The 72089-nt window shown below is 38.0% G+C and overlaps 1 protein-coding gene and 1 long non-coding RNA gene across 3 annotated transcripts; both read left to right on the forward strand.

Annotated features, from left to right (window-relative positions):
* The first annotated feature begins 7088 nt into the window (after positions 1–7088).
* On the forward strand, positions 7089–26373 carry SLC40A1 (solute carrier family 40 member 1). 2 transcript variants are annotated; one of them, XM_035304269.3, is made up of 8 exons: positions 7089–7459; positions 7958–8025; positions 12442–12601; positions 14802–14917; positions 16067–16193; positions 21359–21604; positions 22423–23070; positions 24772–26373. In XM_035304269.3, the coding sequence occupies exons 1-8, from the start codon at positions 7417–7419 to the stop codon at positions 25083–25085; spliced, it is 1722 nt and encodes a 573-aa protein (XP_035160160.2). In that variant the 5' UTR covers positions 7089–7416; the 3' UTR covers positions 25086–26373. The 2 variants fall into 2 exon arrangements, with proteins under 2 accessions (XP_035160160.2, XP_035160161.2); XM_035304270.3 differs by lacking the exon at positions 12442–12601.
* A 3312-nt stretch (positions 26374–29685) lies between these two features.
* LOC144576620 (uncharacterized) lies at positions 29686–57099 on the forward strand. Its single transcript, XR_013518844.1, has 2 exons — positions 29686–29768; positions 56934–57099. It is a non-coding gene; the product is annotated as an uncharacterized LOC144576620 (long non-coding RNA).
* The last annotated feature ends 14990 nt before the right edge of the window (positions 57100–72089 follow it).

Consider the following 72089-nt stretch of genomic DNA (forward strand, 5'->3'; position numbering starts at 1 on the left):
CTAAACTCGTTTAATGATACCCTACCTCCTCATAAACTGAAAATTACAGCCTAGGTGTTTTTCATTTGCATTCTAAAATTAGTCAAAACATTAATGTTTTCTAATGTGATTTCCTAAGATTGCATTATTGTTTTTAATCAAAGGCTGGATCCATCTTAGTGCTGAGGCAAATACAAAGTAGATTATACAAAAAACATATACCTCATGACCACAAGAAATGACATGCTGATCTTGCCACAGAATAATAACGAGCCGTGCCTGTGCATCAGAAAAAAAAGGTGGGGACAGAAAAGGGGAAGCTCATAGGCAGAGCTGGTGGAGGATCAGGTAAGCCTAAAAACCAATTCTTGAAGAAGTTAAAGCTGGCCTCAGCTGGGCTTCCACAATCAAATGAAACCTACACATTCCGGGACACATTCTTTGGGATTTATAACCTCAAAGATATTTTTGCCAATCAATTCTAGCTACCTATTTTGTATGTTTTTGGCAACTCTATAGGTCTATATTGAAAATCAGTCTTCATACTTAAATGTGATGTTCTTCAGGAAGCAAAACTTCAAAAATGCATTGCTACATTTTAGGTAACAGATGGACTAAACAACTCAAAAAGCAATTAATTTAAGTGCAGTAACACCAAAGCAGTTATCAAACTAAGGTCCTTACTTGGTGATATTATCAGGTTATGACTATTTGGATCCAGGAGACAGATAAAGTACCCTGAAAATAAGCAAAGATCATATGTTGCCTTAATGAGTACCTCAAAATATCCCAGAGATATAATAATGAAATCAAGTGCAAAATCAAGAATAGAAAATCATGAATTGCCTGTAGATTAAATTTCCAAACTTTTAGCATGGCATTCAAGATTGTTGGCAATCTAGACCCTCCTGACTTTCACAAGAGATAAGGGTGGGAAGTCGGAGGGTCTAGATTGCCAACAACTCTGAATACCATGCTATGTTTGGGAATTTAATCCATAGGCAATTTCCTGGGAACTAATTTATTAAGCCAGACTTTATGGAAACTCATAGGACTCAAGTTGAATTATGAATATGGTAAACAGAATAAATACAAATAGGTGAAAAATCTGTACTGGGTTTGTAAATTGTTATTGTCATGGTAATTTTATAGGCATTTTAAGCTACAGAACTGGGATCTTGGTTTTGGAAAAAATAGTTTGCTGAATCTTAATGTGTAATATATTTCACTTTAAAAAACCTTTATATACATATACATAAATTTTATGATGTGAGAAATTAGACTTAATTTATTTCATCTTTACTGAGTATCAAAAATTTGAAAAAGAAAAAGATGTTATATTTTTAGAAATGACTTGAATTCTTCAGTGTTTGTGTATCTGAGACACTTATACAAAGCTTAAAATATTGCAGATTGATTTGCAAATAACTCATTATTGTCTGTAATATTCCTGTATTGGTTTTAAGGATAAAAATAAACCTTTATGTAAAAGTATACATTATTTGAATAAAAGAAAGAAAATCATCACCCACTTTTCTCTTAAATAAAATAATACTTACATATACGTTAGGAAGATACTGAAATTTCTTTAAAAACTATTATTGCAATTCATATTTTAAAAACTTTAATTAGTGTTTTCTAAATCGGCATCCTTGAAGAAAATTTACAGTTAACCCTGTTCAAAGTTTGAGGTGGCATAAAGCCTTTTTGTGTTTGAAGAATTAAAGCCTCAGAGAGAGTAAATTAATCTTGTTGTTTCTGGATATATAATATACGCTCATTATAAAAGTAATATATGCTCATTATAGAGAAAAGCATTAAGTGGAAAATAATAACCATAAATACTGTTATTGAAGCACAATTTTGATGAGCCTGATTTTAGAGACCAACTATTGCCTTAATTTACAAATGAGAAAATAGAGCTTAGATAGAGGTCAAATAAGTTGCCCAAAGACACAAAGCTGCTTATTAGCAAAGATGGAACTCTTTCTCCTGACTTCTAATCTGAAGCTTGTTTCCGATGCACCATGCTGCCCATTCTCTTTCTAAATCCTGATCTTTTGTGTTTGGCCCCTTAAGTTCTCCTTAACTCAGTATTTTTCCCCAAACCCATAGTACACCAAATCACCAATCCCTGTCTAAAAACCTTCCCTACCTCCATAGGCACACACACATACAGGCAATGGACCTTTGGGGTTGATGTGATGTATAATGTCCTCCTTTATCAAAGACCTTGTACAATCACTAGAGGATTAAGTGAAAAAACATGGAAGCACATGAAAACTGAAAAGACCTGTGTAATATTCTTCTTCTTCTTGGTAGAACATTTTTTAAATATAAAAAATTATTCTCAAAAATACATTTCTTCTGGTACCATAGAAAAACTCTTCTGTACTGAATAATAAATCTGTATCTAATGCTGCTTTATAAATCACTTAAAAATAACCTCCTTCATATTGTAAAATCTATACTTATCATGTCCCCTTTAAAATTCAATCACTTATTTCCCTCTACACTGCCAAGAAATTCCTTTTGACCATTTTTGAGATAACAAAATATTTTTATAAAGTCCCAACTCCCACATCTTTTAATACTGATTATAAAATTCATTAGTAAGCAGTCTGAAAATAAACATGGGAAACCTTCAAAATATTTTATTTTTACTTAGCCTCCCCTTTTTATATCTGAAAGTATAAAAGTGAGCTTTTGGCAACATTAAATAGGTTGTTTATTCATCTTATAGACATATAGTACTCTGGAAGCAGGGCTAGACTATTACCTGGATTTGGGCAGCAGGCTCCACACTGACACTCTCTGACAGCTCCTGTTATTAAGTGGTTCCCACATGACCAAGGGGATAGTGGAACCCCCACCACTACTGCCCTGGTTTTATGCCAGCCTCCACCATCAGTGCTGAGTTACTTCCAACACCTTTTTGGTACCTGAGTACCTGTCATCTTTAAGGGAGCCAATATTTATGCTTATTGGCATCACCCGTGTTGAGAAAAGAGCCCTATTTATGCTTATTGGCATCACCTGTGTTGTTCCAATCTTATTAGACAAGCAAAAGACAGGCTAACAAAGTGAAAAGAACAAAGGCCTTGCAATCAGAAGAGTCTAGGCTTGTATCCCAGCTCTGCCCCTCTATAGCTGAGTGACCTCTAGTGAGTTATTTACCCTCTTTGAGTCACAGTTTCTTATATGTACGATGGGGATAGTATCAGTATTATTTCACAGAGGTGTTGTGAAAATAAGATAATATCTGGTAAGCACCTTGTGTCATACCTTCCACTTGTATAGTGCTCCAAATACATGGTGTTTATTGTTACATATGTGGCTCAAAGAAGATAACACTGCAATGAAATATTTCTGACAGACATCCTTGGCAGGGACCTTCATACTGTATTTTTAACTTGTCTTGAATGCTGATATAATTACTCTAGCCAGTATTTCCTAATTGTGTTAGAGAAGAGGGCTTTGTCCAGGTCACATGATAAAAGTCTTTATAGTTCTAGGATTTTCCTTATTACACTATTGTGTGAACACAAATTCAAGGACCCAAGACTAAGGATATTGTCTAGGAATTTTATGACTGTGAGACATCATTATCTTTTACTGTGTTGCACTCATAATTGACATGTTGTAATAACTGGGCATTTTATGATACTTGATAAGGCAAAAATCAGCAGTATGGAAATAGCATTTACTAAAAAAAAGAAAAAGAAAACAAATGAGATAGAAGAGCAGACATAATGATTATACCACTAAGAGGCTGGAGTGAGGAGGGAGCTGGAAGCAGGGACTGTTGCCCTGGAAACATGAACTATGTCCTAAATGAAACATTAAGGAACTCTGAGCTTTTTGACAGCAGTGCAAAATGCAAACTTCATGAATATAAGCGTATGGCCAGCTTAGTAGGGATCAGCTTCAAGGTGCTGCTTAGAAACAGTGTAGAACGTCTAAAAGGGAAGATTGAGGATATGAGAATGTGTAACAGTAACTCTGCTTAGATGCATGAGGTGCTCTGTGCTTTCTTCTGTGAGGGGCTTGCAATCAAATCGCAGTTGAAAAGAGCATCAAGAAGACCGGCTAAAATGACTGAACATTTGAGAAATCCATCCCTGTTTATACAACCTGAGGATGCTGCCCTATTTCTGAGCAACATCTGGAAAATGTGAAGGGTATACTGCTGTGGTGATAGCAAGCATTTGTCCTGTGCTTTACTGAATTCAGACAGAATACAGGAGAACAGATTTAACATAGTAGCATGTAATTTAAAGTAGATGTTGGACTTAAACTTCTCAGGAGTCCATTCAGTCACAGATTATAGAAATATAAATCAGGTCTTGAAAATTATGTGTAACACTGAGAAAGATTTTTGAATGGCAACATGGCTTTATAGCTCCTAAGTTAACATAAAAAAAGGTTCACATCCAACAGAAGCACTGTCCTGGATTGGAGCCCTTCCTGTAATAGCTGGTGATAACCCTATTACTTTTTTCTTCAGAGCAGTGGAATAGTGACCATTCTTTATTCTGCCTTTGTCCTGGTGAGCACATCTGATATGGCAGAGGAAACTAAGGATGCCTGACGGGTAAGTAAAAAAGCAACATAAAAATGAAATGATAAAACCATTTTTATTTCCCAACCATAAATGCTTGTAATGAATTTTAAATAGCCACATACATTTTATTCTGGCTGGAATTTTTAAAAAGTTGGTTAACCTAGTTACAAACTTTAAAGAATGTTGAAAATTTATTGGAAAATGGTCTTTAGGACATTTGTTATTTTTTGTAAGCTGACTTAAAACTTGTATGACTTTCTTAATTATGATTACATTGATGGGAAAATTGTATATTCTGTGTTCTCAAAAACATGTATATGACTTTTAGAAGAAATCTTAATTTTAAAATGGTCAAATGTTTTCTCAGAAGGAGGAAGAGCCTGTGAGATCTTGTGATTAAAGAGGTGCTTTGTAATCTAAAATGTCAAGGCCAAAAGATTTCTGTCATTTTGCACTTTCTGAATATTTTGAGGATTTTTATTTTATTTTCATTTTCAATTCCTTTCCCTTTCATAAGCCCCAACTAACATATCTCAACTATTCTCATTAATTAGTATTTAAGATTCCCCTTCCATAGTTCATTCACTGGTTTTAATGTCATGAACCTTGCTTGTTTTCTTTCCAAAGTATCTTTCCTACTTGTTTCACTGCAGTCTCCCATCTATTCTTTATAACATTCTCTCAGTTTTGGATTCTGGGGACTCCTTGGTGACAATGGAGAACAGACTCCATATTACATTTTGAGGTATACACTGACTTAGCTACTCTTTCCACAAATACTTCTCAGACAGTGTCTACGGGAAGTAATTTTTTTTAACCAACTGAACTTTGCCACCGGGAAGCTGGGAACAGCATGACACATCTTCTTATAACATGTAATAATTAATGTAAAGCACTTAGAGGTCTTTGTTGCTGAGACACGCTGTGGCAAATGTGCAAACTATCATTATCCTTTGTTCCTTGCTTGAGGACCTATCAAAAAAATTCACCTCTAATAAGGGATCGCCATAAAGTGGAGGAGTTTATTTACCAGTTCACTCCTTCACTTTAGTTCATCTGAGTATGCTTTGGCTTATTCTCAAGGATGCATGGATGAATGACCCTATTCTCCAGCATCAACAAACCAAAACTTCTCTAAATTGGGAGAAATAACTTGAATGTCCTGTGAAAAAAAGGCAAAAAGAGGGCTTGAAAAGGGGCGGGGGAAAGGTGGTTAAGAGCGGTAGTTAAACTGTAAAGCCCCTATCTCTACGCTCCAGACCACATCCCGACGGCATCCAGCTGCACCCACCCGTAGACCTTTGGGGCTCCTGATTGAGAGTGCAGATACAGGGCACATATGCGTGGCTCCCTTCATTACTGGGTGTCAGTGTGTCCTGAGCTCAAGGTGTGGAGGTTGGAGGCTCAAAATGTAGGATCCACTCCCGCGCTTTTGGTGAGATTGAGAAGGATAAGGTAATCGGCTGGCCAAAGGGGCTAGTAGGCCCTTGGGGTTTCGCACAGCAGGAGAGAAACGAAGTCAACCAAGGCTAGAGTCTGGTGTTCTTCAGAGTCATTCACCTCCCCCTGCAGGAGGCCACCGAATGGCTTTATCTGGACAGGGACAGATCCAGAGACACAACTGGGATAACCGGTATTCCCGGTAAGCCTACCACTGGGGCCTTCGGAGGTTAGGTGGGAAGGGACGCGCGCATGGGGGCGGGGTGAGAGGGTACAGAAGGAGAGGCAATGATGGTGAAGGGCTTGTTAGGGCTGCAGCGTCCTCCTTGTGTCTCCAGGACGGATTTGGAGGACCCAGTTTGGGGACAGGGGTAGGTCTGTAACTCGCTGCGGGACTTCACTTTTGCAAGCCTCGGTTTGCTCCTCTGAAAAGGGCTGGACTCTGATCTTTGCGCTCCCTTCCTGCCCTTTGATTCTGGTTCTTTGAGGGAAGCGCTGCTATGCAGTCCGGGGAAGGAAAGACATTCTCTGCCTCAGGCGGGCCGGAATGGGAAGGCCAGGAAAGTGGCCTCTGTGGCATGAATTATATTTATTTAGATACCTGTATTAAAAAAATTATTTTCATTAAAAAAGGAATCCCCACCCTCCAAGCTCGGGCTGGAGCTTGGCACTACGACCGTCCGGCGGCTGCCCTTTCCCTGAACCGCCAGGCAGCGGGTGAGCAGTGCTTTCTTCCAGCACCTGCCGCCTGGTTTCGCGCAGAACCTCCCGACACCGCCCCGCCGGCTCCACGCGCCTTCCTCCCCTTCCTAGCCCCACCGCCACCCCCCGGAGGGAGGGAAAACGCGGCGAGTGGAACGGGTGGAGGCGAAGGTCCTCGCAGCCCGCGCAGGGTGTCTGCGGCCAGTTGGACACTTGCGCCCCAGGCAGGCGACTCCTCCTGGGAAGGGCGTGGAGATGGCCTGGTGCGCAGGGTTGACGGGAGCCCGCCTCGCGCCGCGGGGACGCCCGGGCGGCTCTGAAGGGGACGGGGCGGCCCCAGTCGGCGGCCGCAGGGAGCTCCGCCCTCGCCTCGGTATAAGAGCTGGGCCCGGCCCACCTCGGCGGCGGCGGCGACGGCGGTGGCGAGAGCTGGCTGGGGCGTCCGCTAGGCTCGGACGGCCTGCTGAGCCTCCCAACCCGCTTCTATAAGGCTTTGCCTTTCCAACTTCAGCTACAGTGTTAGCTAAGTTTGGAAAGAAGGAAAAAGGAAAATCCCCGGGCCCCTTTTCTTTTGTGGTTTGCCAAAGTCGTTGTAGTCTTTTTGCCCAAGTCTGTTGTGTTTTTAGAGGTGTTATCTCCAGCTCCTTGCACTCCTGTTAGCAAGCACCTCAGCGAGAGCAGCAGCAGCAGCGATAGCAGCCGCCGAAGAGCCAGCGGGGTCGCCCAGTGTCATGACCAGGGCAGGAGAACACAACCGCCAGAGAGGATGCTGTGGTGAGTGGCATTGACCGAATGCAAGTGGTGGAAACCCAGGTTGGGCTTTGGAGACAAGCAGCTCTATACAGGTTCTGCAGGAATGTGGCTCTGCTGTTAACCATAGCTTTGTAAAAGATCCTTTGATTCATATTTGTGGACGTTAAGGAAGAAAGGAAATTCAGGGTGTGGGAAAAGGGGCTTGCACATAGGCACGGTTGGAGTAGACTGGACAGTTTGGATTGCCTTGTGTAAAAAAAATGTTGAAACAAGAGTTTCTTCACTGTATGTGAAATGTGACGTTGGGCAGTTATGGACTAGGTCATGCTGAATTTAAGTGAATGGTATTAAGTGAATGAAATACCTCGGTTTATAGGTAACTTGATAAAACGTACGTGGTGTGTCCCGCAATGTAGTTTTTAATAATCATGTTCTAATAAGATCAAAGGGATAAGCATTCTGCCCTCAGCTCGTTAAGTGACTACGATCGCTTTTTCTCTCCCGCCTGTGTCTTTGCAGGATCCTTGGCCGACTACCTGACCTCTGCAAAATTCCTTCTCTACCTTGGTCATTCCCTCTCCACTTGGGTAAGTGAGAATGCACATTCTTACAATACAGTTGCGCAATGTTTTATTTCCTTTCGTTCCAGCCATTTGTATTAAGCCAACTACCAGTTTTGCCAAGCAGTTAAAGAAATAAATCATCCAAGTACACATGCTTTAATGAAAACGTTATTTACACTGATGTTATTTCCCCATGAGTGTTAATTAATGCAACTAAATTATCAGATCATCATAGTTTATATAGATAGACAACTATCCAGACAAGATTAACAAAGGAAGGAATATTTCCTTTGTTTTTAAATTTAATGTTGAATTAGTAGCCTTAGTATATAGACGTATCTGCTACATAAAATGGATGGATGTGTCATATACCTTCTCTTCACATTTTAAAATATTTTGTTTTCTTTTTTTGTTAAAATTTAGTTCCAGCGTGTAGCACCATGAGAATACAATAGGTAGAGTGACTGACTTAGGCTAATAGCATTCTAAGATTAATTGAAATGTAAATGACTCCCCAGAACAAATATCTGAGTGACAAAAATTCTGGTCTTTAAAAATGTTATCTACAGTTAGATGATGTTTGGGGCATCCAAGGCTATCTTAAAAATTATCATCCAGTGAATATCAGTAATGGATTCACAGTTTTCCCTCTGACTTTCTAGGTAGTCTTGGAAGAGACCTAGTGTTTCTGTAGGTCTGGGTTCCTAAAATCCTCTTTCAAAAAGAATAACGTAGAATGATGCTAGATGTATGTTTAATAATGATGAGAATCTTTAACATTAAACAGTTTTTCTTCTTATTTAAAAGCAAAAAAACTGGCCATATTCTGTTCATGCTTCATATATATTTAACTAAAAAAAACTGTAAATAGATAAAATTTTGAGAGTAAATTTTTTAAATGTTATTTTCCTTTTACATTGGAAACTTCTATTGGATCATCCTTAAGACATGGATGGAAACCACTGTAAGAGGAAATCTATAGCCAATCCCTTTGAGAAATTGTTAAGCTACATTATTAGCTCTCTAGGAAATAGCAGTTTATAGATGACATTTTAGAAATGCAAGCTCCTATCTTACCAGCGGCTTACGCAGAGATGACTCTGCAAATACATGTAAACAAAGTGGAATTGGTGTGAGTTTGTTTTAATTCCACAGCTGATGATGCTAAGTAGAAACCTAGAGAAAAACCCTTAATAAATCTAAAGCAATAATTTGTTCCTCCAGTTTAATTCGATAAATATTAAGTATTAAAAACAGGTGATGGAAATAGTATCTGAAATTTTCAGCCTGTGGTGTGGCCTAGCTCTTAGAGGAAGAAGATGCCTCACTTCCAAATACTGATTATGGTTTATGTGACCTTTGGTTAATAGGTTAGGAGGTCAGATTTGCCAGAAAATGAGTGGCACTGTGGTTGTTCCAGGAGGATATTTTGTCATGTTAATTAAAAGTCTCACCAGAAAGGTGACAGATGCTTATCCCAACTTTACAGTAAGTCAAGCAAAGGAAGTTCTCATGAGAAAGTAAACAAACAGCAGCAACTACAACCATATAAGGTTTAGTGGATTTTTGCTCCTTTCTACTGCAAAGGAGTGTGAAAGAGGAATGTCTCTAACACTAGGTAATTATACCTTTTGTGTTTTGTCTCTTATGTGGCACTCTGCCTGATTTTATTACAACAAAATATTTATGTTTCTGTAGTGTGTGTGTGTGCATATGCATTTCCCTGCCCACCCTGCCAAATCATGATTTCCTATACAGTGAACATAGGGGCATTGGAGTAGAGGCTTCCTCAGGTTAGTTTTGTGTGAGGTTGAATGCCTTTTATTTCTGACTTCATTTTTATCTGCCAATGGATCACATTTTACTTTGTACTATCAAAATACAAGGTAGTCTAAGAAGTGGATCCTGGCTAGGTGCAGTGGCTCATGCTTATAATCCCAGCACTTTGGAAGGCTGAGGCAGGAGTATTGCTTGAGCCCAGGAGTCTGAGACCAGCCTGGGCAACATAGGGAGGTTCTGTCTCTGCAAAAATTAGCCAGGTGTCATGAGGCACACCTATAGTCCCTGCTGCTCAGAGGCTGAGGTGGAAGAATTGCTTGAACCCAGGAGTTTGAAGCTGTAGTGAGCTGTGATCACACCACTACACTCCAGCCTGGGCAATAGAGCAAAATGCTGTCTCAAAAAACAAAACAAAAAAGAAGTGGATACTATTGTCAAGGAACTTATAATACAATTTAGTATGGGCTTTAAAAGGAGGGGCCGGTTGCTTATATCTTATATCATTATCTTATAGACTCTCCATTTAAACCCCAGCATATCTGCCTTTCTTGTGCCCTCGCTTCCAACAGGCCTCACTTCTTTGCCCATGGAGGTCTTTGTCGCCACCAGCTCCATCCTACTTTATATTTCCTCATAGCAGCATATGCCCTGTGCTAGATGTGCTTTTGGTCTCTGCTCACCAGAATGTGAGCTTCATGAAAACATGCACTGTGATTTTTGTGGGCTGCTGAAGCTCCAGTGCCTGCAAGTGTTGAGTACATAGTAGCCACTCAGTAAGTATTTATGAAGTGGGTTAAGGACCATGATCATTCATTGACATTTACTAGGTTTGCTTTCAGCTCTCAGTCCAGTGGGGGTACATGGACACATTAACAGGTCACCCAAGTTTGGTAAGAATAGGTGGGAAGGCAGGAAATGGAAATAAAGAAGGATGGGTACTTGGTCAATATTTACGTAGACTTTACCCAATTCTTGGGCTTTTTGTGAGCATAGAATCTCTTGCTTCTTAAAGCCTAAACCTGTTGGAAATTGGGGTAATGGCAGCAATTTATTTCCCTCCATCGAAGAGGTGGTATGACATACAAGAATAATAAGCAAGAGACAAAACTTTAATAGCATTTCTTTTGATGGCCTGCTTTAGAGGACCCTAAAACAATTTAAAAGACAGTAAGAGGAAGAAAAAAAGAAAGAAGCAACGGTATTAGAAAAGTGTTTCTTAACATGTATGTTAAGAAAGAAAATTCACTCACAGAGGCAACCTATCATTTGGGACATTTATGTGTTTTTGTCTTTTCCTCGGGAGCTATTCAGAGGAATAGAGAGTAGAATAAAGTACCTCCCCACTCCCCATCCCATTTTATTCTAATCAAATCTAAATTTGCTTTTCAGGTTAAAGATTAAGTAAGAGTTCCACCCCCACTGCCGTTGTGACAATTCAAAATTACTCCGGACATTGCCAAATGATCCCCGGGGAGGTGGGGTGAGGGGAGGAAGAACAAAGTCATCTCTGGCTGAGAACTACTGGTCTACACTAAGTTTCTTGTAAATGATTGCTAACCCACATCAATTTTCGAAAGTATAAAATTTAAAAATTATTTGACATGCCAGGATAGTATTTGCTTCTAATACATGGATATTTCATGAAGATGTTAACAGACTTTGGGAAGAACTAGGAGTATAAGTATTTCCATAGTGTAAATCTATGAGACCTGGAATTTGGTTTCCTATAGTGATTTCCAGAGATAAGTTATGATGGAATATGGCTGTCCTCCTTAATGTTAATTTCAGAAGTCAGGGATGGAGCCTAAAATCTCATAATGAGGTCCATTATAGATTTTTGATGACATTAATTTGCCTAATTTACTTAAAAGTTTCTGTTAAATCACATTTCATGTAATGAACTCCAAAATTCCGTGTATTCTCTGGAATTTGTGTGAAGAAATAAGTACTTTTTTCCCCCTTTCAAAACTCATCTGTATTAAAATGTTAATGTAACTACTTACTTATGCATTTAAGTTTATTTCTGACATCACTGTTTATGTGGTGCCAGAATTTGCCCTTACTGCTCTCCTCTTTCTGATCGCTCTGCTGTTTTATGGCTTTCAAATTATGACTTTATGAAATCTCATAGGTTTTAGGGTATTAGGTGTAGAGGAAACTTAGAGATCATATAGTCCATTCCTATCATTTTACAAATTGGGAAACTGGCTTTTTCTTGATGTTCAAGGTATACTAATGTTTTTGAATTATACTGTAATTGATTTCTGGTCAAAAACAAATGACTTTATGCCTCTGCAATCAAGATAGGCAAATTCCAGGCCCCAGGAGAAACCCGGCACACAGGAGAACAAGTTTTATCTCAAAAAGCCAACTTGGGTCTGGAAACTGCATTTTTTTTTTCTAGAATGACAAAGAGAATGTATGGTTCATTAATATCATGCCTTTTCAAGTTTACTTAATATTTGGGCAAGAATATTTTCTATTGTGCTGGGATGAACAGTTTTAACATCTGATCATTATTCAATCTAAGAGTAATTATTGACTTTGAAAGTCTCATAATGTAGCCAGGAAGTGCCCCTTTGATAAGGAAGCAAATTTCCTGAGTACAATAGACTAGAAACAAAAAATATTCCATCAAAACATTTTCTCTTCTTATTTAAGGGAGATCGGATGTGGCACTTTGCTGTGTCTGTGTTTCTGGTAGAGCTCTATGGAAACAGCCTCCTTTTGACAGCAGTCTACGGGCTGGTGGTGGCAGGGTCTGTTCTGGTCCTGGGAGCCATCATTGGTGACTGGGTGGATAAGAATGCTAGACTTAAAGGTGAGTGTTGTTATATAATTAAGTCCTTGTATCCATGGGACCAATGCCTGAGCTATCTCCATTAACAAAGGAAACAACAAACTAAGAGAGCAACAACAGTGACAACCCAGTGAATGTGTGCACACCACACCTGAGGGAGGAGGCCTTAGATGGCACCACTTCTGGATGGAGGGTCCCATGGCTCCCACACAAAGTTGGGATGCCTGGACATTGACCTAATAGATTTTTTTTTTATTCTTTGGCTATTCATACATTTTATATGTTAATGATTAACCTTGTAGCACTTTTCTGAGAACCATATTAAACATTAAAAGTTTGCTTAACTTGGGCTTCCTTTCTAACTATGACTTTCACTGGAGTCCCTTTAGTGAATGTTCCTGAGACAGCTGTAACATCTGTTCTTTGGTTACTATGCTTCATGTAAGAGTGTATGTAAGGGAATTGAAAACTATAGATTCAAGGGAGAACAGTTGAGCCTGGATCACAAAGAGCCGAATTATAAATTTTGTAGAGAAAAAGAAGAAATAATAATATATTGATATTTATTCTAAGCATTAGTACTGAAATCATGTCATTTTATATGGGAGAGAAAGTAATTGAGCAACTAAATTATCTAGAATATAAGGGAAATATGGATAGTCATTCAGTGTAAATTTTCTTGAATTGCTCAATGCCAAGACCTTACCATATCTGACTTAGCTCTTGGCAAAAAATTGAGGTGTCATTCTTTCAGTGCAGGATGACTGCTTCTGGACACAGAGCAACAGGATTATCAAATTCCAGGACTTGATGCTACTAGGACAATAGTCAGGATAAACATATTTCTGCTTTTAGAATGAGTAGACCAGAACACATGTAGAAAAACGTTCTGTAACCTAGAAAAAAATTTACTTATTTGCATCATTATACATAGAAACACAGGAATATTATACACAGAAACCTTTAATAATTTTTGAGCACTGCAATCATAGATTAGGAAAGAATATTGAATTGGATGAAGAAAAGTGGGGTAGGATAACAATTTCCCACTTATCCTGTATAATTGACTCATATATTACTCTTTATGAAATATTTTCCTGATACCTTTAGGCTGAGTTTACCATTTCTTTCTCTGTGTTTCTCTGAGGCTTTGTTAACACCTCTGCTATTGCACTTATACAGATACAGTTATCTGTTCACATATCTTTCCTTTTTCTGTTCTGTAGGGTCCTGAAAGCTCAGAACCTCATTCAGTTGACATCTAATCCTTATCCAGTGAATGAATGGATGAATGAATTAATGAATTATATGTTGGGATTTTATTTCAGACTGCTTTCAGAAAGTGTTTATTTTGTCTTGGGTCTTTGATATGACCTTCCAAGCAAGGATGAACTATATTATCCTTGAAGACAAGAGCTGTAATTATCCCTTACATATAGAACTTTATATTTTCCAAAGTGCTTTCATAAGTATTTTATTTGAGCATCATTATGACTCTATAGAGTAAGGAAGACAGATATTACCATCCGCACCTTCTAGTTGCAGGCAAAAGAGACATTAGGTATCCTGCCCTAGATCTAATGAGTGGCAGAAAAAAGGCTACCAGGTATCTTTATCTGGCCTTACTCCAGTGCTTTTTCTATATGGGTGCCTCATGTTAAGAGAATTGCCATCTGAGATGGAAGGGGTAGCTTAGAATTTCATAGCAATGGCAAATAGCATTAGTATGCCAAAAGAAATACACTGCTGCTTTATTCTTGGCAAATTTTTGTGTGTCTTTCCTATTTATCTATACCATATTATCAGATTCAGCCTGCCATATAGGAGGTTGTGGATTTTATAACTTCCTCTTTAACCTCCTACATGTTCTTGTTTTAGCTGAAGTAACAAAGAGCCGAAATATGGATCGTATCTATATCATACTACAACTCTGTTTATGTTTGGCTTTCAAGAAGATAAACTAAATGAAAATGTGGTCATTATGACAGACTTCAATGAACAGAAAAACTTGTACTTCATTTTGTTTGCATGTTTACTGGTCTGGTGTGATCCTCTGGGTCATATTGGGAGTAGTTGAGGCAGGATTGACTTCAGAAAGGTTTTCTTTTATCTTGTAATTATTATGTTTTGTATTAATATAGTAGAACAATGATGTGAGGATAAGAACAGTCCCACTGACACATTTTGATGTAGTGAACACTTTGTCTCATCCTCTGCACAGTGGCCCAGACCTCGCTGGTGGTACAGAATGTTTCAGTCATCCTGTGTGGAATCATCCTGATGATGGTTTTCTTACATAAACACGAGCTTCTTACCATGTACCATGGATGGGTTCTCGTAAGTTCTCAATGCAATTCTTCATGGCAGAAAATTGAGTATCTGGCAATGGTAAAAAATGAAAATATTTTGAAGGCTAGGGAGTGTCTTTTTTTCTTTTGGCAGATGTAACCTCTTAATATTCATTTCTGTGTCTACTGTCATATCCCCTATAGTTTGCTTTGTTGTTGTTTTTCCCACAGTGGGCACTTATTAAGTATTATTTGAATTTAAATTTTGTCCTATTGTTTTTAATGGCATTTCTAAGAGTTTACTATAGAATTCAGTTGTTTGTTTTCAGCTTTTTAGTGACCTATACTTTGTTCGTGCTATTTAAGCACGAAAATCTGACATGAGATTTTACTGGTCATACCTATGAATGTTATTACTGGTGCTTATCAATCATACAGACATTATTTTTCTCTAAACTAAATGGAAAGAACTTAATTGTAGAAGAGACTCTAGAAGTTAATTTCTTCTGACTTAAAGTTATTCATATGATTGTGTTCCTCCAATAATAATTGTTACTTCTGTTTGGGAATATCAACTAGATAACTTTTCATGTTGTGATTTCATAAGCGCTTGATGGAAAAGAGGAGAGCGATGGGGTGTGTAGAAACAATGCATTTGGTGTCATATTGAGTCTTTTTATGTACATTTGGATTAATATTACAGAGTTACAAAGCCGCCTAGGCCTTTACAAATCTTTGAGTCTATTCCCTTCATTTTATTGAAAAAATTAAGACAAAGTGATGTTAGTTGATTGCTTATTGTCATGCAACTAGAAAGTGTCAGAACTCTGACTTAAATACAGGTGTTCTCAATTTTCCTTCAACATTCTTTTCAAAGGCAATATTTGTGGGAGAAATGACCAAAACCACCACCGTCTTAACATTTTATGATAACTGTATTCATATGATTATTATAATTTTTGTATTATGTATAGTACAGATGATAAAGATGATATAGATTAGGACATTATGCCCCTTAACTTGACTGCTGGTGTTCATTTTTTCATATGTATAAAATAAAATTATTTCTTATAAATGAAATTAAAATAATTTTTTTTATTATTCCACCAAACACCATTTTAAACTACATTGTTTAATGTCATGTGTACAGTGTGGTAAACTGACATTATAACTCAATTTTTTTCTTGTCATTCTTTAGACTTCCTGCTATATCCTGATCATCACTATTGCAAATATTGCAAATTTGGCCAGTACTGCTACTGCAATCACAATCCAAAGGGATTGGATTGTTGTTGTTGCAGGAGAAGACAGAAGCAAACTAGCAAGTAATTTGGTTTTCTCTTTCAATTAAGTGGGCATGTTAGGATTCACTTTAAATCAGTGGTGATAAATGAGGCTGTAAGCCTTTTATTTTTGTTCTGGGTATTTTTTTAGGAACCATAAATTGAAAGCATACTTTCCTTCTTACCTTATTGTCAGTTTTAGTGCTAAGATTTATCCCTGTTATGAAATTAACTTATAGGATAGCTAACTTCTCTTTTATCCTACCCAAACTTGGTAAATGGAATAACTTTTTCTTTTTATTTCCTTTTTTTTTTAAAAAGGAAATTCAATCAACTTTCTAAATGTTAATACTTAGAACAGTGAAAATCTGACATGAGATTTTACTGGTTATACCTATGAATGTTATTACTGGTGCTTATCAATCATACAGACATTATTTTTCTCTTAAACTAAATGGAAAGAACTTAATTGTAGAAGAGACTCTAGAAGTTAATTTCTTCTGACTTAAAGTTATAATGTATAACTTCTATTCCATTATATACAATGTAATATAATTGCTGTTACAAATACCAAAGAAACAGAAGATAGAATGCAGTTTTTAAGAAGCTTACCATCTTAGTTGCTCATTGGAAATATAAACAAGTGGTCAAAGAAAATCTGAAGAATGCTTACAAAGCAACGTGTCCTATTCCATCAATATTACTTAGGCTCAGAATAACCTCCCTCACTCATTATTCCCTGCCTTCCCCTCATAAGACACACAGATAGCATTTGGATTGACAATTACACAGGGTAAAGAAGGAAGGGTACACCTACCTACCTGTCAGATCAGCTGATTCATCTCTGCTGATTACTGAGATAATGAGGGTAACAAACGCATTGCCTAACTATCCTGACAGACAAGTAAACCATTCTTGATGACTTAAATGGCAAATCCCAGAATACAGAAGGCAAGATTATGTGCTGGAGTTAACAGGCAGCTTTGTTTGGACCATTTGGTTTTAAAAAAAGAAAGGAGGGGTGAGTGAAGGAGAATAAAGTCTGTGGAAGGTCTAGAAGAAGAATGTGCCTGAATCATCACTTGTGGTAGCAGTATTATTATTGAGATAGAAATTCCACAGTGATTGATTTAAAGGATGGTGCGTATGTAAGATGAGTTTAACATGTGTGAATCCGTATCACAGGAAATTCTCTTGAGCTAAAATCATGATTCTCATTTACTTTTCTTCCTGTGATAATTTATAATGAGGAATAATTTCATGTCTTTTTTGTCACATTGAACTAGGTAAAGCTTTGTACTTCGTTTACTTTCTCTTTTTAACACACTATTTAAAGGATGTGAAATATATCCATGTTTTAAAATTCAAAGGGTACAAAAGGATATATTTTGACAATAGATCACATATATACTTGTTGGAATATATTTAGAGGAGAACGTTGGCTTTTACAATGATTTTTCTTTAATTTGTTCAGCAGCTATAGATAAAATGAAAATAAAATAAAATGATTTTATTTCACAGGACTGATCTTAACTAACTTGACTCTATAAAGTCTGAAATATGGAAAAGAAAGTTAACCAGAATCTTTAACTTATCCATACACACACACACACACACACACACACACACAAACCTCCCACATAACTCTGTGGGATTTTTCTATGAAGTGACATCAAAAACAACAAAAATATGACTGGTCATTTTTCAGCTGTCTCTCTTTATATCATGAATTATTGCAGAGTAGAAGAATCTAGGCAGTCTTTTTCTAACTTTCTGAAGTTTTTCAGGTGTAGGAAAGGAAGTGAGATTCTTGTTGAACTCTTGTCCACTCTATGTTAATCTTTATTAAGTGGTGCTCTTTCACAGCCAGCCAGCAGTGTGGGCTGGTGGACAAGTGAAGGAAAACTTTCTGCATGTTTCAAAACAACAAACAGAAACTTCTTTAGTTCTGAAGATCAGCAAGTGTCTAATTATGGATTTTTTTCTGCCATTTCTGCTATTGCAGAGTTAAAGGAGAACAGAGGAAAAGGAGGAGGATAAAGGAAAAATGGGAGAAGGAAGGGGAAAGTACATCTAGAAGGGACTCCAGGTGCCGCCTTGGGTTCCTGTAAGGTTGTGTCTTTGTACACAGACCCACCTACTCCAGCCAGGAATGATTTGTGTTTATGAAGGCTGATTTTTGAGGTTTCTTTTGAGGATCACTCTTTATTAGTACCTTCTGAAATTTTTCTTGCCCATCATTCTAAAAAATAGTCTGCCAGTTAGCTTGATCAAGTATGGCTGGTAAATTCTGTGTTTGTGCAGTATTGATTAAAAATTGATTTCATATTTGAAGTAGACAAACCTGCTGCAAATTTAATTTTTTTTCTGTGAAATGTAATACACCTTTTATAATAGTAGTTTTTAAATGTTATTTTCTGTGCCACAGCTGTGTCTGAGAACAGTTAAATTGGAATCAAATGAACACATATTTGTGTGCTTCTGTAAGACCAACTATAAATTGGTAAAGAACATATATTTGCATATTCATAAGACTGATTTTTTTTCTAGCCTGCTACCAGCAAAATGATTGTCTTTTTAAATCTTTTCTGCATCAGAAAAATAAAAGCTGTTTTCTAATATAACATTTCTACTGACACCTACATATTATTAACTTCCTAAGTACAATGTAAAAGATGGAAAATGGTGACATTGGGAAGCTCTATGAGCTCTTGAAAACTGAAGTAGGGAAAGAGTAAGAAATAATTTTAACTAAAACAATTTGTTGTCATTGTTGTTCTGAGACTTTAAGATTCAAGTACATGTTTTCTTTAGTTACTTGCTCTTTGGATTCCAATTATCGAGTTATTTGGATGAATTCCACACTTCTCTGGTGGCATATGAGTTGGAAACTTATTAGTTAGTGGGGGGCAGATGGTAATGAAGCCTCTGCAGAGGCAGTCAAGTGTAAGATCAATGAAGGTTGCCTTTGTCTCTCAAGTGAAAGGTGAAATATGTCAAAGTTCTCCTGTTATCATATATGTTTTATATATAAATAGGACTAATTGGAAAGCAACTGAGAACCAGGAAGAATTACAAAGGAATAAAGGCAATTTTCTGTTAATGTACTTCTTTGTCATGTATTGCTTTTCCCTTATGGTAACTAACCCAAATGATTGTTTGAGACCTGTCTCACAAATTTCACTCTGTTCTGTGACAGGGAATGAGAAAGTAGATCACTTTCTTTTTGTTCTAAAACTCTTGGTTTTAGCTATTTTTATTAATTTTTTTTACTGACACATAATTGTACTTATAATGGGGTACATAGTGATGTTGTGATACTTATAGTGTGTAGTGATCAGATGAGATGGAGATACATCTTCATCATCTCAAAACATTTATCATTTCTTTGTGTTGGACATTTTTTAACTTCCTTTTTATTTTGTCCTCTACCCTGACTCAGGTATACATTCCCATAGTGAAACTCTAGACCTTGTTATCACCACTAAATTCTCTCCTCCCGTAATCTCACTCTGAGGCATCCATATCTTGAAAAACCACCACCTGTCTTTCCAGCAACTTCTTCCCTACCAAAGCCTCAACAATTCATCAATATGGTTGGCACCTGCAAACCATTCGTTTCACTGCCTTTTCACTGTCCATGACCTCTCTCATCTCTTTCTTACCCAGCTTAAATTTCAAGGCCAGTCATGATTATATGATCACCTCCTGGTATATACCCTCAGCTCAGTTGGCCCCCTCTCCTTTTGTCACTTTTGTTTGGTAAGACTATGGTTAAATCCAACTCTCCACAGTAGAGCATGGCCAGAAAAAACACATGACCTTGCTTAGTATTCTCACTTGAGGTTCACCGCCACAGTGTTGGTCCTTTCATGCTTCCAGATAATCACACTTTTTTCTCTGATTCTCTCCTTCTCCACTCTCCTAGAGGACCATTTCACAGTTGTTTCTCCTCTCTCATCACACGTTCAGGTCTTCCTCCCCTATCCTTATTTTCATCAGTGGGACCTGGCTTTGTATTTTGCTAAGAAAATGGAAGCAATGAGAAGAGAGCTTCCATGTGATTCCCCCATCACATCTCTCTTCCTACGTGTACCTGACCTCTACTCTTGTTACTATTGATGAATTGTGTTCCTGTCTAAGAACAACTCCTCCATTTATGCAGTAGATTCAGATTACATCCCTTATCTACTGTATCATTTTGGGCAGCACCTAATCATGCTCTAATTTTGTTCCTCTTAAAAATCCCGATCTTTACCACACTTCTTTCTCTACTACTCTATTTCTTTGTTCTTCTTTTTGCCACAGCATAAACAAAGGACCTGTCTATTTCCAGTTCTGTTTTTTGGGCAGTACTTTGCTTTCCATAAGGCCACGAGAAGCATTCACATTGTGCTCCAGAATATGACTCACTGAAAATACAAATGGTGTCCCCTAGGGTTGGCACTTGTCTCTTAAATCAGCTTTATTCAGGCATTGCTCTTATTGTTCTCCTTTTTTTGAGGTCCCCAGAATCTTTCATGTGACCAAGTTAGTATTTCTTCTCAGTGCTTCTCTTTGCTCTGATGCTCTGTTTTTCAGTGAGTCCTTCTCATACCTTGCCTTATTTAGAACATTCCCCTGAGCACTCCCTGCCCTTTTTCTGCATTACTTTTTTACCATAGTATTTAATAAACATCTGACATATGCAATATATGTATATGTGTGTGTACATATAAATATATATATACAAGCATATACACACACACATATATACAAGCGTGTGTGTGTATACACACACACGCGCGCACACATATGCTTGTTGATTTATTGTCTTTCTTTTCCTGTGAGAATGTAAACTCCATGAAGACAGGGAAGAATATTAGTTGTCTTCTTTATACTGTTAAGAATTGTTGAGAATGATGCCTAGCTTATAATAGGCATTTAACATACATTTGTTGAAAGAAAAATGTAGAGTCACTATTATATTCATTTTAAAACCTGTTAGTCTGATTTATGCAATCCCAAGGTAATTGTCATTTTTGAGGCAAATTTAGTGGGACTTGACCCAAACAACAAATGTTTTTCTAACAAAATGGTTTTCTTACAAATGTGCTTTTAGAAAGTAACATTTTAAGAATCTATACTCTTGGTTTATAGCTTTGTATTGTGTAAATTGTCTTTGATGAGTTTACACATTTACCTGCCTCTTTCACCTGCCTCTCTAGATATGAATGCCACAATACGAAGGATTGACCAGTTAACCAACATCTTGGCCCCAATGGCTGTTGGCCAGATTATGACATTTGGCTCCCCAGTCATTGGCTGTGGTTTTATTTCGGGATGGAACTTGGTATCCATGTGCGTGGAGTACTTTCTGCTCTGGAAGGTTTACCAGAAAACCCCTGCTCTAGCTGTGAAAGCTGCACTTAAAGAAGAGGAAACTGAATTGAAACAGCTGAATTTACACAAAGGTAAACTAAACATAGTGATTACTCCTTTTATGCTCATGTTCAGACCTTAAATGTTGGTGAAGATCAAAACTATTTTGAATTTGTATCAGGTTTTCTTACCAATGAGGGCCAGATGAGGTTAAATATATCACTATGGTAGATGAGGCAAGAACAGGTTTTTGAGGATCTGGAGGAAAACTCTGGGTTGAATCTGGTGGGGTTGGAATGGGTCCCCTGGCTCTCTTCCTTGATGTGAGCAGTAGTCACAGAGGCTCTATTAGTTGAGAGATGACTGGGCAAAGCTAAGTCATAGGACTGGGAAAAAAAGTGGGGAAAAAAAAAGATATCGAGAGAATCCCTTGAAGTCTGTGAGGAGGGAGTTATGTGGTCATTTGTAGGACAGTAGAAGAGAGTGAGGACACAAGCTGGGTACTTCACAGGGAAGAGGAAGTTGGGCTTTTGGGTAAATGGAATCTTCTACTCAGCTCTGCAGGGACCTAGAAAATAATGTGCTGTGTTTTCTAAGACAATTTTTATATTTTATCTGGTGAGTTTTCCTGCTGTTTACTTTGGTGTGAGTATAATTCCTCAGAGCAAGAGAGAGAGAAAAGAAAACAGGGATAGATCAATAGTATTTTGTTTATTTAACAAAAGTGCACTTTGATGATTATTCCTTGGCTGTATTTCTTAAATTATTAGTAAAAGAAAATACATTTTATAATGTATAACCAAGGGTACCCTTGGGGGAAGGATATAGGAGAAGGAAAAAGTACTATTAATAATTGGCTTTTATCTCCACATGTCCTTCCCAACAAAATAATGATATCTTTTATTAACAGATACTGAGCCAAAACCCATGGAGGGAACTCATATAATGGATGTGAAAGGCTCTAACATCCATGAGCTTGAACATGAGCTAGAGCCTACTTGTGCCTCCCAGATGGCTGAGCCCTTCCGTACCTTCCGAGATGGATGGATCTCCTACTACAACCAGCCTGTATTTCTGGCTGGCATGGGTCTTGCTTTCCTTTATATGACTGTCCTGGGCTTCGACTGCATCACCACAGGGTACGCCTATACTCAGGGACTGAGTGGTTCAATCCTCAGTATTTTGATGGGAGCATCAGCTATAACTGGAATAATGGGAACTGTGGCTTTCACTTGGCTACGTCGAAAATGTGGTTTGGTTCGGACAGGTCTGATCTCAGGATTGGCACAGCTTTCCTGTTTAATCTTGTGTGTGATCTCTGTGTTCATGCCTGGAAGCCCCTTGGACTTGTCCGTTTCTCCTTTCGAAGATATCCGATCAAGGTTCATTCAAGGAGAGTCAATTACACCTACCAAGATACCTGAAACCATTACTACAACTGAAATACACATGTCTAACGGGTCTAATTCTGCTAATATTGTCCCGGAGACCAATGCTGAATCTGTGCCCATAATCTCCGTCAGTCTGCTGTTTGCAGGTGTCATTGCTGCTAGAATCGGTAAGAAATCTCTTTTTGTATTTTAATGAACTAAGTATGAAATAAAGTATCTTTCTGTAATGTAGGTTCAGAGAATCCATTAATAATGATCTGAAATATTCCCTAAATATTAATTTAAGCAAAATCCACTATTAATTGTGAAATTATTTTCTATATTTGTACTTTATTTTTTTATATATTTTATAGTTTGAAAACCTGTATTTGTTACCTTATTATGTACATATACTTAAAACATGGTTCAGACTTGAAAATTTTTTCTAGATGAGTATCTTAATTATTACTTTTTTTTTGAGACAGGATCTTGCTCTGTTACTGAGGCTGGAGTGCAGTGGTGCAATCACAGCTCATTGCAGCCTTGATCTCCTGGGCTCAAGCAATCCTCCTGCCTCAGTTCCCCAAGTAGCTGGAACTACAGCCATGCACCACCATGACTGGCTAATTTTTGTATTTTTGTAGAGATGGGGTTTTGACATGTTGCCAAAGGTGGTCTTGAATTCCTGAGCTCAAGTGATTATTTTAAAAATATAATTTAATTTATAAAAGATATTAGCTATATCAATTATACTGCCACCTAGTAGAGTCTTGATATTGCAACAACCCTAACAAAGAAACTGTAGTTTAGTGACTATTCCCATGGGGCAACACTAAAAAGGTAATGTTTCTGGCTTTAAAAGAAGATGTGAAAGTAAAAAAAAAAATCCTTCAAAGGTCTTCTCTAGCCGATATGTACTCATACAGTTTGCTACACAAATGGGTTTTACAGCCCTGGAAGGAAACATAATGTAAAGACTTCTTGCAAAGCAAAATTTAAGTAATCATTAATAGAGTACTGATGAATTATCTCTGACCGAATTCATTCTTGACATGAAATTGTATTTATCTTGTGATACAAAGCAGTTCATTAATTTATTGGAGATATTAATTTCCAAGCAAGACAGCTTTATTGTATGGGCTTTAGAGCTCTAGCAGTAATGTAACAATGGTTTCAAGTTTCCTTATACCTGGCTGGGTGTGGTGGTTGATGCCTTTAATCCCTTGGGAGCCAAGGTGGGTAGACCTGAGGTCAGGAGGTCAAGACCAGCCTGGTCAACATAGTGAAACCCTGTCGCTATAAAAATACAAAAATTAGCTGGGCATGATGGAGGATGGCTGTAAGCCCAGCTACTTGGGAGGGTAAAGCAGGAGAATCACTTGAACCTGGGAGACAGGGATTGCAGTGAGCCGAGATTGCACCACTGCACTCCAGTCTGGGAGACACAGCAAGACTCCATCTCAAAAATAAATAAATAAATAAATAAATAAATAAATAAATAAGTTTCCTTATATTTCAACCATAACCATATATTAGGTCATTTGAAACTTTAAAAATAATCGTACTTATACTGTAATAGGATTTATTATGTCTTTGATTTCAAAGTTTTGTGTTTGTAGTATGAATAATCACAGAAAAACAGAACTAAGAAGTTTGTAGATTAGACTTCTTTTTCTCTGATGACTGTAAAATCATTTATTGAGGCATTAATAACCGAATATTTTTTTACGAAAAATAATTCTCTAAGGCAAGGCTATGATATATATAAGGTGACTTAAAGGCAGTTGGGCTAAAATGTATATTTTGCATATGCAACAGATTTTTATCTGTAATTTGAAATGTATGCCTGTAAACTAAATTCTAATCTTTTAAAAAATATTTTATTATAGGTCTTTGGTCCTTTGATTTAACTGTAACACAGTTGCTGCAAGAAAATGTAATTGAATCTGAAAGAGGCATTATAAATGGTGTACAGAACTCCATGAACTATCTTCTTGATCTTTTGCATTTCATCATGGTCATCCTGGCTCCAAATCCTGAAGCTTTTGGCTTGCTCGTATTGATTTCAGTCTCCTTTGTGGCAATGGGCCACATTATGTATTTCCGATTTGCCCAAAATACTCTGGGAAACAAGCTCTTTGCTTGCGGTCCTGATGCAAAAGAAGTTAGGAAAGAAAATCAAGCGAGTACATCTGTTGTTTGAGACAGTTAACCATTGCTATCCTGTTACTAAATTGTATAGAGCACATGTGCTTATTTTGTACTGCAGAATTCCAATAAATGACTGGGCATTTCTCTCTTTTTACCGCAGCTGTGCCTTGAGGACTAAAAGCTATTTAGGAAACCTAAGTCAGCAGAAATAAGCTAGTTAATTTCCCTTTGTTTAGGCATGGAAAAAAAAATTGGAAAAGAAAAACTCAGTTGAAATACGGAGACTATAATGATTACACTGAATTCCCTATTTCTCATGAGTAGATACAATCGTACATAAAAGAGTGGTTAGTCACGTGAATTCGGTTATCCTTTGGCAGATTCTTATCTGTTCCAGAATTCAGATATGTCAGTTTTCTGTAAAACTCACTCTTGTTAAAGACTGGCCAGTTTGTTTTTTGCATCTTATTTAGTTATATTTAAAAAAAATTCTTTAAATATGAAGACTAAATTTTGATAACCAGTATTATCCTAGTGATCTTATTGATCTTAAGGTATTTACATGTATGTGGAAAAAGAAAATACTTAACTAGAATTCTCTAATAAGGTTTATGGTTTAACTTAAAGAGCACCTTTGTATTTTTATTATCAGATGGGGCAACATATTGCATTAAGCACATGTAGCACTTCAGAGCATGGTTATCATGTAAGCTGCAGGTAGAAGAAAGCTGTAAAGTAGATTTATCACGCGATGACTGTGTACAGACTTCAAATATGTCAATAGTTTGGACATAGAACCTAGAAGCCAGAAGCTACACAGAAGGGCAAGAATCCTACTCTACATGCTACCATCATTAGTGATCTCTGTCTAGAATGTGGGGATGTAGGCCTTAAGTCTGGCAAGTTACATGTAGAAAGCCCACACTTGTAAAGGTTTTGTTTTATAAATCATTTGATTTACTTTTAACACACTCAGGTAGAACATTTTTATTTTTACTGTTTTATACCCAGAAGTTATTTCTACATTGTTCTACAGCAAGAATATTCATAAAAGGATCCCTTTGAAATGCCTTTGAGAAGAATAGAAGAAAAGAAAGTTTGTATATATTTTTAAAAATTGTTTTAAAAGTCAGTTTGCAACATGTCTGTACCAAGATGGTACTTTGCCTTAACCGTTTATATGCACTTTCATGGAGACTGCAATACGTTGCTGTGAGCACTTTCTTTACCCTTGGAGTTTAATTCTTTGCTTCATCTTTCTACAGTATGACATAATGATTTGCTATGTTGTAAAATCTTTGTAAAAAAATTTCTATATAAAAATATTTTTAAACTCTTAATTTCTTTTTCCTGAATTCTGTTCCCCAATTATTTAACAAGGCTTTTGTTACAGAACATCTGTTTTGGATAACATGTTTTTCTCTGTAAAGGGCTACAGTGTCATGGTTTTTAGTCTTATCTCCCTGTTCACATTCCTGGTTTACGGTGGCCTGGATAAAAGTGTAGTAAACATGAGGCCCAGCACTCTTTCTTTGACCTTGAATATGTCACACTAAGCTCTTTTAAGTTATCACTTCTATGTTGCCTTCTGTTCATTGGAGATGATGGTATAAACCAACCCTACCTACCTTTCAAGTTATCTGATTGAATCAAATAAGAGAAGCCATGTGGAATCATTTTGTGACCTACAAGACAAGGTAGCCTTTTTACTAGAGGTTGACCTTAGTAATGAGGGGGAGCAGAGGATAGATGCCTGCTGGCTCTAGAGAAAATGTAACTAGATTCTACATAAAGGAAACTTCTTTTTTTTTTTTTTGAGACAGAGTTTCGCTCTTGTTACCCAGGCTGGAGTGCAATGGTGCCATCTCAGCTCACCGCAACCTCCGCCTCCTGGGTTCAGGCAATTCTCCTGCCTCAGCCTCCTGAGTAGCTGGGATTACAGGCACGCGCCACCATGCCCAGATAATTTTTTGCATTTTTAGTACAGACGGGATTTCGCCATGTTGACCAGGATGTTCTCGATCTCTTGACCTTGGGATCCACCCACCTCGGCCTCCCAAAGTGCTGGGATTACAGGTGTGAGCCACCGCACCCGGCCCCATAAAGGAAACTTTTATTGGGGACTTGATCTAAACTGTGATCAGTCCTAGGGATGCAGATTGGAATCAGACATAGTCCATCAGAGTCTCCTTTCCTTCCTCCTAAAATTGGGACCTTGACAGCGTTTGGCATCACCCTGCAGCTACTGATCTGCTCATGATGTTTGTGCAAACTAGATGCCTGTTAGGTTTGGCTGCTGTCTTGAACTAGCTCTCTGCTCCCTCCCACAGAGGTCAAGGCTGGGGTTAGAGATCTGTCCTGAGTGTTTGCAGCTGTAACTGAAGGCCTATGACCTTGAAAAATGAATAGAACCACATTAGCAAGGGGAGGCTTCAGCTCCTAATATGGATATTTTGTCAGTCTGTGCACCTAGAGAGAGAGGCCCTGTGTAGGAAGAAGGACCAGGGAGCTGAAGTGTTAACAGGAATTTTTACAGCTGCTGCCCTTACCTTTGTAGACTACAGCTCAGAGCAGGAAGAGGAAGGAAGTGGAAAAGAAACACTGCTGATCTGGACAGGCTTTGTTTACTTCCTCAGACTATAGAAGTAGGGCAGCGGTAGGTGCTGTGTAGCTGTGTCATGGGGGTACTTCTAAATATGGGGTCAAACTCAAATAACTACAGAGCCAATTAGGTCACAAAAATGAAGTAGATTTAGAAATAGGCAAATATTTATTTTACATGTAATTGCATTTTACAAAATAATTTTATTCTCACTTAAAAACAAATTCATTACATTATTTTCTTGCTTTATTGCATGCAGGCTTCTTATGGTTATTAAGTTGAGTCTTTCAGATAGATACCCTTTGTTTGCATATTAAACACAGGTAAGTCATCTTCATTTCTACAAAGAAATAGTCTCCTTTTTTGGAAATATCTTGCCTGCTTGATTTTTTTTTCATTTTTCCCTACCCTTTAAGAAAATAAGAGCATAAATAAGAAATTACTTTCCTGTTTCCTGTAAGACAAAAGACAGTGCAAGAGCCGTGCTAAATGGCACACGGCCCTGGCCGTCCTATTGGGGTGGTAACAGGGTGCACCCAGGCTAAGGGGTCAGCTGTAAGTGCTCCCCTTTGCCATGATGGAATGTGGGTCCTGTGCTGTCAGATCTTTTGATCTTCAAAGAGGAGCTGGGGATTCTGGAATCTCCAATTTTTTTTTTTTGTTTGTTTGCTTTTTGTTTTTTGAGATGGAGTCTCACTCTGCCATCCAGGATGGAGTTCAGTGGCACCATCTGGGCTCACTGCAACCTCTGCCTCCTGGGTTCAAGAAATTCTTGTGCCTCAGCCTCCTGAGTAGCTGGGGCTACAGGCACCCACCACCACACTCCACTAATTTTTGTATTTTTAGTAGAGATGGGGTTTCACCATGTTGGCCTGTTTGGTCTCGAACTCCTGATATCAGGTGATCTGACTGCCTTGGCTTCCCCAAGTGCTAGGATTTACTGGTGTGAGCTACCACCCCCAGCCTGGAATCTCCAAATTCTTAAATACTGAAAACTAATTTGAAAGTGCTGAAAGCACTTTGCTGGCCAAACAAAATACATGACATTTTAAAAGATTTTCTCTCAGGAGATTGTTTGTGAGCAAGGAAATAGAATTTAATTAAAGCTACTGTGTGTTGGAAGACAGCAGAATGCATGTACAAGAATTATGAAGTAGGAGAACAAGAAAAAACTGGGCAGACATTTGTGGTAAAGAATACTAAGCTATCAGGAATCCTTTATTGGAGATTCCTTTAGGTCAAATAATCTGTGTATTTATTATTTGCCATACTGATGTAAGTGTGAATTCTACCACATAGTTCCTTTATTCCATGTGTTTGCAGTATTGGGCTATAGGATAATGACATTAAAAAAAAAAAAAAAAAGCTTTTTAAGTTGCCAGAATGATAAAGATGGTGCACTCCTGTTTTGAAAAAGACAAAAGCACCAAATTCTAAAGAATCAAAGTTCACTTCTCCCATCCCACTCCCTGAATCCTCAGAAGTACCCACCACTCTGAACAGTTTAGGGTTTGTTCTTATAATTTGTTTTTAATGAAGTTTTAAAAACGAATCTTTTTATATAATCATTTGGTTTCCTCAACAAGATTATATCTCTGTCTGCTATTATGTATTTTCCCCCCGCATTCTAAGGAAAGTTAAAATAGAAGTCATGTTTGCATTAAGACTGTTGATATAGAAATTTACAACTTTAATAGAACAGAGGAAAATAGGTATATGACTTGTCTAATATTAGTATTTATTGTGATTAAAAATAAATTTAGTCCACTATTCCTTTCAACCAAGACAAAAGACCACTGAGTTTTACTTTTCTCCCTCAAATGATACTTCGAACTCTATAATTTCAGTTAAGCATTGCTCCTTCTTTTCATAATGTCATCTTCCTCTTGCTCCACCTTCCAGAAAAATCTTTGCTACCAGAAAATTTTTGTTTTATAAGACAGCAATTCAAGAATAGAGTTGAAAAGTTAGAAGAACCTTGTTACAACACATACACAATTAGCACAAATCTGAACTGGCTACACTTAGTCACTCGTGACTTTTTTTCCTTATAAGGAGACTTGTTTTCAAGTCCAAAAGGAGCAAGTATTTTATCTAAAGAACGGACAAATGGGAGATCAAAGTACAATACAAGTAAGTGCATTTTTTTTGTGCTCTTTACCCTGGCCTCTGTGTAGGTTAGTATATATTTTTCTATTTGAATGTTTTCCTTGTTGCATTGTTTCTGAAACTTTCTGCAAAGTTTCTGAAGTATGTTCAAAATCAGCTTGGTGGCTGTCCTAAACTAATGTATTCAATTGTAATAATGATAATACAAAAGTTAATCTAGTTAAGTAGATTAAAGATGTAAGAGAATAGATATATTTTATGGTAACTAAAACACTTCAAAAGAAATCCGTGTTTTGAGGAACTATGTTTTGAAGACCTTAAAATAAATGATCTCAGATAAGCAGGACATGGTCACATATTAAGTCATATCTAAAGTAATACATGAGCTTAATGTGAAGACAATTAAAAGAATGTTTGTCCAATGATAGATTTTATTTAGTACTATGTATTAACCAAATAGATACATATATTTTATTACTATATATTAACCAAATAGATGTATATATTCTTACCTATTAAATCCAAGGTATTTAAGTAAAGGCACTCCAGTGGAAAGGAATTAACATTTGAACATCTATTATTTGTCAACACTTTATTCATTTAATCCTCACCATAACTCAGTAAAAAAGATATTATTTGTGCTTTAGAGATGAGGCAACAGTCTTAGAATAAATGTCATGTTCTAGCACAGCCAGTAAGTAGCAGAACAGAATTTGAAATGATTTCTGTTTGTGTCCAAAGGCTTTCTCTCCTCCATACCCCACAACACTTGCATGAGGTTTTTCTAATGAGAAGTGCCAGAAAATCCTAAATAGCCTAAGCGGCCTATTTGTTTATGGCAAATGAGGATTCCTAGGGTGGAATCATCATCAGATCAAAGACAAATTTCTGGCATAAAAAAGTATGAACAGATGAGTGAGTACTGATACATAAGCCTCAGTACGAAGGGCTGTAACACAGGTACACACCATCGTTTCCAGAGTAGCTTAGGTTGACAGTGAGGGAAGTGGGCTGAAGGATCTATACAAAACAGCTGCTCCCCAATGCAGAGCACATTTGCAGTGAAACTGACATGGTGACAGTTGCAAGTGAATGGCTGAAGAAAGTTAACAGTTAGGATGGAGATAATGGTCTTATGAAGGTATTCCCCTCCAGGTAACCCCCCCTCACTCCCCAGAACATGCCTTCCTGTTCTGATAATGGGAGTGGAACCCTGATCTACCTTTGTGCTCTCTTCCCTTAAAGAAGCCTACCCAATGACATGACTTACCCACTAACACAGAAATCCTTCCAGTCAGTGTGGTATCTTTCAAGAAAAACCCCACTTAAGAACAGAGGAAATCCACAGGAGCTGCTTGGATTCATCAGCCTAGTCTTTCTCTCATGAGTATGTGAAGATAACCAGTGATGGCCAGATATCTAGGGAAAATCAACAGCAACAGATAGAACTAAGATGAAAAAAGAAAGTGATGGACCAACAAAAACAGATAATTTAGAAAAGAATTTTTTAAAAAAAATTCTAGTTCAAGTCCTCTGAGATTGATGAAGGAATGGTATCTATAAAGCAAGTACATGGTTTTATGCAAAAAGAGAACAAGAGGAAATTAAAAACATGATTGCCTCTCCTTCCCTCCATTCAATAAAAGGCTGGACTTAAAGTTGAGCAAACAAAGTAACTATGAGACAAAAAGTAAGAGATCACAAAGATTAATCTAGGATGTCAAACACCTTTCTATTGAGAAATCAAGTAAGAGAGAGCGGATACACAGGAGCTGAACTGGGGGTGGAGGACATAAGAGGAGAAGCTGGACTACCTTAATGAAATGAGGAAGGTTTCTGTTTCCTGTGTAATGTAGAAAAAAGGCAACAAGAAACTTCAGGAAGAACACAAAAACTTATACAAGAAAGTGTTCCGCGTATGAACAAAGTAAACTGTTTTATATGGCATGATGCTGAGGAATTATTAGAGTAAAAAAAAAGAAAATTAAGTTTACTTTGATTTTTGTTTTTTTGAGACAGAGTCTCACTCTGGCTTAGGCTGGAGTGCAGTGGCATGATCTTGGCTCACTGCAGCCTCCGCATTCTCAGTTCAAGAGATTCTCCTCTCTCAGTCTCCCAAGTAGATGGGATTACAGGTATGCACCACTTGCCTGGCTAATTTTTTGTATTTTTAGTAGAGATGGCGTTTCACCATGTTGGCCAGGCTGGTCTCAAACTCCTGGCCTCAAGTGATCTACCCACCTTAGCCTCCCAAAGTGCAGGCGTGAGCCACTATGCCTGGATACTCTGACTCTTAACTCATTTCCTTTGAGTGGCAAAGTTTTCCTTACATTTCTTTCTCCTGAGGTTTAATCATAATACCTAATTTTTCAATGAATAATATCAACATAATAATAAAGTTCTATATGCTGTTCATTTCCAATTTTTAGAATCAACCAGTAAACAAAGCTTAGAAGATTGAATAGGGACAAGACTTTATAAAACAAAACTTTATTTAAAAACCAAGACTTTATTTAAAAACAAGGCTTATTTTTAAAGCCTTTATAAAAACAAGACTTTGCCAGGTATGGTGGATTATGCCTACTGTAATCCCAACTACATGGAAGGCTAAGGTAGGAGGATTGCTTGAGGCCAGGAGTTCATGATCAGTCTGGGAAACATAGGAGACTCCATCTCTAAAAACAATTTTAAAATAAAAAAAATATGCTGTGCATGGTGACATGCACCTGTAGTCCCAACTACTCAGAAAGACCACTTGATACCAAGAATTTGAGGCTATAGTGAGCTGTGATTGCACCCTATCCTAGGCAACAGTGGGAGATATTGTCTCTGAAATAAACAAACAAAACACCCACAGGATTTTATACATATTTTTAAAACACCCAAGACTTCATAAAACAAAGATAGGATATACTGTAAATGTTATCAATACTGTTAATTTAAAAGTCATGGTATAGTTAACAAAACCTGAGAGTTACAGGTGAGAAGAAGTGAAGGATAGTATAGCATTCATATGTTCTCATTTATAGAGTGGAAGTTGAGATACTTTGTAAAATTAATGAAAAAATAAAGAGAATTTAAGCTTATTATCTGAAATCATGAAAGGTAATTAATAAAAAGTATACAATAATCAACAAAACCCAAGAGAATGGTTAGGGAGAAAGCAGGAAGTGAGATGAATTACTTATCTTTCACAGTGGGTCATTGTTTTAGGGTTGCTAAATCAAGAAATAGAGCTATATTAGTAGTATTGAGAATTAGATGTAGCTGGCTTACCATCGGCCACTTTAGCAGATCCTAATCCTTACCTAAATCTTTTATATATACATTTATTAACAGGCTCATTCTTCTCAAATACAAATCTTCGTGAGCCCAATGATTGACTTATTGGGAGAATAACTTATACCATTCATTTGGAAATATAGGTTTAGGAAGATATAAGCAGACTTTTTAAAAAGTCTATTATTGTGATGTGTTGATGGTCATTAAATTGACTGCAAGATTGCCTTCTTTTAAAAGTGAAAAGCGTATTTGTGTAAAGAGGAAGGAAAAGACTGTATGGTCTTAGAACTAAGTTAATTGAAATATAATATAAATATATGTCATATTGTGTTGTAAATTATGTTATACGGTTTTCATCATGTGCAAATATGTTGACTATGGCTTGTAGGTTATTTGCATCTGATACTTCTTTCTCACTCTTCTCAGTTCTAATCATCCTTTATTTTTTCTCTTTTCTAGCAGCATTTCATTCATATTCTCAGATGTTTTGCAGTTCTTAAGACTCATAGGTCTTTGATTTTAAGCAAATAAATGCTTAGCAATGCATACAGGTCTTATAAACAATTTTATGCAGTATGTTATGTTCAAAATGGTGACACGTGTTTAACATAAGATGTTGTAGAAATTCCAAATTTAACTTCCAAAGATTAAACAAATACTCAGACATGGATTGACCTGTAAGTGTCAACATTTATAAAATAAGAGTCACAGTTTTCATGTGCTTATTAAAAACTGGTGTTTCAATTGGCTGAAGGAGTGTGTGAAAATCACACCCTTCTAAACACAGAGAAACAAACTACTGATGAAATAACTACCTGAAGACCCGAGAATGGAAATAATGCCGAATGATTATCTCTAGTTAGTCTAGCAAGGGGTAAAGCTATAACTTTTCATTTAATACCATTATGTCTTTGCTTTTTTTTTTTTTTTTTTTTTTTTTTGAGATGGAGTTTCGCTCTTGTTACCCAGGCTGGAGTGCAATGGTGCGAACTCAGTTTACCGCAACCTCCAACTCCTGGGTTCAAGCAATTCTCCTGCCTCAGCCTCCCAAGTAGCTGGGATTACAGGCATGCGCCACCATGCCCAGCTATTTTTTTTTGTATTTTTAGTAGAGACGGGGTTTCACCTTGTTGACCAGGATGGTCTCCATCTCTTGACCTCATGATCCACCCGCCTCGGCCTCCCAAAGATGTCTTTGCATTTTTAAAAGCAGTAATAGAACCATCAATACCACAAAACCGACACCATCCCTTAAAGTATAGTTGTGAATATATTAACAGTTTGGATATGGAGTTTAGGTCTTTCAGCTTTTAAATAATTTCAGTTAGGGGGTTCCTTTTAACCCCAATATGTTACCTACTCCCCCTTCCATGTATTTTATATTTTATGTTAATATCTAACAATGATTACTAGTTAGCGACCACTTCTTCCAACAGTTCATATCTGTTAGTATAGTCCAAAACTGCTAACCCCAGGATAAAATGTGCGATCTGGTTAAAGGAAAACATCACATGATGAACTGATAAGAGGAGCTTATTGTGAAAGTCTCTAAGTATAGTGTAGTGCCAAAACATTGTTTTTCAATGTCAAAATACAGAGTTCACTGGAAAAGTTGGAGCTGAATTGAAGCATACCTAAAATAGAGCCCTCAGGCAAACACTCTCTTAGCTATTCCTTATCACCAGTCATTGGAGGCAGATTCCTATTGCTGGGTGAATGATTCTCATTTCGAATTTGCAGATACAGGAAGTGAGAGTTTCAGAACAGCAGACATACTCCCAGTATCAACTTAGTGTCAGTATCAAGCAAGACTTAGACAGCAGGACTCCCAAGAAGAATTCTGAAGGATGTTAATTTAGTGAGACCTTGAATCTTGTTAAGGGTAGATGGATCCATATAAATAGGTCATTACTTTGTATTTCTCCACAATTTATCTAGCTTATGAAGACTACTGGTGAAAAAAAAAAAACACATATCAATCTCATAAAACTCACACATACTTCCTTCTACAATATATAATTTTAGAGGAGGTTAGTTTGAATTCCCAAATAGGTTGAGTCATTGGTGCCTGCTATGTGTCAGTCACTGAGCTCAGCACAGGAAAAACAAAATAATAGGATATCAGAGGTATTTACTGATGTTCCGTTAGAAAGAGCAATGATACAAATAAATATCTTTATATTGTGATGTGAAAGTGCTGTGGTGATGTGTATAGGGTGCTATGGGAGGTTAGAGGACATTATCCAGACCAACCTGGAGTTAGAGAAGGCTTCCTGGAGAAGACATGCTTCAGTTGTGTCTGCTCTGTTTGATTAGTAGTATTTATTTTCTTATTAAAGAATTCCAGGCTGAGCACAGTGGCTCACGCCTGTAATCCCAGCACTTTGGGAGGCTGAGGTGGGCGAATCACAAGGTCAAGAGTTTGAGACCAGCCTGGCCAACATGGTGAAATCCCATCTCTACTAAAAATACAAAAAAATAGCTGGACATAGTGGTGGACACCTGTAATCCCAGCTACTCGGGAGGCTGAGGCAGGAGAATCACTTGAACCCAGGAGGCAGAGGTTGCAGTGAGCCAAGATAGCACCACTGCACTCCAGCCTAGGTGACAGAGTGAGACTCCATCTCAAAAAACCAGAATTCCAAATAGTACATGAAAATATAAACAAGAGAGTAAAATCTCTTCATGGAGATCATTGCCATTGACATTTTAGTGAATAACTTCCCAGGCATGCATGTCTATGTGTTTGCATACCCATAATTTTATAAAAAGGTGGCCATACTTCACATGCTTTCAGTATCTTGATAATTTTTCATTCAACAATATAACCTGGATATCATTGCAGATCAATAAGTTTAAAATCATGTTACAATTTTTCATGGCCATGTAGTATTTCATCATACTTTATGCCTTTATTTAGGCAGAGGACAACTAGGTTGTTTCCTGTTTTTCTGATGTTTTAGATAATGCTGTAATTAACATCATTGTGTATACAGCTTTGGGTACTTGAGCAATAATTTCTACAGATAGTTCTCTGGAAAAATTGCTAGATCATGAGTTATACACATTTGAAATTTTGATTCATAAATGCCAAAATTCTCTCCAGAAAAGTTGTACCAATTCAAATCACCATTTTCCTATGCCTTTGTCAACATCAGATTTTTGTCAGTCTGTTATATGTTTTTGTTAATCTGATAAAAACTTTTATTTGAATGTACATTTCTTTAAGGAACAGTAAGATTAAACTTTTCATACTTCTTGCCTAATTTCCTGATTTTTATGAATTATGCATGTTTTTCATAGGCACGTTTGTCATCATCTGATTTATAAAAGATCTTTGCATGCTGGGGATGTTAGTTTAGGTCTGTCATATGCACTATGGCTGTTTCACCTCTTTGCTTATTTCACTTAATTTTGATTTAAAAATATTTATGAATTGGGTCTATCAGTCTTCTTGATTTCGATTTTGAGTTTTGGGTGGGCCGTAAAAAAAGTCCTTTCCACATTGAGTTTTTTTAAAACTCATATTTTTTCCTGGTACTTTTACAGTTTTATTTAAAGCAAATTATTCAAGCCATCTAGAATTAGCTGTGATATAAAAAAGGTAGATTTTATACTAGTTACCTATGTTGAATAATCTTTTCCCTTGCTGATATAAAATGCTGTATAGTAATTCATAGGTGTTGGAGTTAGGCTGCCTGGGTCAAATTCTGGTTCCATTGCTTACTAATGAATCTGTTTTCTCATTTGTAAAACAGGGATAAAAATACTATGTATCTGTTGGATTGTTTCCAGGATTCATACATAAGTGTATGTAAAGGGCTTAGAATAATACATGACATATAATAAGAGTAAATAGCAGCTATTATCGGATACCAAATTCACATATATATGTGATACTATTTCTATATTCTTGCACTCACTGGAGTCTAAAAATTCCTGGGTCAATACCAATTCCACCTTTATAACATGCATGGATAAGTTCTTATTCTTTTTCAGAATTTTCCTCATTCTTTTAGCATTTTTATTTCTTTTTAATTAATTAATTAAAAAATGGAGTTCTGCTCTGTAGCCCAGGCTGAAGTGCAATGGTGCAATCTCGGCTCACAGCAACCTCTGCCTCCCGGGTTCATGTGGTTTTCCTGTCTCAGCCTCCCAAGAAGCTGGGATTACAGGCACCCACCACAATGCCCAGCTAATTTTTATATTTTAGTAGAGATGTAGTTTTGCCATGTTGGCCAGGCTGATCTCGAACTCCTGACCTCAGGTAATCCACCAGCCTCAGCCTCCCAAAGTGCTGGGATTACAGGAGTGAGCCACCACACCCAGCCAGCATTTTTATGTTTCTATATGAGCATTAGAATTGTGTTGTCCATTCCTAATGAGCTCATTGAGATTTTGACTGGCAATACAGAGAATGTTATTTGGAAAAGTTGACTTCAAACTTTAAAATTTTTCTTTCCATTAAATAGCATGTCTTCTATTTATTCAAATCTTTGTGTTACTTTATGGTTTTATTCATATAGGTCCTCATTTCTTGATACTGAATATTCTGAGCTAAGTTTTGAAGGATGAAGAGTAATCAGCAAAATAGAGGGAAAAAAATCATTTAGTGGTCTCCCTTTAGTCGCCAGAAGTCATAGTTATACTTGGAACACTCCTAGTTTTAGAAATAACATTCTTTAGTCAGTCCACATGAGATACAACAGTGAACTAAACTGGAAAAAAAAATGTGGTTTTTCCTGCAAAGAAGTAGAGTGGTGCAGGCAGCCAATGTGAGAAATATTTATGCAGCTGTTGCCTGAACTAGCCCAAAGAAACTTCTGGTGACTGTTAATAGTACGCGTTTAGCTTGCTAAGACCCTATTGATTTATTTAAGAAAATTCCAAAATATAATACGTTTTCAATCAGTGTGTTTGAACCAAAGAATATGTCTATGGATGAATATGTGTTTGTGGGTGTTTTGAACACAGCTCAACCCAGGAAAGTTTGTGAAGGAGTTCCAGTTTTTCTTCATTTGCCATTTGATCTCATTTTTAACCCATCTCACCACAACTTGAGAACCATCGTCTTGGAATACCACTGCTAGGGTTTAAATTTCCTGCCCAGGTGCTAACTTTCTGTGTCCTGTCCAAGCTAACGCTAAATAGAGCCCTCTCCCTTAAATGCTGAGTCATGAATAGCTGATCTTAATCAATCTGGGCTTAGCTAGGGATGAAATAAACATCCAAACTCCCATCTCCTTAAAGCAAAGTAATGTACCTTAAAGTACTTTTCATCCAGAGTTCTTTTTCAGACCTCAGAATTTTAAAGAGATTCGTGATCTCCCACACTGTGACTTTTTATTCCTACTCTTTACACCACCTAGGAGTACAGAGTTGCCCTTGCTACTCCCCCAAGCCTTTAAAAAATATTATATATATTTGGGTCAGGAGACTCATTCTATTCTCAGGGCAGACTATCCAACTACAAGCCAGCTATTGAAAAATAATGATTTTGTGGCTTTTTCTCTGCTCTACTAACTGGATTGGTCTTAGACTTCCTGTGAGACAGCCAGGAAGACAGAACTCATCCAGAATTGTCCTCATGCTACTCACATTTTATTCATTTCTCCAACTTCAAAAATACTGCCAGTTCTGGTAATAAAGTGGTTTCTTCTTTCATTCAACATATCCTTATAGAGAACCTAGCAATAATTTTAAGAGGCAGGAATAATAATGACAATTAAAACATTCATTAATTTATTAAGCAAAAACAAATTTTAAATGTTCTAAAATTAGATTGCAATGATGGCTGCACAACTCTAAACATGCTAAAAGCCTTTTAGGTTGTATACTTTAAATGAGTGAACTGTATGGTGTATGAATTATATCTCAATAAAGTTGTTTTTGAAAAGCCATAGAAATCCAAATATCTCAGTGCCAAAATAAAATAAGAAGCACAATTATTAGCTTAACTTGATAGAGTGACTGCTATGAATAAAAATAGCTAAAGTAGCTTGAGTGGCTGCTTTGGAGTAGGCCGTTTAGTACGGTCTTTTTAAATGTTCATAGTAAGCTTATGAGGAAGAAAATGCTTATACTTATTTCATAGATGAGGACTTGACGCTTAATGAGGTTAGATACCTTTGTTCAAGCTAATGCAGTTAGTAGGGGATATAGTTGGGATTTAAGCCTAGACCCTGCCTCCAGTGCTTAACCTCTGAAACACTGAGCTAGTCTGAATAGTTAGAACTGGTTTGGTTTCTGACTGCCCTTCACGGTAAACAACAATTATCCTGAATATTGGATCATTTCTGAAGATCCAGACAAGTTCTTTCATGTAGTTGTGACTTCATTTTATGAAATAAGATCTACAAAACAGTGACTTACATACAATTGATTTTACAATTTAGTAGACATTTTCTGGAAATAATGTCCATCACATTTTACAACTTGAAATACATTTTATTTTATTTTTTTTTTTGAGACCAAGTTTCGCTGTTGTTACCCAGGCTGGAGTGCAATGGCGGGATCTCGGCTCACTGCAACCTCCGCCTCCTGGGTTCAGGCAATTCTCCTGCCTCAGCCTCCCGAGTAGCTGGGATTACAGGCAGGTGCCACCATGCCCAGCTAATTTTTTTGTATCTTTAGTAGAGACGGGGTTTCACCATGTTGACAGGATGGTCTCGATCTCTTGACCTCGTGATCCACCCGTCTCGGCCTCCCAAAGTGCTGGGATTACAGGCTTGAGCCACCGCGCCCAGCCCTGAAATACATTTTAAAGTATCCTAGACTAGAGCAGCTTGCTGTGGGAAGGGATTTCTATGCCTCCTACATAGACACAAACTGCGAATATTTTTCATACTCATTTACCTACATTTTAAGATTTCATTGTTTCAAGCAAGGGACTCAGACAGCTGTTACAGTGTCAAGTTCTTCTACATTTTTAGAAATCCCAGCATCATTATAATTGAATATGTGTCCCACCAGCTGAGGGAAAACCAGGGGTGTCATGTTGGAGAAGGCAGTCTGCCATTCCTCTGTAGGTGAGTTCAGACTCCAAGATAAATTAGAAAAATAGACTAGAATGATTCACTGGGACCAGCATTTATTACTGACTGTTCAATTTAAATAATTAGGGGGCAAAGCTAAGCCTTGTCTCTTGCAAGAAATCTTCTATTAAAGAGCAGCAGAAATAACTATGTTTGCAAATTTTGCCTTTGGGGATGTTCTTGAGAGTAAGATTTAAGATTGAAGATTTAAGGCATATGACGTTTCCTTCTTCTGTTTTCCACCCCTCTTTTCCAAGTCCTCAGTCATTAGCAAGCAGACCATGGAACATCTGTAAGAGAGGTATTAGGACGTTTCAAAGATAAAGTTACATAACCTAGTGGTTAATGCAAATTTAACAAAATATTTAAGATCAAATAATAATTTCAACTTTCTGCTCATCTATTGGCTGGGAACACAATTTCTTGGTGTGTCAAGTTGATTTTCCAATATAGTTTTTAGTTTAAATTAATAGTCTGCTTAGTTGTCTATTCAAGGCCCAGACCAAACACTTGTCAGGGCTTATACAGATGAATAAAATAGAATCCTCACTTTCTAGGACCTTACAATCTAGCAGACAGAATAAGACAATCATGCTAATAACTCTAAAGCAAGACCTATTGGGAAAGGCTGTCAGCTACTCTATTTGTTGAGTGTATGAGTCCATCCCTTTATTAGGGCTTGTGTCAAGTGAAATAAAAGAGGATCAAATAAAATGCTAGTCATCACAGATCCTGTTAGGCTGTTAGAAAAGAAAATGACTTTATGTAAAATATGGAATAATAAGTCTTTGGCCTTAAAGTTTGGAATAATCCATTTCTATCCAATCTTTTAATTCAAAGAAAGAAAAGGAAAGAAAGTAGTCTAGTTTGGCTAAAGAAGAGTGATATGATTTGGTTGTATCCCCACCCAAATCTCATCTTGAACTGTATATCCCATAATCCCCACATGTCATGGGTGAGACCCAGTGGGAGGTAATTGTATCACGGGGGCTGTTACCGCCATGCTGTTCTCATGATAGTAAGTTTCCATGAGAAACTCACTCATGGAAGGGGCTTCCCCCCTGCTTTTCTCTGCTTTTCTTGCTGCTGCCATGTGAAGAAGGATGTGTTTGCTTCCCCTCCTGCCATGATTGTAAGTGTCCTGAGGCCTCCCAAGCCATGCTGAACTGTGAGTCAATTAACCCTCTTTCTTTTATAAATTACCCAGTCTCGGGTGTGTCTTTATTAGCAGTGTGAAAACAGACTAATACAAAGTGGGTACCTGTGCTGAGGAAACCCAGAAGAAACTGTATATCCAAAGTACAGCAGTTACAAATACCAGTTTCAAAATGTATAGAGAATGGGGGAACCAATTATGTTTTTCAGCTGAACTTTGGAGGATTAAAGTGGATTAATAGGCAATAGTTTAGAATGCAGCAAAGAGAGGCTGAAACAACAGGGAGCAATTTAAGCCATGCAGGTGAAAAGTAATGAGGATTTGGACTAGGGAAAGTCAGAGGCAGACAATTTACATATCAGGAACAGAGACAACTGGATTTCTATAAAAAAAAAGGGGATATGAGAGAACAAGAGAAAAGAAATGTATGGTGACCACAAGGCACAAAGCCTGGCTGAATGCAAGAATAATCAATTACCAGAAATAATGTAATAGGAGAAGATGGCTCAAGGAGAATGAGATGATATTTTCAGTTTCGGTTTTGCTGTCGTTTAGATACAAACAACTGGAAACAGGAGTTTGTAGCTAGGTAGAGAAATCAAGTCTGGAAATAGCAACCTATACAGAATCAGCTGCCTTAAGGTGATCTTGGAGCCAAGGAATAATTGTAGTCACAAGAGACAGAGCAGGGAAACAGGACAGGATCAGAGTATAATATGGAGGAAAGTTGACTTAAAGAGGCTGGAAAGAGACCAGGGTGATGCAAGCAACGTATTCCCATGGTTGCCAGCAAACCACTAGAAGCCGGGAGAGAGGTACGGAACAGTTGTCTTTCAGAACCCTCAGAAGGGACCAACCCTGCTAACATCTTGATCATGGATTTCTAGCCTCTAGAACTGAGAAGTCAGTAAATTTATTTTGTGAGCCACCTAGTTCATGAGACTTTGTTCAAGACGGCCCTAGCACACTACTACAGGTCTCAAACAGACAGGTTAACCATGTTTCCCCATGTGGCGCACATTGACATCTCACGTACCACAGAGAGCAGTGTGATTTAGTTCACTCTGAAAAAATGTATTCACATAAGCAGTTTAAAACTACCTCATTTTCCAAATCCATGTGCTAGAGAGATTTGTTCTTTGACTAGAGTTTACATTGACAGGGAACAGCCAATTTTGGAGAATAAATCTCTGCCACTATTTTGGACTGCTTACTCTTCAAAACCAATCTAATAATAGAACTGGCCTGTCCACAGTGATTGGGCAGTTGCAGAGTTAAGCCATCAGAGGTGTTACAAAAATAAAGCCAGGTGAAGTTGCCTGCTAACAAGTGAAGGCTCTGAATAGGTGTTTCTAACTGAGGAAATGATGATTTCTGGAAGCATACTGTCGGTGCTGCCTTTTCATATTCAGTGTTACTGGAAAAGAAAAATACCAACCGCCATTTTATAAAGTGGCCTTTTGTATAACTGCAGGCATTTACAGCTCAGCATTGGTGTTCCTGGCTTGGCCAGAAATTCTCTCTATACAGAAAACATTTATTTAGTGGTCAAGTTGTTGAGCAGGTGGTTTCCACGGCAGAAATACTTTACTTTGGGCATGCTTTGAGTACATTCAGCATTACACATTTCTGTTTTCAAGACCGTTAGAAAATTGTTTTGTGGCCAGACCTTTTCTTTTCAGACAAAACAATGCAGAATCTGGCTAACATTAACTGAATTTAAAACATAATTTTATAAAACATTGTATGCATTAATCACTGACCAGATCTTGCTAAAATCTAATTTAGGATCTCTCTTCCCTCAAATTGAAAAAAATAAAAAGCCAAGACTTCAAATGATCATAATCCACAGAATCCTTATTTGTATAGGTGATTACTACAAATGACTTATGAAATAATAGTCAAAGTAAATTTCCTGAACCCGAGATCATACGGAGCCACACTGGTGATACTTACCTGGGTGATTCTGTTCCTCCTTCTAGCTTGCCCGTGGACACACTTACCCTCATCTCTGGTTCATGCTTTCAGAGGCAAAGATAAAAAGCAGAAGCCTTCCACTGGCAGGTTTTTAAACTTCAAATGACTGCCCATTTAGGCTATTGTTCAAGTCAATAAAAGGGTAGAGGAAGAATGGGGTGACCACTTGCAATGACAGGGAACTGAGTGAAGCGGGGCAGCCATGAATCACAACTGCCAAGACTGTTAGTAATTGGTAGCTGGCTCTTCACCCTCGGCATTTGAGAACACAGCGAAGGCAGGAGTGGAACAGAACTGCAGAGCGTTCTCTGTCACACAGAGGCAGAGGCTACCATGCCAGTTCTCCCCTAGAAAGGAGGCCCTCTGTGGACAGATTTCTTTTTTTTAATTTTCTGAGAAAGGTCTGAAAGGTTTTTTTTAACTTCTGCCTTTAAATGGTGGAAACTATATCAGCCTCCTATTGATGCTGTAACAAGTTACCATAGACAGTGGCTTAAACAACACAAATTTACCATTTTATGGTTCTGGAGGTCAGATGTTTATCATGGGTGGACATCAGGTTGTTTGTAGGCTATGCTCCCTTTTGAAGCTCTAGAGATGAATCCATTTCCTTGCCTTCCCTTGTTTTTAGATGTCACCTGCATTTCTTGCCTTGTGGCCTCTACCATCACCTTCAAAGCCAGCAGCACAGCACCTTTACATCCCTCTGTCTCTGACCCTCAGCTTCCTTGATTGCCTCTCTTTCTCTCACTCTGATTCTCCTGCCTCCTTCTTTCCCTTATAAAGACGCTTGCAATTCCATTGGGCCTGCCTGAGTAATCCAGCATAACCTCTTCAGCTCAAGACCCTTACCTTATTCACATCTGCAAAGTCCCTTCCGCCTTGGAAATAAACATATTCACAGGTTCCGAGTTAGGACACGGACTTCTGGAGGGGGCCATCATTCTGTCTGCCCCATAAACTGATTCTCTCTCTCTCTTTTTTAAATGCAGGCCCAAATAAAACATGTTTTTGGCCACCACTTTGTGATTTCTAGTTAGACGCTGGCTATCTCATACCTGAGAGTGAATGTCTATCCTTTGGAGATACGTGTATCTTGGCTGACAGCCATTCGCAGATAGCTGAAGAAACAGGAATGTCCATAGCCCTCATTGATGGGAAATTCTCAGAGAGGATCGGACATGATGTTGACCCTAGATGGCACCACTTCGGACTTCCCATGGGGGAGGGATGACCACTGGGGTTAAGGGTGAGGGTTTACAAAGGTGGCGGTGTGCATCTCAGAGATTACATAAGGAGCAGAGATTATACCAGAAAGGTGCAGGCATGGCAACAGGTTATGAATTGGGGAGGGTTCATGCAGGAACCACTCCAAAGCCTTCAACTTGCTGGGTGCTTTGGCACTGGACTATCTCTCTTGGACTAACCTACTCCTTTTTATGCCCAGTTCCTTTGGTTATCTTACCAATTTGGTAACAACTGATACACCTGTAGTGCTTTGTGAGGTGACACTGTGGGAAACAAACAGGTTGGGCAGAAAAAAAAGAAACAGCCATTCCTGTTGCTGGCCCCATGTGAAGGAAGGGTGGTCTCCATCAAAGAGGACAATGACTGCAAATTCTAGATGGTTCCCAGCTGCAGAGTGAGTCATGGCAATGTCAGAGCAACTCCCTGAGTTCAGGAAAGATGTGAGGGACAAAGCTCATTCCTCAGTATAGAAGAGGGAGGTGTCCCAATGCAGAGAGAGGCAAATGGAGGGACAGGCTGACATAGGTTAAAGTCATTTGTGACCTTTTACATGCCACATGCTGGGAAAACTCTCCACTAATCTGACCACTAACATTTACCTTTGGCCACCAGTTTGAAAGATTACATATTGTTTTTTGACAATATTTCAGTAAAATTCATGGAATTTCTAGAATAAATACTAGTTCCTTATGTTATTTTCCATTTCATAAACCAGCAAAAGAATTTTTCATTCACATCTAGCTGACCTGTGGTCATAGGTGACCTCTCTTGGGTCATAGATTCCTCTTAGTTCTTGCAACGACAACTGCTGCTGCTGCTTTTTCCTAGGGACGAGCTTGGGCACAGAAGCTACCTGGCACGATGAATGTGGCATTAGTCATCCTCATAACAACAATGTGATAAATCAGTCTGTTGGCAACTCATGTGGATCTGGCAAAGAGGGAATGGGCACAAAGACTGGGCAATCTTTTCATCATGATTTATGATCTGCCCAGGTCAAAGCTGAAGCAGGTCAGGTAGATCTGAAGTGGAATCATGCCTGGCCGGAGTATTCTTGTTTGTTGGCAAAAAGCACTGCTTTCTATCTGGTTCCAATAAACATTAGATATTTTACTGAGAATACGTGTATGCACACTGCAAACACAATGTGAAGAAAGACATTATCGGGGGTTATAACCCCAACACCTCTCTTAGCAGGGGTCACGTTTGCCCCCAGTAAAGAAATTATATATAAATGGAGCTGGCTGCAGTCATGCAGCACCTGTGTCACCTCAGGCAAGATATTCAACCTGTTAAAAAGAAAATAACATCTATCTCCCAAGAATCTTCTAAGAATTCAGTGAAGTCATGGATGTGAAGGTATTCTGTAACTCTAAAGTGTCATATAGATGTCTTGAGTGATTATCATATGCAATTTGAGTTAGATTTTGCCTTTTCTGTGAAGTATTTTCTTTAAGAGAAAACTGATAATTTAATTGATTATATGGCCTTCATGCCTTCTAAATGGTTACAATTCTTATCTAAGGGTATCTTAGCTAACTAAGCGGCAGCATAGGGACCAGATGTCATTTTTTTTTTTTTTGAAGTTGTTTTGAAATTTGTTCTTGGAAAAAAGAACAGAACTGAGTCCACATCCGTATCAAACAGCATACGTGACACCCAGCAGGAAAAACTCAAAAATAACTGCTGGAGTCAATCGAAGATGGAGATTTGGGGTTGTTTTTATACATTAGTGATTTTATGGAAGGCTTGATCTTATTAATCTCATTAAAGAAGGTATGGACAATCTTCCCTTTACTAAAATAGAATTAATTGGTTTGAAGAAATCCAGCTGAGATATTTTGGTGGGAGGAACAGATTCGGTCATTGACCAAGTATCGCCCATGTCCAAAGGCACTGATTTACTTGTTGCTGAAAACAACTGGAACACTTCCCGCTCCACCTTATTATGAACTAGAACAATGGGGTTTTATGAAACTCCTCCAACTTACAATGAAGCTGGTGAACCACAGGCTGCATGAGTCATAGACTGTCTCTGAGTTTGGTAGAACTTAGGCTATTGCTTCTTAACTCATTTTTTGTTTCTTTGTCAATTTTTCACAATTAATTCATATTCTCCTCAGGCCACAAATCTCTACCTATAATTAAATTGGTTGTTTGACTGATTTAATTGAGTAATTTGCATTTGCTTGTCTTATCCTTTTGGTCATTAGGAGGGGGTTAATTTTGTAACAAAGCTTCATTGTTGCCTGGTTGACTCTGGAGGAATCTTCAGCCTGCCTGAAGCATAGTGTGCTGCTGTGAGAGGTATCCCCTTCCTTATGGGGCTGTAGATTTGTTGGAGCCAAGGATTATTGCTGAAGTTTTATCCCCAGCATGGGGGGAAACTTAGTGGTTAGCAAAGGAAGAACATGAATTTTGGAGGCCAGAAAAAAAGTGGTCTTAAATATCAGCTTGACATTTTTCTTGAGTGAACACTGTCACATCATTTTACCTCTGGATTATAATAGACCTTTGAAATATTTAAGGAACAATCTTAAGACATGGAAATCCTCAAATGTAAGAATACTGCCATAATATTTCTGGAGAGCTACAACAGAGAGATGAGAATACAAACTCAAGCTAAAACAGAGATGCTCAGAGTAATTCCATCTTACTCCCTGATTAATGACTTGCTCAGCGACTTCAGCCTTCAACTTGGCATCAGCATCAAATGAATGCTTTTGGAAAATTACAAGTTCTACACTTTTGGGGTTACTGGCAAGTAGCTAAAATCCCCAAGGTTAAGGCTTCAAATGACAAGTCTATTGTAATATCTACTTCTTAAGTGTGTTTTAACAATGAGAAAAGGTAACATAGGTAGAAGAATTAGAACATGGTATAATCAATAAATATGAGACTCCTTCCTTCCAAACTAATGTTTGCTGGATAAATCAATGAATATTGGCAAGAGAATTGCTTCTCATCATGTAGAAGTGTGATAAGTATAGGCAGTCTTTGGACATTTTTTCTAGAATTCTCTAGAGCATCACCTTGGAAATAATGGTTGTCCCCATACATTGGCTCTGTGGCCATATAAGGAGGAAGCCAGGTCACAATTGCCTGTTCCTCCCTCCTCACCCCTCCCTCTTCCTGATTCTCTATGAGGTAGGATTTGAGCTTATCTATAGTATACATGCAGAGGGGAGGGAGATTTTATTTTTAAAATGCATTTTCTTATTAACTACATTTTTGTAAAATTAAAACAATGTGTCTTAAAATATGGATTACATAATTAACATAAATTTCTGAAATAAATTAAAAATAAGAAAGGAAAATCAAGAATAAATTAAAAATAAGAAAGGAAAATCAAGAGAATCAACACTAGCATATTAAATATATTTGACCCTTGAACAGCGTGGGGGTTAGGGGCACCAACACTCCCATGCTGTCAAAAATCTGCGTATAACTTTTGACTTCCCCAAAACTTAACTACTAATAGCCTACTGTTGACTCAAAGCTTTATTGATAACAAATAGTCAATTAACACACATTTTATCCATGTCTTATATACTGTATTCTTACAATATAGAAAGCCTGAAGAAAGAAACTGTTATTAAGAAAATTATAAGGAAGAGAAAATATATTTACTATTTATTAAGTGGATCATTACAAAGGTTTTTCCTTTTCATTTTCATGTTGAGTAGGCTGAGGAGAAGGAGGAAGAGGAGGGATTGGTCTTACTGTCTCAGAGTGGCAGAGGCAGATGAGGTAAAGACGTGGGAGGGGAGGCAAGAGAGAAAGGCATGCTTGGTGTCACTTTTATTGAAAAAAATCCATGTATAAGTGGACCTGCACAGTTCAAACCCTTGTTGTTTATAGATCAATTATATATTATAGTTCATGTGAGAGGTCAGGGTCAGAGCAAGAAAGGCAAGAAGTTGTTTATAACAAATCATCTGTATTCCGTAATTCTTTCACATACATACAAATTAAATAGAACACTTAAAAAATTACTTCTAATGCTTCTTGTTTAAGATGTCAGACAAGGTACAAGTTTTCATTTTAACATCTACTAAGAAAAAAGTAGAAATGCACAAAGAGAAATAAACTAGTGACATTATAGACAATGAAATTGTGGATAAACCAACAAACAAATGATTTTAATAAACTTTTGGGAGATTAAAAATGAATGGGAATATCTTGATAAATGAAACAGGCTAAGAAATTCATTGTTTTATAGATGATAAGGTACAAGGAGATATGAGTCAATCCCTTCTGCAAAATCCTAGGAAGTCTCTAGCCTGAGTCCATAGTGAGGGAATAAGAACTGGAATTGAAATCAGGGGATTTGTTTGAGGTCTGTAATTAAGCTGGTGCAACCAGTCGTTCTTCCCCAAATCAACATGAGGGCAAAACACCTGGTGGTTCATCTCTAAAACTGAACAATGTTTGGGAAAAGCAAAGACTCCTAGTCCTAGTCACCTATTAATAAAGCACAAAAGGCTTTTCTGTGCTTGCAGGACTGTATGCAAATATTAATACACTTACATAGTAAAAAAGCAAAATTATAATGGATAGAAGGAAAAATAGAACATGTAGAAGAAAGGGTAAGGATGCTGATACACTGATACCATTAATGCAGTCATTCATTCATTCACTTGACAAATATTTGCTGAGAACCTACTGGGAGCAGATGTTGTTTTAGGTACTTGAGATACAGAGAAAGCGGAAAAAGTCAGACAAAACTTCTTACCCTTATGAAGCTTACATTAAATTATACCTTTAGTAACTGAGGTTGCAAGAGATACTGCAAAACCTGATGAGGTAAGAAATAGAGGTTTAAATATATTATTTAAAGATAAAAAGATAACTGATAGAATTATTAATATTAATAATATACATTGAGAAGAGTAGAGATGAGTAAGTGACCTGAATTTTAAGCCCTCATATATGGGAGTAATTAGACACTATCTAAAGTGGATAAATCAAAACAGAGATAAAAATCATAGTATCTAGAATGGGGGAGGTAGCCACTGAAACTACGAACGGAAACAATTGAAAGGGTTTGCTTCTGGGATGTGGTATTGGGGTTAAGAAGAGAAAGATATGGGTGCTATTTTTGCTTTTTATCATAGGTCCTATTTGCTTTGTTACCATGTGTGTGTATATATATATATATATATATATAATATTGATTAATATATATATTTAAATTAAGTGACTTCTAAGAACAGTTACAATGGAAGAATGAGACCAATTTTTCATCTACCAAGTGTCATGGATTAGGCATAAAATCATTAGAAATGGATTTTCCTTTCTGCATCCTTTAGCAAGTGTTTAAAAATAGATATCATTTTGGTGTCTCCTCTTGGCTCTAGTGAATGGTAGGGTCAAAATAATAGGTTTGTGAAGACAAGAGCTGGAAATGAATGATAATGAGAAGTTTGTACAGTGCGTTATCAGAATAGCTTGAGTGCAGTTCATTTGAACAAGGTCATGTTTTCATTTCTCGATTGTTTACCTGTGCCTAACCCGCAGTGTTGAGGAAGTTTGGAGCTAACATTTATTGAATGCTTTTCTTGTATAAAGTACTTTGCTTATGGTAAGTCGCTTAACCTGATCAACCACCTTATGAAATTGGCATTAATTTTCACATTGGATAGATGAGGAAACTGAAAATGAGAAACATGACAAAGCTTGCTAAGGGCCACCTAATTTTTAAGTGGAAAGCTAGGTTTCTAGAGTATATACAGTGTAGAGGAGGATAGAGAAATAGGGAAGCAGCTAGAGGGGAAGTAAGGTCAAGAAGATTTTAAGATGGGAAAAAAATGTAACATGTTTATCTTTATAGCTGTTGTGAAACACCCTGGTGTGTGAACAAGAAATGGAAGAGTTGCTAAAGCAAAGCCCTTGAATAGACACTTAAGTAACTTTAAGTAAGAGTACAAATAATTCATCACTAGTGACAAAAATACAGAGTACATGACTCAGGAATAATTAGGCAGGTAGATGTGAAGAGCTTGTTTAAGTTCTCTTTGGATTTCTCCTGTTTTATCATTAAAAGGGGGAGTTGGGTCATTAGTTAAGAATAGCAGGAGAGGTAAATGTGTTGGAGAAGTTTAAAGAGGAGAGAAAAGGGTAGGTGATTAAATGACTCCTATAGGGAAGGTAATGGATAGTGTTGTTTGATGGCATAAGATTCAAAACTGTGTGTGTGTGTGTGTGTGTGTGTGTGTGTGTGTGTGTGTGTGTAGGAGATAAAAGGAGAGATGGAAAAAGATCTAGAAGAGGACCAAGGAAGACACATATGCCACCTCTGGGCCTAGAGAGCTGTAACGGCCACAACCTGAGAAGGCTGGAGGGGAAGCAGGGAACTCAGAAAAGAGGTAGCTTTTAGTTGGAACCCTAAGGAAACAGGGACATTCATGGACATTTTGAGGATGTTGGGAAGTGATGATGCACTGAGCACTCTTCAGGGGACACCAGAAGGGTTGGAGGAGTTGAAGGTGGGGTGGGAGCTGAAGTCACAGCCTTATGGATATTGAGTTTGGGTTTGTGGGATCTCCTGAGAGGCCTGACTTTTTTCTGCTGACTGAAGTGAAGATAAAGCAGAGATAGTGGTAGAGACTGTGAGTCTGCCCCGGGAGGGAGCTCTAAAGCGCCTCTGTTTTCCTGCCAGTGAGGGGTGGAGGATGATGGCAGGCAGTCTCATGGTGAGCGTGAGTGGCTCTGGGGCCATCTCCTTGCTCATGTGTAATGAATCAAACTTCCATGAGTGTGATCCTTGTTCAATATCTGTTTCCATGACTAGATGCTAAACTCCATAAGGGCAGGGACAGTGTTGCTTCAGTGCCTTGAACAGTGCCTAGCACATATATATATATATTGAATGAATAAATAAGTAATGAAAGAATTGAGGATGTTTGACACAGAGGTCAGTATAAACAGCAATGTGATAAGGCTTCCAATGGAGGAATAAAAGGGATAATGTCCAGAGTGGAGAAGATAATAATCTCTTTTTGTCCTCACTGGGCAGCATACATCTATAGAATTTTATCCATTTTGGGCCAATTCACTGTAAAAAGGATGAAGTTCACTTCTTACCATGTTAGGCAATTTTGGCTGCCAGAAAAAGGGAAAACTGATGTCAGACTCCATTAAGTACTGAGGGATTTAGTGCGAAGAGATTTGTAGAAGTAAGGAAATAGAAATCTCATAGAAGCACAGGAATAGTTCTAAATGTGGGCCTCATGGGGAATAAAATACACTTGGGGAACTGAGTTATTTTATGGCCCTCTCAGTGTCAGAAGATTGAGAGTCAATTCTCCATCTTAGTAGTGACTCAGCTCTTTTCTGCCTCTGTTGGTACTGCTCTACAAACTCCTGATCAACCATGTCACCCTTTATTCTAAATATATTTTTTCTACTTTATATTTGCCTAGAGTTTCTGCTTATTCATTGTTTGTGCTTAGTTACCCAATATGCTCTAAGCCTTTGAGGCTACTCTTCTTCATCTTCCCCCATCATATCTGTCCAGACACTTTGTAATCACTTGGTAGACTTCTCTCACTATTTAAACTTACCCAATCAATTTTCCATTTCTGTTTGTGGCTTTAAAAGTGCTTCTCAATAGTTTTCTGTTCTCTCAGCTGTCTTCTCCTTTGTTACAAGAGGTCACAATTTCTTGCTTGGTAGCAACTGACCCATCTTCCCCTTTTCTAAGCTCCTAAAAAGGGCAGGTGGAGATGGGGTGTCCTTTCCCTGTTATCTTCAAGATGGCATTTTAATCTTTCTACCTCCCTACTAAGATCTCAATCTTTTGTCTTAGAAAATCTCTCATCTTCCAAGTTAATCAGCCTGTCTTCTTCAAATTCTGTGGTGAGTCATCTTCTGTTCGTCCTTTGGGAAGATAGAAATATGCTTCTTTCTCTACTTTACCCTGTTTCAACTTTTCTTCCCTTTGGTTGTGGTTATTTCTATGATAGGTGCCACACCTACCTCACCAACCCATCACATGGCCCTTTCTTTTTAGCTAAAGGCATCACCAAGTCCAATACAGACTCTGATCTTTGGTCTCTGAGCTTTTGACTAACATGTCATCATCTTTCTAACCCACTAGAGTTCCTACTTGAATTCCTAAGTAAACCTGACTTCTAGAGACAGAGAATGTTACATGCAATTTTTTGGTGCCTTCTTAGCATTGTATTGTAGGTTTGTATTGATCTTGTCCAGTTATTTCTCTACTTCAGACAAAGATCCATATGTATGTCTAAGTACTTATGGACAGCACCAACTCAGTGTCCTATGGGGCTTTCAAGTGAATCTTCCCCCCTTATGTCCTTCCATGTTTCTACTTCTGATAATTTCACCACCACCTACCCAGGAGCTAAAGTTCTCAATTGGTATTTATATTCCACTACTTCTCCCTTTCCCTCACTCTAAACACTTAGTTATCTAATCTTGGGCAAAGAGAGGTGTTATGTGGTATGAATCTGGTAAATCAAAACATTTGTAAAGCTAAAGATTAAAAGGATGTGGCGAGCTTGTCTCCCTTTGTTTTTTGCTTTGCTGTTTCAACAAGAGGTATGTTAGCAAAGGTCCATGGCAGAGAAGTTAGCAGACATCAGCAAAGGAAAGCAGCAGCAATGAAACGTGGTTCAAATCTTCATGTACACTCTGCCAATGGTTTGTTCTGTCAAGACCCCTGTTTTCTTCATCAGGGAGCTGGAGTATACCAAGTCATGCGAAGGTTACAGAACTAGTTCCTATTGCTACTTCAAGCAAATCTCTATGCTTTTTTCCTTAAAGGTCATGCAGTTAAAGAAAAGTGCTTACTCATCCTGTCTTAGTTTTCACATTGGAATAAGCTCAAAATAATTCTCAGGCAGTGGCTGCTAATAATTACAGAGAAAGCATTTTATGTCTGCCCAGCCAAAGCACTTTTTGTGTTTGACATGATGAGAATTGGTGGACTGCTTCTTTCTCTACTTTACCCTGTTTCAACTTTTCTTCCCTTTGGTTGTGTTTATTTCTACGCTTGGTGCCACACCTACCTCACCAACCCATCACATGGCCCTTTCTTGTTAGCTAAAGGCATCACCAAGTCCAATACAGACACTGATCTTTGGTCTCTGAGCTTTTGACTAACATGTCATCATCTGTTCAGGAATCTGGAAGATAGAAAATGGTCTATAAAATAGTCTACTGCCCACTACCAGACTCTCTGTGGTGTCTTGAGAATAAATTGTCTGGGTATACATTATTAAGTATACTCAATTCGTGTCTGTGGTGGTCTGCGTGGTATTCTTGTTAGAAAGAATTTTTAAGATGTTTAGGTGCCTCCTGTGTGTTGGGTGATTGTTAAGCATGTTCATACATGCTAACTTATTTGAGCTTCTTTAGAAGTCAGTAAGGTATAATTTTCAGATGTTACAGATACAGAAAATAGTTGACTCAAGTCACATAACTAGTAAATGGCAGAATGGAAATATGAGCTTGGCCTGGCTTCTGTCAAAACCATGCTTCTTGCAATCTATCTATCTATCTATCTATCTATCTATCTGTCTGTCTGTCTGTCTGTCTGTCTGTCTGTCTGTCTATCTATCTGTCTGTCTATCTCATGGTAAGTTACACTAGGAAGGAAAAGACAGATATATCTATCTATCTATCTATATATAGCTATAGATATAGCTATAGATATAGATAGATATAGCTATAGATATAGATATATAATGGTAAGTTACACTAGGGTAGCTAGCTACCATGTCTCATCCCTTGTCCCTTTTTTTTTTGAGACAGAGTCTCACTCTCTCACTCAGGCTGGGGTGCAGTGTTATAATCACAGCTCATTGCAGCCTTGACTTCCCAGGCTCAAGCAATCCTGCCACCTCTGCTTCCCAAGTAGCTGGGACTACAGATGCACACCACCACTCCTGGCTAATTTTTTTCTGTAGAGACAGGATCTCACTATGTTACCCAGGCTGGTCTTGAACTCCTGGGGTCAAGCAATTCTCCTGCCTCAGCCTCCCAGAGAGTTGGAATTACAGATGTGAGCCATTACACCCTGCCTGCCATCCCTGTCTTAATTTGCAACCTTCAGTTTGTGCTCAACATCAGAAAATTGCATTTCTACTGGCCCTTTGACATTGGACAACTGGTCCTCTGCCTGCTTTTTCACTTTTTCGTTGCTTTGGCCTTGAATCAATCTCCCTAGGACTCAATTTCCTTATGTGCGCAATGAATAGATTGAATGAGGTTATCTAAGGCTACTTCCTCCTCTAATAACAATTTTTAACCATAATTGAGAGTTGACATCTTTGTTAGGATGAAGGTTATTTAAGTTTTTATTTAAAGAAATTGAAAATAAACACTCTCATTGAGGAAGTTGAAGCTCAGTAAATTTAAGTAACTCGCCCAAAATGACAGCACTAGCAGGTTGTTGATCTTGGATTTAAACCCAGTTACTTGAGTATAAAGTCAAATCCTCCTAACATGACACACAAATTATCTATGAGCTTGCCTCTCCAGACTTAACTCTCATACTGCAACTATATATTCTAGTGGCTGATGTGTTGTAGATTCCCTGTATGTGGGCAGGGTATACAAAGAATTTTAATTGTGTGTTATATCTCTGGACCTTTACCTGTGTTTATAATTTCCCTCTGTGCTGTATCTTTGCTTCTTCTCACCACCTGGATAATTCCTGTTTGTTCTTTCATAACTTAGCTCATGTGTCTTTTTCTCTAGAAAGCTTCTTAAATGCATCTTCAAATGTACCATGTTTTCTTAAAGGCACATATTTTAGTCTGTCTCCCTCACTAAATCATAAACTCTTGGCAAGAATGTACCTTGTCCTAGTTATCTTTTTATCCTGGAATCTAGCACATGCACAATAAATCTTATTTGAACTTAATTGATCAGAATGATGCCAAGCACAGGGCTTTACCCTTGTTTTTCTCAAGTTATTTTCCAAGTATGGTTATATTCACATCCTCATTTTACAAATGGAGAAATGCAGGCTACATAACCCAGGGTAGAACCTCAAGATCTTACCCATGATCAGACTGCTAGAAAGAGTTATCTGTGTGCATTTTCCTAATGCCTTCCCTTCCCTTTCATAGCTGTCTTCCCCAATTCACCACACTACTCAAAGTGTTCTGGCTAAGATCTCAATGGTATCCACATTACAAAATCCAACGTATATTCCCAGTGCGTCCATACTTGGTTTTCCCTGAATGATCATTCTCCCCATTTGATGGTCTTTCTTTCCGTGGCTTCTGTAACACACAATTTACTATGACACACAATCTAGTGTTTCTGCTACCCACTCTGGCCAACCCTTCTCATTCCACATTGGGAGTTCCACCTTCTCCACTTAGAAATTGGAGTTCCTCAAAGATCAGTCTTGGACCCTTGTTTCTTGCTAATCCCACATTATTTTTCTATGATGTCTCCTCTACTCCCACAGCTTATAAAAAGTGTTAAGTATACACCAATGACTTAGAGATTGATATATACATAATAAATGCCAATATTAAACACAGACTTTTCTGACCTCCAAAGACATACCTACATTTACTTAGTAAATGTTACTTGCTCTTGGATACCTTTCATAGATCTCAATTTTAAGAACTCTGGATTTGAACTCATTTTTTTTAATCCCTCAAATGTACTCTTTATAAAGTCTCAATTTCCCCATCCCCCATTCTCCCAATTGGTCATAACAGAAATGTTAATGGTACCCTTGACTCTTGTCTCCTTTAAAACATCTGTCAAGGCATTACCTTGTAGACAAATATTGCAACTCTATGTCTTCATATATACACTGCTGTGCTTCTGGCTCAGCTGCCACCATCTCTTGCATGAACTATACCAATAGCCTCCTTACTTTCACCCACACGGGACCTTTACTTTCACCCACACTGCTGCCATCATCTTGCTTTGCTCATCTCCTCCATTTTTTTTCTACTTATAGACCACTAATCTTTAAAGATGAAAAATTAGCCAGGCATAGTGATGGGTGCCTGTAATCTCAGCTACTCAGAAGACTGAGACAGGAGAATCACTTGAACCTGGGAGGCAGATGTTGCAGTGAGCTGAAATCACACCACTGCACTCCAGCCTGGGCAACAGAGTGAGACTCTGTCTCAAAAAATATATAAAATAAATATATATATATATATCCTCCAATTTAAATCCTAAAGTGTTTTCCATTTCTCTTAGGATACAAAAGAAATTATTGATGTGGCTTACAAGGTCCTGAATGGTGGGGTGCTCACCTTTTTATTTCTCCAACAATGTTTTCCGTCTTAGCACTGATCCAGTTATAATCATATCATTATTCATGTGCTCTTTTTTTTCTTTTTAAACTATTGTTCCCACTAGAATGTAAATTCAGTGAGATCAGTGTCCAGATTTGTCCTTGACTTAAAAACTATTTTCTGCTACTATAACAGAATATCTGAGACTGGTAACTTATAACAGAAATTTTTAAATTTATTATTTATGCAGGCTGGGAAGACTAAGAGCATGGAGCCAGTATCCAGCAAGGGCCTTCATATTCCACCATCCAACAGTGGAAGGCAGAAGAGCAAGCAAGCTTGTGAGACAGAGAGGATGGGAGCCAAACTTCCCTATTTTACAGGAACCCAATCCCACAATAACTAACCCACTCTCATGATAATGGCATTAATCCATCCATTCATGAGGACAGAGCCCTCATGATCTAATCACCTTGTAAAGGTCCTACCTCTTAATGCCATCACAATGGCAATTAAATTTCAAAATGAATTTTGGAAGAGACATTCAAATCATAGCAGTCCCCTTGATCACTGAGTCATAGGAGCATAACACAATGCCTTCTATATGAAAGTCACTCAATAAATATTTGTTGAATGAATTAATGAATCAATTAGTTAATGACAACTTTTTGGTGCACTAAAAATAGGTCATCTTTTACAGTTCCCCTTCGGACAATTCTTCCAATTCAAACATCCTTAAAAATTCTTATTTGTAAGAATTAAACCTAATTACATAGTTACTTAAATTATTCACTTTTCTTCTTACTGTGTTTACCATACAGAAAACCCACCTATGTGCCAAGCGCAGAAGTAAGAGATAAAAGGGCAGCAAGGTACAGTGGCAAAAAGGAGACACAAGAATATATCAACCTGTTTTCAACCCTTTGTAACAAATATTTACTAACCTGAGTACCAGCGTGCTGGTATATTTCTCTGAGATTAGAAAGATGATTGCTGTGGCTATCGCTATAAAGGACGTGGGTCTGCCCAACTTTTTGTGCTGCGTGTTCCATGATGTTTGGGCCACAGTGCCCTTTCAGTGTTCATATGCCTTAAGTGGCATTGATAAATGATGAATGTGAATTCATTTCCATTGTCATAAACTCTAAGAAACTAGTCTAATCCTTTTAGGAAAGTGTGGTCATGTTGGTTATTGTTTTTAGCTTATATATCGTGGCTGTCTTTTACAGACATGCATATGCTATGCTGTAAGGCTTAGTCTAATATAACAGGAAATATGACCTGTATTTTTGTGTGGCCAATTGTTTTCTCATGTTAGAGGCAATGTAGCCTTGTAGAACTCAGGTAAAGAACAGAGTGAAAAATAGCCAATGTTAGTAATGGACTAAATTTCCATATTAGTCATTGAGCTTTCTTTGCTAGGTAATTCTAAGCAAGAGATTGCATGACTATCTCATATCATTGTGATTCAGCATTTTCAGTATATGTGCACCTTATAATATTGAAAGTTAAGAGGCCAGGGTGATAATGATGGGTAAGCAAATACATACATTTAACAAAAATGTTTCTATGTTAAGAATGTTAAAACTTTCAGGGATTTTCGAGCTTTGGTTATTATCTGTATGCTCTTTTTAAATCCCCAGGGCAACAGTACTCAAATTCGTACTGGAGAGCTATCAAATGGCATATGAAAAAAGTATCTAGGGTTATGCATTTGCTTATGATTTATTTTAACTACTAAGTCTCTTGTACTCAGGAAATCAGCAGTTGGTTCTTGAATAAGTGAAAACATATAACGTTAGCACAGCATTAATGTTTTATTGTACTAAGAATATTTAGCAACAAAAAGTTCACTCTCTTGGACTTCATAAACATTGTGAATTTTTCTAGGTTGAACAAAATATGCCACATTAAACTACGGCAAATTCATAGACTGAAATCTAGGGTAAAGTTCAAATCCCTTCAACTGTTTTTGTTTTGTTTTGTTTTTCTTGGCAAACTGTGTTTCTGTTCAACCGCAATGCTAATCTCACCCTAGACTCTTATTTAAATATCTTTTATTAAAATCTTTATTTAATCTGATTTAAACAGAAGTTTTTACTAGGAAGAAAATTAAGAGATTATAGCATTATAACATATTTTAAACATTTTGCAGAATCACTAGTTAGTATTCGCTGTCAGTTAATCCAGAATAAACCATGATAGCAAAAATATTCTGAGATAGTCTACGTAATAAGTCTTCTAGACGAACTTCTAAGTGCTACAGCTCTTTGTGCTAAGCCTGTGTTATGAAATCTTTGTTAAATAAAACTGTTCCCTTTCCTGTATTAGGTGGGTAGTGTGGCATGAATGCAGTTGAATCTTCATGGATGAACTTTGGAATCAGTACTGAGCAGAGCTTCTGACCCGGTTCTTTGGTGTGCACGTGTGTAAAGGAACCCTCCTCAGGGATGCACACCCCCAGACTGCCCTTTCTGTCTAGCTCAGGCAGACTTTAGAACCAGGTGTGCCTAAACCACACTTAGTTGGGAGGAGGGGACTATCAAGCTGTTGTTTTTCTTCTTTTTTACATTTCCCACTGTCTATTTTGGCAACATCTCCAACAGCGGGGGAAGCACTAGATGCTCCCAAGCTTGGCCCAGGATCAGCTGCCACAAATCTTTTTCCCTCCCTTCCTTCTGGGACATTTGTGCCAAAACAGCTCAGGATGAAAGACATTTTCAGTTTTTGCTATATTTTTCCTTTTGGTTATAGACATGGAAAATTAGAAGAGAGAAATTGCTGAATGAGACCATAAGAACTGAAAATGCAGAGTGTACCCAAAGGCAGCAGGAAAGGCCCCACTCTGGCCTTTGTAGCAAGAGAAGGGAGAGGGAGGGCAACTGGACTGAGAAGAGAGAGCTGATTCTACAGGGAGGAGGTTGAAGTTCCAATGTAGAAGTCCAGTTCTTCAACTCCTCTAAGATGGAGGAAAAGGATGGGAAATGGTACAGGAAAAGACCACTTAGAGAGTAAAAGAATAATTGGAAAGCTTTACCTAATGCTCTGTGTCATCTCTGGAAACACATTCTCTGTGAGGAGACTGTCATCAGAAATGAGGAAGATGGCTGAGGAGAGAGCAAGGAATGGGTAAAATGCAAAGGCTGAGTGTTGATGGAGAAGGAGGAGTGGATATTAATGGTCTTTCAGTGGTTAGCAGGACACTATGACTTAGTAATAATGAATCATAAGAAGAAGTGGGTACATATTCCATCTTCAAGAAAAATAGGGCCGGGTGCGGTGGCTCAAGCCTGTAATCCCAGCACTTTGGGAGGCCGAGGCGGGTGGATCACGAGGTCAAGAGATCGAGACCATCCTGGTCAACATGGTGAAACCCCGTCTCTACTAAAAATACCAAAAATTAGCTGGGCATGGTGGCGCATGCCTGTAATCCCAGATACTCAGGAGGCTGAGGCAGGAGCATTGCCTGAACCCAGGAGGTGGAGGTTGCGGTGAGCCGAGATCGTGCCATTGAACTCCAGCCTGGGTAACAAGAGCGAAACTCCGTCTCGAAAAAAAAAGAAAAATAATACAAAATTATCAATACTGAGTATGTACAAAAGTAAATATTTAAAATTTAAAAATTGCAATAATTTATGTTTGCTACTTCACAAAAACATGTGACTATGGGAACCATTGCCAGGTTCCTCAGGGTTTGGAAAGAACTTCTTGCAAGAAAGGAGGTTAAAAACTTAAAGCTTCATTAGCTTTGTGGTAAATTCACCTCTGGTCATTAGAATAGAAATACTGCTAGAGTAAAGATCTGGCTGGCACAGTATTACATATAAGACAGCATATCAAAGGCACTGCTGTGGGAGCAGATGATGGATGCCTTCACAATACTGGCCTCAAACTATTCTGAACACCATTAACTTTTGGTTTTTGATAACACTTGAAGAAGAACATGCCTATGAAAATGCTTTAAAAACTCCTAAAAGGTCTCCCTAAATGTTAGTATTTTACTTCTTACATTCTGCAAACTCCATTATGCCTCAATCAGTAATCAAATTTGGCCGGGCATGGTGGCTCGCACCAGTAACCCCAGCACTTTGGGAGGCTGAGGTGGGCAGATCAGAAGGTCAGGAGATAGAGACCATCCTGGCCAACATGGTGAAACCCCATCTCCACTAAAAATACAAAAATTAGCTGGGCGTGGTGGCGTGCACCTGTAGTCCCAGCTACTTGGGAGGCTGAGGTGGGAGAATCGCTTGAACCTCAGGGGCTGAGGCTGCCATGAGCCAAGATCATACCACTGCACTCCAGCATGGGTGACTGAGTGAGACTTTGTCTCAAAAAAAAAGAAAAAAAAAAACTTTACCTAAGCATTCCACAAACCTATTTATGTTTTACCTTGTACAAGCACTTTAGGGTTTTAAAAATAATTACTGTGTGATATTACTTATCATTTTTCCTAGAACATTCTTCTTTTACCTTTGTATTCTGTAGTTTAGGTAATATAATTTTAGTTCCCATTTATAAACGATTCACCCTCAGCCTTCATTTTTCTATAATAAATTTCTAGCTTTTGCTTTCATCTCCTTTTGGTAACTTCTTCATTCCCTTGATAATATACAGTTCTCATATTTGTTCTTTTTCAGGGTTGATCCTTATTTTTCTTAAAGTACATGGCCAAAACTACAGCCAACTTTGTGTGGAAGAAAATGTCATGGTTTCATAAATCATTCTAGTGCATGTGTGTGAGCTTTTAATTTTTTTGCTATATTATGCCCAGCATCTTGTTGTTTGTTGGCCATAATGAGATTTTTTTTCAGTTTGATGTCTCCTTTAGATTCTCTTTAATAGCAGTTGTTTGGAATCACAGGAGAAATTTGGTCAGGGTAATCCAGGAGTTTGAAGTAGTGGGCAAAGGCATTCAAACTACGTTGGAGAGTAATGGATGAAGAGTCAGGAGGTGATAGAAAGGAGTGGGGTTGCAATCTGAAAAGAAGCATTTGATAAATCAAAAAATAAGGTCACAGGATAGGGATCAGTGGTTAATCGACAAGATGAAAGGATTATGGTCCTAGAGAAAAAGCAGGAAGTTGGCAAAATAATGATATAATGAAGGTAGAGTTGCACTTTGTAATGAGGTCCAAGGTTCTTTCATTCGATGAGTGGCCAGTGTGGGTGGAGTACGAGGTCAGGATGATCAACTAGATAGAACTTGTGTGGTAGGGAATAGAAGAGTGGTTCTCCACTCTGACTGCACATCAGAACCATCTGGAGAGTTTAAAGCCTATCAAGGCCTAGGTCCCACAGGCCAATTAAACCAGAATCTGGAGGTGAGGCTAGGCATTGGCAGGTGTGAAAAATCACCAAGTGATTCTTCTAGGTAGTAAGAATGGAGAACTATGAGTTTGAGCAATTGTTTGAACCTGCAGAAGTTTTTATACTCTTGCTGATCCATCTGGCCTTACTACCCTTTATCAATTAAATCAGAAGATTTCGGAGTAAGAGTTTGTCTCCGCGTCCCCACCTGAATCTCATCTAGAATTGTAATCCCCGCGTGTCAAGGGAGGAACCTGGTGGGAGGTGATTGGATCATTGGGGCGGTTTCCCCCATGCTGTTCTTGTGATAGTGAGAGAGTTCTCATGAGATCTGATGGCTTAAAAGTGGAAGTTTCCCCTACTTGATCATTCTTCTCCTGAGGCCTAGAAGGCGTCTGCTTCCCTTTCACCTTCCGCCATGATTGTGAGTTTCCTGAGGCCTCCCTAGCCATGCAGAACTGTGAGTCAATTAAACCTCTTTTGTTTATAAATCAACCAATCTGAGGTAGTATCTTTACAGCAGTGTGAAAATGGACAAATACAGTAAGATCTGGGCAAAAGCCATTTTTACAATTCCCTAGGTGTTTCCAACCTGCAACCAACTTTAGGAATCACTGGATTAGAGGCATTACATCCTGTGATCTACTATGTACCATTAATAAAATGAAATTATATTGTAATGATAGCCTTTGCATATTAAAATAATACTTTGTCAGCTGATTGCGGTGGGTCACGCCTGTAATCCCAGCACCCTGGGAGGCCACTGTGGGTAGATTATCTGAGGTCAGCAGTTCAAGACCAGCCTAGCCAACATGGTGAAACCCCATTTCTACTGAAAATACAAAAATTAGCCAGGCATGGTGGTACACACCTGTAATCCCAGTTACTTGGGAGGCTGAGGGAGGAGAATTGCTCCAGCCCCTTGCAGTGAGCCAATATTGCACCACTATACTCCAGCCTGGGTGACAGAGTGAGACTCCATATAGAAAATAAATAAATAAATAAATAAAATAATACTTTGTCTTAAAGTTTAAGGCACAGAAAGGAATAAGGAATCCAGAAGCTGCTCTTTGTCTTTGTTCTTTTTTGCTTTGTTTTGTTTTGAGATGGAGTCTCACTCTGTCTCCCAGGCTGGAGTGCAGTGGTGAGATCTTGCCTCACTGCAATCCCTGCCTCCCAGGTTCAAGCAATTCTCCTGCCTCAGGCTCCCAAGTAGCTGGGATTACAGGTGCCCACCACCAGGCTCTGCTAATTTTTGTATTTTTAGTAGAGACAGGGTTTCACCATGTTGGCCAAGCTGTTCTTAAACTCCTGAACTCAGGCTATCCACCTGCCTTAGCCCCCCAAAGTGCTGGGATTACAGGTGTGAGCCACCATGCCTGGCCTGTTTGTCTTACTTCTGATGGTGTGGCACATCCTTCTAATTTAACAAAATGAGAATGACAGAATTTTGAAAAATGGAGGAGACCTTAGAGAAGAAGTCACACAACTGACCCCTTTTTCACATATGGGAAATAACAGGCCCAGAAAGGATAATTTAGTTGTTCATGATCTCTCAGGTGGTTAGTAATAGAATAGGGTCCCCTGACAGATCATTTTCAAATTTCTTTCTATGCTGGCTTCATTACAACTCTTAGTTCTATCATTTTCAATTTCCTCAATGCTGACTTCATTACAACTCTTAGTTCTGAAATGATAAACACTAAAAGGGATATGACTTCATTTATAAACTCTATGGAGTACATGGACAGGGTCAATGTGATTTTGTCCATAAAACTCTAGATCACTGGAAGTAAAAGCTGCCCTCACAGCATAAAAAAGTTTATTTTAAAACTGTAAATTAAACCACTAAATGATCCCCTAATACCAAACATGGCATTTAAATTAGTGACCGTTTGAATCCTTCAAGCCAAAAGGATGGTCATTGGGTAGCCATTCTATTTATGTAGGAGGGCTAAAAGTTTTGGTGACTTCAGACCTGGGAAAATATGTGAATTTCATGAGGTCACATGCTAAACTGTAAAAGGAAATTTCGCAATCAATGCTTCAACCCTTAATCATGTGGTACACATGTTTTCATACTCCCTGAGTTGGTTAGTCCAATTCCTGAACTAAGCCAACCTAGAAGAAAACAGAACAAAAGCAGGTCTCTTCCAGGAACAGAGTTAACCACATATGACTATATTCTGTTTGTTAAATATGCACATTTCCTTGTGTATTCATGGACTTTGGTCCCAGTAAATGATCTTTGCAAGAAATGTCGGGGGCACATCCTACTTACACTGAGTGACATTCCTTGAGAGGCAGGTTGTTAGTTGTCAACTGCAGTGCTTTGTTTCCAGCTGTTTCCCAGCCTACATCTTTCCATTGGCTGTGATGAAAAGACTAGAGCATGCTGATGAAGCCTAAAAGCAACTTGAAGGAAGGAAAGTGAATAGATTAGATCATAGAATTGGATTCAGCAAAATTTCCATGGGCTGAAATGAGTGGCAAAGTCTAAGCAGGTGCAATTCCGTGGAGAGAGAAGACAGCTCTAATTACTTGAACACAGTATATCAGTAAAGTAAGGAACACACTTGCCTTATGGTATTTGAAGGGCTGTTATTGGAAGAGAGTTTCTAAGCCCAAAGTCTATAGACCATTCATAGGCCTTCAGAACTCTGCAATTCCCCAAAGATTGTAAAAGTTTTTATCCATATCTAAATTTTTTTTTCTGGAGATAAGGCCTGTCATTTTTATTAAATGCCCAAAATAAGAAAAATCGGATTAAACCTAAAAGTTGTAGCTAGGGAAAATAAAAGGCAGCTACAGATATATTTAGTTTCAATGCAAGGAAGAAATTTCTCACATTTAAAGTTGCCCAAACATGCTACCATGGGAGGTTTCAAATTTCTAGGCCATTTGGCAAGAATATCATAGAGGGCATTTAAGCAACAGTAAGTGGTGAAATGTGCTTACATTTCTATAAAACAAATGACTGTGCACATGGAGAGAATGTCTCAGTAAAATTAATGCAAATGCTGGTAGAGTTAGGAATTCTCAGAGCACTGAGGCCCTGAACCAAGAGACCACATGTGATGACAAGAATTATGGGTAGTGGGGGTGGGGGAGTGTGGGGGTACATGTGCCTCCTTTGGGAAGATCCTAGTTATTGATAATTAGACCAAAAAGACACCCTAGTGGTTTCATTTTTGCCTTTGCACTATTGGAGGACTTGCTATACACCTGGGCCACTTAAGGTTGTCTGACAGATAAAGCACCTACAAAAATTTACAATGGGGAAGTTGGTAGAGAAATAAAGGGTGAGGGTATAGTGGTTAGGACCATGGACTAGGGAGATAGGCTGGTTGAATTTCACTCCTGCCTCTCATTTACTAGCTGTGTGTGACCTTGAAGAGGCTATATGGCTACTCTGTGCTTCATTTCCCCACATGCAAAATAGGAATGACAGTAGTATCTGCATTATAGGTTGGAAAATAAATACAAAAAAAAGTAAAGAATTAAAAACTATGCTCAAAAATGGTTAGCTATATGACTATTGTTTCTAGTTACTGATTGAAGATGTTTGAATTATATTACGAACTGTCATTTATTTGCTATATGATGTAGGGAAAATTCCTTCTCTCTCTGGCTTCATGCTTCCCACCTATAAAACGGTGAACACATTTACACTGGATGGAGAGAATATCCCATTTAGTTCTTTAACAACAGAAAGAGTCAAAGTACCCCTAAAGGTCTTACTTAGAAAGAAGAGTCCAACAATGATTTTTTATAAGTTTAGGCTTATATTTACACATTAATTATTAGCTTGGGAGCAGTGCTTTAGCTTAGATTTTGAAATTATCAGCAAAGTGTACTGTCTGCACTATCATCAAGTTTTGTCAGAGCCTTGCCCTTTTTTTTTTTTTTTTCAGACAGAGTCTTGCTCAGTCGCCCAGGCTGGAGTACAGGGCACAATCTCGGCTCACTGCATCCTCCGCCTCTAAGGTTCAAGTGATTCTCATGCCTCAGTCTCCAGAGTAGCTGGGATTACAGGCACATGCCACCATACCTGGCTAACTATTGTATTTCTAGCAGAGACAGGGTTTCACCATGTTGGTCAGGCTGGTCTCGAAGTCCTGACCTCATGATTCACCTGCCTTGGCCTCCCAAAGTGCTGGGATTACAGGTGTGAGCCACTGCACCTGGCCCCAAAACTTTTTATTAGAATGTCTTGAGGTATATTCCGTATCTGGAGATTTCAAGGGGTTCAGAGTAATTCCTGATTTGGCCCCTACCCAAAGCTAGCATTCCCAGATCCAGAGAGTTTGCCTCCCAAGCAGTTGGAGCCTTGGACACCTCCTACCTCCTATCTGATGACTGATGTCCCCTGCTTGAATCTTTTGGAACAGAGAACACCTTGCCAATTGACTAGGGAGTTCATTATGCTTTATAGTCTATTTAAGGTTTTCTTTTCGTCTTAGAAAGCATTGTATATATGTATTTAATGTGTAAGAACGTGTAAGTCCTTAGTTAATAACTGATGCAGCCTCACATTAAGGGCTTTGCTTTTAAATTTAACCTCAAATGCTAAATTAGTAGTATGGGCAAACACACATCAATAAAATCTGTTGGTTTGGACTCTACTATTTTGAGGTTTGTCATAGTGGCTAGGCGGCTGTGTACATTTGCAAAATAAGTTGTCATATTTATAACATAAATTAATAGCCTCCTGAAACATTTAAGAGGCTTAGAAAGAACTGCTTTTAAGGACTTTGAAGTACTGTGTAAACAAGTACTGAAATGCTCGTTATAAATTACTCTTATCTATTTATCACATTTTTTTCTTGAGAGGAGTCAGAGACTGGAGAGGTTGACATGGTCAACCTTCAAATCTGGATTCCTGGCATTCTTTGAAAAGAATGATTTTGTCAGGTACTTATCTCCTAACCAGGCTTCTGATTTTCGTTTTTGTTTTTGTTTTCTCACCTGCCTGTCCTGCTTGAGCTGCCATTTTAATTTATTATTCATGCAAAGTATTTGAGAGCTAATCCATGGTGATTTGCAGATGTCAGATTTTCTTCAGGCCATTCAACTTCCTTGATGAGTTTGGAAAATCTGCCTTCTATTTGTCTTGATGGATTAAAAGTAAAATAATCAGGAAGGAGATAGCCCTTCATCAGGCTTTTGTTCCATTAGTAGGCTGTCTCTGGGACAGCTCTGTGAAGCCACTCAGCCTGGAGCTCTACAAGAACTCACAGGCCTGAAGCTCCCCCGCTTCTTGCTCAGCCGGCATCACGGACCCTGTGCTCCCTCTGCTGTACGTGACTTTCCTCTTCGGAAGGACGCCGCAGTTTAAAATTTTGTTCCTTGAACATGTCCTTTTCCCAAGTTAAAAAATGATTAAGAAACCATTTTTCATCTTGTTTTCAAAAACAGAGGAGCTGTGACTTCAAACTCTTAGATATAAATTTTCTTCTCAATATGGAAGCAACTTAAATTTTAGCTGGTCTCGAACTCAATCTTCAGATAACTATAAAATCAGGGAGAATACGCTCCTCCCCTTCTCCTTTGCGCCTGAAAATCCAGCCATATTGACCCTCTCTGGATCCCCAGTTGCTGTCCAGAAATGCACTCTGCCCTGGAGGAGCTTGCATTTGGGTGAAGGATCCAATCAGTAAAACAGATTCTCATGAAGCAAGATTACTTTATAAGAGGAATTGAAAGTACATGCTGGTGAGGGGAGCATCTGTCACAGCACGATGGGGGCAGTGCACAGGTCTCCTTTATGGGGAGGGGATGTTGGAGTTGAGTTCTGAAGGAGAAGGCCTTGAGGGTCCCCCACACAAAGCGGGGATCTGTGAGCAGGGAAGAGAGGCTTTCCAGGGCAAAGGTAGTATGCATTTCTGGATTATCGTTTCCATCACAGTGTCTGGGTAGATATAACAAGTCCTCAAATTACATTTGTAGCATGAATACAGTTGTAGCATTATTGAGAGAATTATAATCAGGCCATTCTGAAAGTATTAACAGAATTGGAGCAGATTCCAGAAAAGGCAAATTTAGAGAAATTTGAGGAAAACTAGGTGAGGAGAAAAAAAGAAAGGAAAGTAAGGATACCCATATTCTGGGAAGAACTAATAAATAGAGAAGCACTATGAAATAGGAGAGAAAGTTAAGGTTATTTAACGTATAGTAAAATTCCATTAAAATTATATATATAAATAAATAAATAATTTGAGAATTAATGTAAAATATAAATATTAAAATTATTATCTTTTTATAGCAGGTGTAATTTATATATATACACACATATATATGTGTGTATATATATGTGTGTATATATATACATATATATGTGTATATATACATGTGTGTGTCTGTGCATGTATATATATATATATATATATATATATAGAGAGAGAGAGAGAGAGAGAGAGAGAGAGAGAGAGATGGGGTTTTACTGTGTTAGCCAGGATGATCTCGATCTCCTGACCTCGTGATCCGCCCACCTCAGCCTCCCAAAGTGCTGGGATTACAGGTGCAAGCCACCTCATCCAGCCGTGATTTCTTTAAGTAGACAGAATATCTTATACATGGCTTGAAAATTGCTGTCTGGTAAAGGTTTTTCTTTATTTTAACTTGACTATGAGGCAGGAACTTTCATGACTTTTAAAAGTTATTTCTTTTAAAATGAAACCTCTGATCAAAAACAAAACAAAGCATGATAGATTGACACTTTTGAAATACGTTTTTGTTGTCAGGAATTTCATGGGAATAAAGTGAATTTCTACTTCAAAAGATAAAACTAAAATAAAGTTATAAAAAACACTAATTATGACCAAGACTAGTTAGAATTAGTAAACCACCTGAATTAATCACATATTAAACATATATTTAAAATTACCCTGTGTCTAAATTACCCCAAATTTTTGACTAGAGAAAATATTGACTTAGTGACAAGTTGATGATTTTTCTTTTCTTTTCTTTCTTTCTTTTTTTTTTTTTTTTTTTTTGAGACAGAGTCTCACTCTGTAGACCAGGCTGTAATGCCGTGGTGCAATTTCGGCTCACTGCAACCTCCACCTTCCAGGTCCTGGTTCAAGCAATTCTCTTGCCTCAGCCTCCTGAGTAGCTGGGATTACAGGAATGTGCCACCATACCCAGCTAATTTTTGTATTTTTGGTAGAGACAGGGTTTCACCATGTTGGCCAGGCTGGTCTTGAACTCCTGACCTCATGATCTACCCACCTCGGCCTCCCAAAGTGCTAGGATTACAGGTGTGAGCCACCATGCCTGACTGAGAAGTTGATAATTTTTAAAGGTGAATGCCTGTGTGTTGAGGGGTGGGGGACACTTGAATATAATTTTTTACTTCATAAAAGCAAGTTGATTTAAAATCATTATCAATTCATATTGTAGACATGTGAGTACTATTAATACATATGGAGTTACAATTTCAAAGAAAATCTTCAAAGTTACAGTGTTGTGACTAGCAACCCAGTTAAACCACAAAGTGCTCCCACATCATCAGCATTTCTGCAACAGACTTCTTTGCTTGGCAGGTCTTAAGAATGATTGCTCAGTCTTGTGACTGGCTTTCTCTCTTCCACATTGACCTTAGACGACATAAAGTAAAAATATTCACCAACCACGTGATGGATTCGAAAACAACACACATGCATTTTTTTCTGCTGTAGTTTTTATTCTTATGACATGACTTGGGTAGAATTTGGGGAAAAATAGGTGAGAAGAAAGAAAGGAAAGTGAAGGATACCCATATTCTGGGAAGGACTAATAGATGGAGGTGGAGAGGGCAAAGATAAAGTTAGGTATTGGCTTTGTCGTGATGCTCGAGCACTGCATCTGGCTTTTAAACCGTTACTGTGCCTTGAATGCAGCTGATTTCACAGAGTGGAACCTTCTGAGCTGGCCGATATGGCTTCCCATCTTCAAATCCTCTTACTAGAAAGAGTGAGTTTCAGAGCTATGGTGAGCAGGGAACTTGCCAACCCTGAATTTCATAGGGAAAACTGAGAAATTTATGGTAATTTTCATTCTCCTTCTGGGCTCCTGATTCTTCCAGGCAGTCCTGCATTTATTTTTAGTTTCTTTACTTTTTTTATGCTAAGATAGTTGTAAATATTTTTAATTTTCCTGTAACTTTTTATCCTACTCATTTTCTCACTTTAAGTGTATGACATTACCTCTGAAGTCATGGATAAAATAAAGCCCATTATTTATCTTCCCTATTCTTCCAGAATTGATGGTGTCACCCACCCCTACCTCCTCCTACCTCTATCCCAAGCAAATCCTTCCCCTCTGCCTTTAGGCCTTTGTTCAGTCAGTTACCTGTGACTTCATATTCATATTTTATGTGCTGTCTCCTCCCTCTTAAAAAAACACCAAAAAAAGACAACAAGAATCTTCCCTTGATTTAAACTACTGCTTTATATTTCTTCTTCCCTTTGAAACCAAAATTTGTGAGATTTGTGTCTGCTCTCTTAACTTCATAATCTTTTTATGCAAATTGACTTCTATCTCCACAACTTCACAGAAAATGCCCTTGTTAGAATTACCATAACTTTATAATTGTCAAATTCAGAACCTCTTTTTCAATCCTCACCTTGCTTGACCCCTTTGTAAAATCAACACTATTGCTCAAATTTTTGTCTTTGCACTTGTGAATTGCGCTGCTATAAACATTGGCATCCTTGTTTCTTTCTTTTTTTTTTTTTTGAGACAGAGTTTCACTCTTGTTACCCAGGCTGGAGTGCAATGGCGCGATCTCGGCTCACCGCAACCTCCGCCTCCTGGGTTCGGGCAATTCTGCCTCAGCCTCCCGAGTAGCTGGGATTACAGGCACGCGCCACCATGTCCAGGTAATTTTTTGTATTTTTAGTAGAGACGGGGTTTCACCATGTTGACCAGATGGTCTCGATCTCTTGATCTCGTGATCCACCCGCCATCCTTGTTTCTTATTCAATGCTCTCTCCCTAAGTTATTTCATGCATTCTCTTGGCATCAACAATTACCAATGTGTTGTCAATTAACAATATCAAATTTATTACTCCCACATTAACTCCGCTTTTGAGTTTCATTTATATTTTAAAGCCAGCAGCTTTGACATCCATGTGATTATGGACAATTTATGTAAGTTTTCTAAACTTTTAACTTGATTATCTGTAAAATATTATTTTAAAACTGAATCTAACATGTCTGTTATGTTCCAGAGATAATAAAGGCCAATGAATATTGTCCTTATTGCTAATAAATGTTTTGCTGAACAGTGATGATGAAAGGTGATTCTAGTGAGCATGATGGGGGTTGTTGTGGAGGAAGCTAGAACAGAAGATTGCAAAAGAGAGGAAGCACCACATTTTGCTTAAAGGTGAACTAATGTAGAATAAATGCAGGGTGTGACTGTGTTGGTGACAAGGATGAAAAGTGGAAGCACCACATTTTGCTTAAAGGTGAACTAATGGAGAATAAACACAGGTGTGACTGTGCTGGTGATAAGGATGTGTTTGTGCTGGTGACAAGGATGAAGATTAGCAAACATGAAAAAGCAGAAATAGTTCCAAACTGATCATTTTAAAATGCTGAATATTGTTCCATTTAAATTCCAGCATACCCCAAATGTGAAGATGTGGTCTCACATTTTGCTGTTAGTGACTTACTGGTTTCCTTAAATTTGTGAATTCAAAGGCATTAATTAAGAAACAAATTATATATTGTATATAATCTAAATATACAGTTTGTATGATGCCAATGGTATACTTTTCAGTGATTTGTTCCATTGAAGCTCAAGTATTGTAACTTGAGTATAATATTCATTTATTCATCTATTTAAAATTTTTTTGCATATTATTCTGTGCCAGGCATTGTTACATGGTCAGATAGATTATTATAGGGCACAGATGTTGGCCTCAAGATGCATAAAAAGACAGCTCTATCATTAGATAGCACGCATGATAGACATGCAACAGGTAAGAAAGGATATCATTTTGCTCAGAGCAATAAGCAGAACATTCCATGCCTGGGGCTTGCCCTTTTTGGTTAGGTTGCTCTCACAACTCAAGAATTCTAATGAGGTACAGACATCTGTCCTTGGGTTACT

This window comes from Callithrix jacchus, chromosome 6 (genome assembly GCF_049354715.1).
Source record: "Callithrix jacchus isolate 240 chromosome 6, calJac240_pri, whole genome shotgun sequence".
Classification (NCBI taxonomy): domain Eukaryota; kingdom Metazoa; phylum Chordata; class Mammalia; order Primates; family Cebidae; genus Callithrix; species Callithrix jacchus.

Bases quoted from the DNA above. Each gene is read 5' to 3' on its own strand.
- SLC40A1 (XM_035304269.3), top strand. From the start codon at position 7,417: ATGACCAGGGCAGGAGAACACAACCGCCAGAGAGGATGCTGTG. The intron at 12,602-14,801 runs GTGAGTGTTGTT...TCCTCTGCACAG, and splicing joins TAAGAATGCTAGACTTAAAG to TGGCCCAGACCTCGCTGGTG. The intron at 21,605-22,422 runs GTAAACTAAACA...TTTTATTAACAG, and splicing joins ACAGCTGAATTTACACAAAG to ATACTGAGCCAAAACCCATG.